Source organism: Cucurbita pepo, chromosome 10 (assembly GCF_057944985.1).
Source record: "Cucurbita pepo subsp. pepo isolate OVF chromosome 10, ASM5794498v1, whole genome shotgun sequence".
Lineage (NCBI taxonomy): Eukaryota > Viridiplantae > Streptophyta > Magnoliopsida > Cucurbitales > Cucurbitaceae > Cucurbita > Cucurbita pepo.
Window position 1 is genome coordinate 8,784,643 of NC_141807.1, and position 72,089 is coordinate 8,856,731.

Genomic DNA, 72,089 nt, shown 5'->3' on the forward strand with positions numbered 1-72,089 from the left:
TGCTTTTTCCATTCGTTTAGCGAGATAGCTTACCAGCTCTTTCGGCTCATAGCAGCAGTATGAAAAGCGAAATCCTAATCCTGAGTCGAGTCCGCATTGCCATACGAATCAACATCGGCCAAACCAAGAGCTACTATTTTTTCTTTAACAAAAGCGGATCTAACAGTTTCGATAAAACCAACCTCTTTTAAAGGAGTCGCTCTGCCTTGATCACCGTGGATATATGCAGCTCCCGCTTTACCTTTGCCTATCGTGAAAAGGAAAGTTCCCTCACGATAGGCCCTCCCAGCTCCCGAACGTCTTTCTATCAATCGAGAGAGGTATAGAATAGTACAACAAACCAACAAGACAAGAATGGACTCATAAGATGGGCGGTCAGGGAAACGATTTCATTTGTGTTATCCGCCAAGGAAATGATCAAGGAATTCTCTATACACGGCTGAGAGATGATCGTATTGTTGCACATCTTGAATAAAGTACCGTAGGCAAGCGAAGCTTTTGAAAATGAAAGCGTGTAGAACTCAGATCCACTTTCTCTTCGATTCGTAAACTTCGGATCTGATCATTCTTTCGTCTCCGGGTGACTGAGAGAGAATTTAGGCCTGGCGTGCATCCGATTCGGTCAACAATAAGGTACAAAGCGGATTGATAAAATGGGCTTGAAGATCCGTTGTCGTTAGGTCGAAGATCTCTACTGGGCTTGAAGATCCATTGTCGTTAGGTCGAAGATCTCTACTAGGTTTAGTGCACTTTGGTAGTTGCGAATGTTGCCGTAATCGAATGTCTTTCTCTACTAGGTTTAGTGCACTTTGGTAGTTGCGAATGTTGCCGTAATCGAATGTCTTTCTCATTCGACATTCTCTCTGAGCTAATTTGGTTTCGAGATTGCGTATACGCGAAAAGAGCGTAATCGAATGTCTTTCTCATTCGACATTCTCTCTGAGCTAATTTGGTTTCGAGATTGCGTATACGCGAAAAGAGCTCGAGCTCGACTTTCTCCTCGGCCCCTGAGAATACCAAATCAAGGTGACAGGATCTCTCTGAAACTTTATCGGTTATTTGGGCTCATCTTCCTTAAAAGGATTGTGACAATAGATGATCTATGTCCTAGAAAGAATACAATAGAACAATTTCTGTAATGCTCTTTTTGAAGTCCGTCCCTTCCGTTTTTTTTTTCTTTCAAAATTGTTCTTTTTTTCTTTTGGAGGGGCATTTTGAGAATTGAACTCGGGACCTCTCGCACCCTAAGCGAGAATCATACCACTAGACCAAATGCCCTTTCTAAAAAAAATGCAACATTTTTAGCTCCTACTCAATATATTTTTTCCCCTCAAGTTTGAAATCTATTTTTTTGAGCGGTTGTTGGACTATAAAACAAAAAGTTGATGGTCTAGTATTTTACTTGTAAGTAAGACCCAAGTTCATCTTTAGAAATTTTCTTTAAAATAATAAATAGACCCAAGTTCATCTTTGTTGTTGTCTAATTGTGATTTTGCAAAAAGCTTAACTAATATGAAATATTGAGGTAAATCAAGAATATATCCTACACGTCATTCAAGATGACAATAAAATTGAGTTAAATTGAACGCAGTTTTAGTTTCATGTTTAGTAGGTTCAAGATAAAGCATAATTGTATTAATGATATTAAAAAGAAATTCGTGTTTTATTAGAAGAGACCAACTTCATTTAAGGTACTAGGAGTTTAAACTACTTCCATTCTAATTTCAATCACTCCACAATGATTACAAATTTAGGGTTGGCTAATCGGATTCCTCTGTTTAATTTAGTTTGTATGGAGAGCTAAACTTAATAGGGGAGGCGAGAGAGTTTTATATAGTTTAAGTATGTTGACGGTATGATTTTAGTTTATTAAAGAGTTGTTGTTAATAGCCCTAAGCAATGCTCCTAACGTTCTATAACCACCTTAGTTTGCTCGTTAATCTGAAGATGACATGTAGTTGAAAACAATAATTTGTTACCCAATTTATTACTTAATATTCTTATAAATAATAGCCCTAAGCAATGCTCCTAATATTTTGTTACCCAATTTATGACTTAATATTCCAAAAGTGACTTAAAAATTTAACATCCCTATCTTTTTTTGTGCAGCAAACATTGGCAACATTGACTACAAAACTTATAAACATCGTGCATGATGGCAAAGGTCATATGGATCGTGATGAGCATTTTCTCCCATATCTTTGTTTCGCTAACTAAAGTTTTCCAATAACTCCCAAACTTCATTACCTTATATAACCTCTTGGGATAAGGATTCATATAACATTTCATAAAATAAGATCTACCGATGAATTTCATAGCATTTGAAGGTCATCTAGGTCATAAACAAGGTAAATTACCTTAGGGGCACTATGGTCATTTTACACCGTTTCTTCGTTTACCTACTTATCCTTATCAAATGACCACCAAATTTCACTTCTGACCTTAACATACTATAATATGCTCTGTATTAAAATTTGATAGGCAGCGGAGCTCATATAGTGGGTTATTTTAACGTTACTTAAATCTCGAGCTATTTGATCGGTTCAGGGTCTTAACTCACGGTTCTTTGGGTTTTTCTTTCATATATCCTTAATTCATACTTGGTTTAGGGTTCATATGAAAATCCAAGCGATTTCTACAAGTATTTCTTAACAAAAAGTCCAAGGTGGCTACTTGCCTCGTCGTCGACGTTTGGGACGTCCATTCTTGAGCTTCCAGTATCTAAATTACTTCAAAATTTCCTTCCACGTACTCCTTATTGTGTCTAGTTTCTGAAACCATAAGATTTTCTATGAGAATCGGTCTGGAATGGGGTTAAAATTGAGAAAACCCGAGAAAAGGTCAAATTTTGAGTTGACTTGGACAGTTCAGTTGAACTGGCCATATCATCGTTTTCTTCCTCTGAACAGGAAGAAGATGCGCATTTTTCGCGTCGCCGCCATCTGAAACTCGGCCTGTACAGCCACATTTACAGCGTTTCTCTCCTTGATTTCTTCGTGAAACTTAAAGATGGGTATTACAAGGAAGGGCTAGTGATTGATTTGATACCTTCTCGTGGATCGTAGCCTAAGATATTCGCTTCCAAAGTTCATCCAAAATCTAATTTATCGCCGGAGATAAAACAAAGGATTTCATATTGGGTAGCCGATTCTAGGGGTTTCAAGGCCCTATTTCTTCATCGAACCTCTTCCATATCCTTTCTTCAAGCTAAAGGAATTGGTTTGGAGGAACGTCTTTAATTTTGAAACCTATTTCCTTCAATTCGACACGCTCTCGAGGTTACTTTTCTTTGTGGTATTCTATGGAAGCATTCCTTGGAGGTGTAGAAACTAATTGGAATCATTCTTGCTCGACGAATCATCATGTATCCTCGGATTGGATTTTCAAGTTTTTCTTGAAGTTCTTCAATGGTTGATTGAATTGGGGGAATGGTTTCTAGGGTCTTTCAGCACTATATTCCTTCATAGAACTTGTGGGTAATCTTGTTGAGAAACGGTAGGAATAAGTTTGAAGAGAAATGGTGGAGGATTGCTCTCAAATTTCGAAGAAATCTGAAAGTAGGAGACCCATAATCTAAACGCTTATTGCCCTCGATTGGGGGATCGTCCTTTCTCGATTCTTATTCCGTATTGTTTCTCCTACTTCAGATTTATAAGAGGAGCTTAAACCGACATTGAGAACTCCAGATTCTTCGTTATTTAGAAGTTTGAAGAGAAATGGTGGAGGATTACTCTCGAATTTGGAAGAAATCTAAGAGTAGGAGACCCACAATCTAAACGCTTATTGCCTTCAATTGGGGGATCGTCCTTTCTCGATTCTTATTCCGTATTGTTGCTCCTACTTCAGACTTTATAGGAGGAGCTTAAACCAACATTGAGAGCTCCAGATTATTCGTTATTTAGATATCGAACTTTCTAAATAATTTTTTGGAGATATCAACTCCGATCATAGCCTTACCCACCTTGGCTTTGCATACTAGTCGTTGGATGTGATGATCCGTGCGTGTTCGTTCTAGATCATATCAAATTTTGGAGGAGATCCGACGGTTGAAATTTGTGTTCGAAGGATTTTGCTCGGATGGTCACGGTAGATGCTCTGATTCTAATTAGAGTGGCATTTCTATAATTATCCATTCTTCTAGGGGTATTTTGGTAATTTGCCACTTTCGGAATATTTTATTATTATTTTTCTCGAAAAATCCATAATTTTTCTACAAATTCCTCATCGCTTCTTTTTTTATCATTTTTGGCTTATTTTGAATCTAGAGAAGAACAAAAAATACTAGATTAAAAATAGAGGTTAGTCCATGGCCCACACTCCAAAGTCCACTCTCATCCACGACCAACTCTTAGTTACTTGATAAAAAATGATAAACATGGAGTGAGTAAAACTTAGTAAGTAGCCTACTCGTAGGTTCTTAATCGCGACCTTAAGCTAGGATATTACTTCTTGTTATGTTTTCAGGATCTTAGAACTTAGAGGTCATCATGTCATGTATCATATACTGATCCTGAAAACCTTCCGCTAAAATAACCTTCAATTTTCTCCCCATGAACACATGAGTGGTGTCGTCATAATCATGTAATCCTACTGGTAAATCGTGGTGCAGGACATCTCGTTTAGCTTATGGGAAAGGTAGGCCTATCATAACATCCAGCTCATGATACATATTGCAGGACATCCTACCTAAAGAGAAATAGGGGCCTTTTAGTACACATCGTAATGCAGATAATGGTTACTTATGGGTATGGATCCTAGCAACTTATTTAGCATGTTATTCACATAGTTCTAGATACTTGGTAAATGGATTATTGATGAACCTAGGTTTATACATAATGTCATGGGTTAGGCTTTAGGAGTTGAGGTTTGAGCTTAGTAAAACATTAGAGGGTAACCTAACGTGGACTAATTCGTGTGAAAACCTACTAGCACTTTGAGGACCTCTTTCCTCCACCAAACTTATGGGTAAACTTATTTAGAAGGTGCAGGAACAAGTTTAGAAATGAATAGTGGACTATAGTTCTCGAATTCTAGGTAAACCCATGAACACGATGCCCCAAAACAAAAAACTTGTATCTCTCGATTGGGTACTCGATTAAGCTTGCTTCTTGCCCCTAATAGTCTACCCTTATTCATAATTTATAGACGGATTTTCCACTACCATTGAAACGTCTAGAATTTCTATAATTTCATTCTTGATTTTTCTGAATCTTCTGCCAGAAAAGTCTTCTCCGATCGGAGCCTTCCTTTTTTAAGCAACTTGTAATTCTTATTCTATAAAAAATTTAATGATTCGGGAAGTTTATACAAATTAGAAAAAGTACCATTTTCTCAATGTTTTTTCAATTTTACTTGTTCTTTACTTCTAGATACAACCTAGTAGGGATTATACACCGTCTCTTATTGGAGACCTTGAGTGTTGCAAATTCTCCTCTCTTTTGAAAACTTTCAGTCATCGAAAGTGTTTATTCTAAAATAGGTCAAGGTATAAGGTTCTTATTTTTCTTCTGTTTCCCAAGTGGCTTCTTTTACTCTATGATTCTTCCATAGGACCTTAACAAGAGAGATTTCCTTGTTTCTCAATCATTTGACTTTCTTGTCTATTATTTGAATCGGGTCTTTTTTATACGTTAGGTCATCTCTCAAGAAGAGAGTTTCATGAGCCAGTACATGCGAAAGATCTAGGGTATACTTCCATAGTATGGATACATGAAAGATATTATGTACTGCAGACAAGTTTGGGCATTGCCCGATTCTATAGGCCACAGATCCAATCCTTTCTAATATCTCAATGGGACGGATAAACCTAGGGCTTAGCTTCCCCTTTTTACCCTACCTGAGCACCCCTCTCATGGGGTGCTACCTTTAGGAATATATGATCCCCTACCTACAATTCCATGTCCTTGCGCCTTAGTTCTGCATAGCTTTTCTCTCGGCTTTGTGCGGTTTGTATCCTAGCTTTAATCTTCTAGACTGCGGCGTTGGTACTTTGCACCAACTCTGGCCCAATAGTTGTCGTTTGCCCCCCTTCTTCCCAAAAGATAAGGGATCGAAATCTTCGTCCATAGAGAACCTCGTATGTGGCAATTTGTATGGTGGCTTGGCAAGTATTATTATAAGTGAATTTCATAAGGGGCAGGTACTTATCCGAGCTTCCTGCAAAATCCATCACATATACCCTCAACATGTCTTCCAATATTTGCTTGAGCATTTCTGTTTGACCAGCTGTTTATGGGTGGAATGTCGTACTATAACTGCGTACCCAATGCCTTAGTTGAATTTTCCAGAAGTGAGATTTAAATCTGGCATCTCGGTCTAATACTATTGCCTTTTGTTGAATTTCCAGAAGCGTACCCAATACCTTTACTGATAAATATTCATTTTTAATGTTAGCAAGAGTAGCTCAGTTGGGAGATTGTTAGACTGAAGATTTGAAGGTCACACGTGTTTTATCCACGTTCAACGCACCTAATACAAGTTTATTACCTGACTATACAATCTAAAAACATAACTTGCTTATTCAATCTAAAATGAGTGATTATTTCTTTTTTAAAAATAATGAATTAGCGGAAATACCTTTACTTATGAATTTTCATTTTTAATATTAGCACGGATAACTCTGTTGGGAGAGCGTCAGACTGAAGATTTGAAGGTCACGTGTTTGATCTCCACGTTCACCGCACCTGATTCTAGTTGTATAACCCGACTATTCAATCTAAAATTAGTCATTATTCCTTTCTGAAATCTCAATGAATTATCGGAAATACCTAACGTGTTCTAGTTCACCGCACCTTAAACAAGTTGGATAACTTGAATATCTTATTAAAAATTAGTGATTATTTCTATTTAAAATTTCAATGAATTAGCGAACCTTTACTGATGAATTTTCATTTTTCATGTTATTGTGGATAGCTCAGTTGAGATAGCGTTAGATTGAAGATTTGAAGGTCTCGTGTTTGATCCATGTTCACCACACATGGTTCACGGTGCATAATTTGACTATTCAATATAAAATTAGTGATTATTTCTTTCTAACATTTCAATTAATCAGTGGAAATACCTTTACTTAAAACTTAAAAACTTTCATTTTCAATGTTAGCGGGAATAGCTCAGTTAGGAGAGCGTCAGATTTAAGATTTGAAGGTCACGTGTTCGATCCCCATGTTCACCACACCTGTTTCTTTTTGCATAACCTGACTATTCAATAAAAAATTAGTCATTGTTTCTTTTTAAAATCTCAATGAATCAGCGAAAATACCTTTACTGATGAATTTTCATTTCCAATGATTGCGGGGATAGCTCAGTTGGGAGAGCCTCAGACTGAAGATTTGAAGGTCACGTGATCGATCCACGTTCACTGCATTAGTGATTATTTCTTTTTGAATTTTTAATTTTAATATTAGCGTGGATAGCTCAAGGAGAGCATCATATTGAAGATTTAAAGATAACGTTTGATCCACGTTCACTACATTAGCGATTATTTCTTTTTAAATTCTCAATGAATTAGCAGAAGATCTGTCACGTTTTGTATCCAACTGGCATAAGTTGACTAAGTTGCATAACTTTACTATTCAATCTAAAACATGTGATTATTTATTTTTTATGTTATATAGGATGGCATAGTTGGGAGAGCATTAGATTGATTATTGGAAGGTCTTGTGTTCAATTTGCATTTATCGCACCTTATAGTTTTATGAATTTTTATTTTTAATGTTAGCGGGGATAGCTCAATTGGGAGAGTGTCAAACTAAAGATTTGAAGGTCGCATGTTTAATCTCCACGTTCACCGCACCTGTTTCCATTTGCATAAGCTGACTATTCAATAAAAAATAAACTAGTTATTATTTATTTTTAAAATTTCAAAAAATAATGAATTAGCAGAAATACCTTTACACATGAATTTTGATTTTTAGTGTTAGCGGGGATAGCTTAGTTCGGACTGAATATCTGAAGGTTACATGTTTAATCCATGTTCGCCGCACTTGGTTTACGTTGCAAAAGTTCTTTAAGTTGCATAACTTTATTCAATCTAAAATTAGTGATTATTTCTTTTAAAAATATAATGAATTAGCGAAAATACCTTTACTTATGATTTTTTTTTTCAAATATTAGCGAAGATAACTTAGTTTTGAGAGCGTCAGACTGAAAATGTGAAGGTCACGTGTTCGATCCACGCTCACCGCACCTGATTCAAGTCACATAACTTCACTCGTGACTATTCAATTTAAAATTACTAATTATTTCCTTTTAAAATATCAATGAATTAGCTAAATACTTTACTAATGAGTTTTCATTTTTAATGTTAGCCCGGATAGCTTCGTTGGGAGAGCATCACTAAAGATCTCAAGGTCACGTGTTAGATCCACGTTCACTGCACCTGATTCAAGTTGACTAAGTTGCATAATCTTCCTATTCAATCTAAAATTAGTGATTATTTCTTTTTAAAATCTCAATGATGTAGTGAAAATATCTTATTAACCGATGAATTTTTATTTTTAATGTTAGCGGGGATAGCTCAGTTTGGAGAGCGTTCAAGTTGACTAAGTTGCATAACCTGGCTATAAAATCTAAAATTAGTGATTATTTCTTTTTAAAATCTCAATCAAGTAGTGAAAATATATTAACCGATGAATTTTTATTTTTAATGTTAGCGGGGATAGCTCAGTTTGGAGAGCGTCATTGAAGATCTGAAAAAGTCACGTGAGAGCATCACTGAAGATCTTAACCGATGAATTTTTATTTTTAATGTTAGCGGGGATAGCTCAGTTTGGAGAGCATCATTGAAGATCTGAAAAAGTCACGTGAGAGCATCACTGAAGATCTGAACGACACGTGTTTGATCCACGTTCACCGCACCTAATTCAAGTTGACTAACTTGCATAACCTAAATATTCAATCAAAAATTAGTGATTAGGTCACGTGTTTGATCCACGTTCACTGCACCTGATTCAAGTTGACTAAGTTGCATAACCTCGCTATTCAATCTAAAATTAGTGATTACTTCTTTTTAAAATCTAAATGAAGTAGTGAAAATATCTTATTAACGGATGAATTTTTATTTTTCATGTTAGCAGGGATAGCTCAGTTTGGAGAGGGTTCAAGTTGACTAAGTTGCATAACCTCGCTATTCAATCTAAAATTAATGATATTTCTTTTTAAAATCTCAATGAAGTAGTGAAAATATCTTAACCGATGAATTTTTATTTTTAATGTTAGTGGGGATAGCTTAGTTTGGAGAGCGTCACTGAAGATCTGAAAGTCACGTGAGAGCATCACTTAAGATCTGAAAGTCACGTGAGAGCATCACTGAAGATCTGAAAGTCACGTATTTGATCACGTTCACCGCACCTAATTCAAGTTGACTAACTTGCATAACCTAAATATTCAATCTAAAATTAGTGATTATTTCTTTTTAAAATTCTTGATTATTTAATCTAAATTTAGTGATTATTTCTTTTTAAGATTTCAGAATTTTCATTTTTCAATGTTATAGGGGATAGCTTAGTTGGGAGAGCTTAATATTGAAGATTTGAAGGTTAGGTGTTGTTCGACCTTCACCACACCTGATTCAAGTAATATAACTTACTATCTTATCTAAATTTAGAGATGATTTCTTTTTAAAATTTCAATGAGTTAGCGTAAATAATTTTACTGATGAATTTTCATTTTAATGTTAGCGTGGATAGCTCAATTGGGAGTGCGTTTGTAGATAGCGTGGATTCCTAATTCTTTATTTTACTATAAATGTTCTATAAGACATTTAGTAAAATGACTTATTTTATTGCATGGAACAATAAAATTGATCTTCCCTTAGAATTGTCAATACATTCTACTTTCAATGTTGCTAAGTTGAGTCCTTCTAATGTAGGTGATGATTTTTCTTATTCGAGGACGAATCTTAAAGAGGGGGATGATGATAAGAATCACAGTGTACATTCTACTTTCAATGTTGCTGAGTTGAGTCCTTTTGATGTAGGTGATGATTTTTCTGATTCGAGGACGAATCCTTTTGAAGATGGGGATGATGATAAGAATCACGGTGTTCCAACTGGACCTATTACACAACCCAAGGCCAAGAAGATTCAACAAGCATTCATACTTCATCTACAAAATTGGATGGGCTAGGTTCAACCATCATTTCATGTGTGACAAGCTGATTCGTTTGAGTCAAGACCATTTGGAGATTCAAAAGTAAATATTTGCATGGTTGAAGTAGCGGATGAAGTTGCAAGCATCATTTCATGAGTGGTTAGAAAACTTTATTTCTTATTTTAATTTCATAAAGTTTGTAATGCTCAAATTGACTTCGTCTTCTGCGGAGATCTAAAGGGATCGAGATTAAATCACGGCCACTAACTTCTTTTGTGGGGAGACTATAAATACCCACACATTATTATGTAAAAGCATATTTGTGATCAATGAAATTGATCTCTCAAGTTGAGATGATCCCTCGTGTAGAAATTCGAGTATATCTTTGTCATTTCTAAGTTTTATGCAATTCTTGTGGTACATTGCATCTGAGTCATTCAATCAAGCCTTGATCAAGTTCGATTGTGGAGTGACTCAATTTAGAAAAAGGTTCCATAATCTAATTCTATTTTATCTCTTGGTTGATCCAAATTTTGTATAAGAAGGAGCGTCGATTGCATCGATTCCATCAAAAGTCTTCCCATGAGTTTATGGTGCATGACCCATTTTTTATACCATTCACCTTCGAGCGCCACCATAGTTTTGCATCGTCCATGAGATGCATTGGGACCAATGTAACTCTTAGGTCCTATGAGCAAGTTCAAGTAACCTTCAAGTATTGTTTTACGTAAAAAATAAAGCTTTTTAATTCCTTAGCATCCCGGTTTTCATTTAAGGGGTTGTGTTCTTGGATTTTAAGTTTGTTAAGCCCACATGAACTTGGCTTGAGGTGTGGTTCTCTACAGCCCAACTTGTCAAACTCACTCGGGTGCTCATCAACCATGATGTCGTTCAACAAGAGAGACCTCGAAAACGACTGGATTATCGCATTAACCATTTGAATCACCTGCTCATCTCAACCATGATGTCGTTCAACAAGAGAGACCTCGAAAATGACTGGATTATCGCATTAACCATTTGAATTACCTGCTCATCTCAACCATGATGTCGTTCAACAAGAGAGACCTCGAAAACAACTGAATTATCGCATTAACCATTTGAAATTGAACAAAATATCTATAACATAACTCTAACAAAGGTACGAAGTTCATAAAAGTCTTTTTAGTCTAAGATAGAAATTGTAAAATAAAATGAAATAAAAAAATAATGGAATCGAACCCGGGTCTCCTGGGTGAAAGCCAGATATCCTTATCGCTTGACGATAATGGATTTTTGGTGTAAATGTCCTGAAGTCTTTTGTCAGATCGCTGAAGAGTTTTAGCATGATCTTTTGCTTAATGTCTAACTCTTCGACACGTCCTTCCCTGTGTGTGTTAGAGTTCTCAGGGCTACCGCGACGTTTCAAGCTGTTCGATTGTGTGGCTCTTTCTTCAAAAGAGTAAATATAAAATGTTAGGTCTTTGATTGGCAACCCATCCAGGGGAGTGTCGATTACATCGATTCCATCAATGATCTTCCCATGAGTTTATAGTTCATGACCCATTTTTTATACCATTCACCTTCGTGAACTACCATAGTTTTGCACCGTCCATGAGATGCATTGTGGCTAACGTAACTCTCAGGTCGTATGAGAAAGTTCCTGTAGCCCTCAACTCTCAAGTCGTATGATAGAGTTCTTAGAGCTACCGCGACATTTCGAGGTGTTTGATCGTGTGGCTTTTTCTTCAAAAGAGTCAACATCAAACGTCAGGTCTTTAATTGGCAACCCATCAAGGGGAGCGTGGATTGCATCGATTCCATCAACGGTCTTCCCATGAGTTTATGGTGCATGACCCATTTTCTATATCATCCACCTTCGAGCTCCACCGTCCATGAGAGGCATTGTGGCCAACGTAACTCTTAGGTTCTATGAGCAAGTTCCTGTAACCTTCAAGTATTGTTCTACGTCAAAAATAAAGCTTTTTAATTCCTTAGCATCCTGGTTCCCATTTAAGGGTTTGTGTTTTTGGATTTTCAGTTTGTTAAGCCCAACATGAGCTTGGCTTGAGGTGTGGTTCTCTACGACCCTCCTTGTCAAACTCACATCTGGTGCTCATCTCAGTCATCTCAGCCATGATGGCGTTCAACAAAAGAGACCTTGAAAATGACCGGATTATCACATTAACCATTTGAATGACCGCAACCTCACTTGTTGAAATTGAACTAAATATCTATGACATAACACTATTAAAGGTTCAAAGTTTATAAAAGTCCTTTTAATCTAAGATACTATTGAACTTGACCATTATAGTGCCTCTCAAACCAAGTTCATAAAAGTCTTTTGAATTTAAGATACTATTGAACTTATCGAATATAGTGCTTCTCAAACCGAGGTAAAGTTTAAATATAATTGGTGACAAAAGATGAAACTATAAAATAAACGAAATAAGAAAATAAAATTTCATTTTCGAGAATCGAACTCGGGTCTCCTCGATGAAAGCTAGATCTTCTGTGTAATGTCTAACTCTTCGACATGTTTTTTTTATGTGTGTGATAGAGTTCTCAAAGATACCGCCGCGTTTTTTTGTTGTTTGATCATGTGGCTCTTTCTTCAAAAGAGTCAACATCAAACATTAGGTCTTTGATTGGAAACCCATACAGGGGAGCGTCGATTGCTTCAATTCCATCAATGGTCTTCCCATGATTTTTTGGTGCATGACCAGTTTTTTATACAATTCACCTTCAAGCGCCACCATAGTTTTGCATCGTCCATGAGATGCATTGTAGGCCAACGTAACTCTCAGGTCCTCTGAGCAAGTTCCTATAGTCTTGAAGTATAATATCAAAACATATTAACGTATTTGATATGTTAAATATTAAAATAATTGATGTGTATCATAAACATTAAATAAAAATATATATATGAAATTTGAATGAGATTCATATTAATTAAACATATATTATGATATTCTACGACATTTTAATATTATTGAAATAAGATATTATATCTTAATGTATTAGGTATTTGACAAAAATTATCACAAGTTCACTTTAAATAGAACCCTAGGGTTAAGTCAAAAAGCATCGGACACTAAATACTGTGACATTTTAGGTGATATTTTGCAGAGGAAGCTGATAAGGTCTTCAAAGAGCATGTGGTCATGTCTGGCATTTTAGGTTAACAACATGGTGAAAAGAAACCAGAAATTCTGATACTGGTAATTAACTACAAACCTTTGAATAAGGTTTTAGAATAAATAAGATATCCAATCCAAAACAAAAATGATTTGATAAAAATAATTTAGAGTCAAATGTTTTTATAAAATTCGACATGAAATTGTGATTTCGGAAAATTCTAGTTTCCTAAAAGGACAAATATAAAATAGCATTTAATGTCCAATTTAGAAAATATGAGAGGAACGTCATGCCATTTAGGCTAAATAACGCTCCATCCGAATTTCAGAAGATTATGAATGATATGTTCAATCCTTTAAACATCTACATACATTCATTAATGTAATCAAAAGAAATCAGCTAGTTGTGTCCATACCCAAAATCAAATAATATCAAACTCAGATACGTTTTCTTGGATTTTAAATTTATTTGAGCCTTATTAAAACCCATCCAATGGTCTTTGTCTCAAACTTTGGTGATGACGTATCCTAGAAAAGTAAACTTCAAAAAAAATTTAGGTTCTCTCAATTAGGTGTCTTATATCCTTCAAGATATCAGGCACATTTACAAATGTCTTGATGAGTGTCTTCAAAATAATACAAAGTCTTGATTTATAAGGGATATCTCTACTACACAAAAAAATAAATTCATTAGTCAAATAAACTCTCTGCTTAAGTCTTATTGACCCAAGGGCAGATCTCATAATGAAACGTGACGCATCAAATATCGGATATGGAGGTATCTAAAATTGTCAAAGAGGACAGAGAATCAATTATCATATTTCATTCAAAAGCCTCCAATAATACCATACAAATTACAAAATAGTAAAATATATATATATATATATATATATATATATATTATATATATATATATAATTTCCATTGTACTCTGTGTACAAAAATTTTAAAGAAAATTTAAATAACAAAACTATTAAAATCTATTCGAGAGTCAAATTTAGTTTTAGAAAAAGAAGGGAATAATCTTGTTTCAAACTGAAAAATAATTTTGCTAGATAGAAGTAAATTTTGTTGTGGTTTAATTTTAAAATTCGACCTATAAAAGAAGTTGAAAACACCTTGGGGGAATACTTGGGAGAATTTCTAACAAAGTCTCTCTTCTCTCCTCTGTCTTCTTAAACTGATACTAATCCAACCAATCATTTACATGGACTCAAAAGTTCAATTACCTATAAAAGAAGTTGAAAACACCTTGTGAAAGTATCTAAGGATACTATGACCTCTAGCTTTGCAAAATCCAGCGTTGTTGGCGCTTATCAAAATCGCTGCCAAAATAAAGTTTAACAAGTGGTTCTATGGTGTAGTGGTTAGCACTTTCGACTTTGAATCTAACGACCTGTGTTTAATTCCAGATAGGTAATCCACCAATTTATACCATCCCCTAGAGCATTGAAAAGTACTTTCTATTCTCGGTAATTCTCTCTTACTATACATACGTGAAGTCATCAATAGAAAAATCCTTTTAGCCAGAGTTCTCCTTGCACTTTTCTCAATCCTGTTCTTTGTGTTCATCTAGATCGAGCGTTTGCGTTGTTGTGCGATCCCAACAACTGGTATCAGAGCTAGGCGAAATTCACCACGATCTGTGAAGATGGAAAGTTCAAAGATTGGAATTGAGAAGTTCGATGGATCCGATTTCGGTTTCTGGATGATGCAGATTGAAGATTATCTGTACCAGAAAGATCTTCACGAACCTCTGTTGGGAGTGAAGCCGGAATCCATGACCATGGAACAGTGGAAGCTCAAGGATCGACAAGCCTTGGGGCTGATTCGGGTGACTCTATCCAGAAACGTGGCGTTCAACATTATCAAGTAGAAGACAACGTTTGATCTATTGAAGACGCTGTCAAATATGTATGAAAAACCATCGGCTATGAACAAGGTGTATTTGATGTGGAGATTGTTCAATCTACAGATGTCTGAAGGTGGACCTGTTGCTGATCATATAAATGAATTCAATATGATCATGAGTCAACTGAGTTCGGTGGAAATTAATTTCGAAGATGAAATTAAAGCGTTGATTTTGATGTCATCCTTACCCGAGTCATGGGATACTGTTGTTGTCGCAATCAGCAGTTCTCGAGGATCTTATAAACTGAAGTTTTGTGAAATTTGAGATGTAGTTCTCAGCGAAAGTATTCGCAAACGGGAAACTGGAGATTCATCAGGCAATGCTCTCAGTGTTGATCGAAGGGGAAGAAGTAAACCGAAGGGCCCAAACAAAGGGCGATCAAAATCAAAGAACCGAGAAAAATCTCCAAATAGACCAAACGTAACGTGTTGGAATTGTGGAGAAAAAGGTCACTTTCAGACAGGTTGTACAAGACCAAAGAGAAAGCAGAATCACAAATCTGGAGATGTGATGATTTATTAATCCTCAGCGTGGACAGTTTGACTGAATCCTGGATTTTGGATTCAGGTGCATCTTTTCATTCGTCTCCAAATAAAGAGTTGTTTTGGAATTTCAAGTCTGGAAATTTCGAGAAGGTGTATCTTGCCGACAACAAAGATTTAGAGATTAAAGAAAAAGGAGATGTGTGCATAAAAACTTCAGCAGGAAATCAGTGGACATTAAAGGATGTCAGATATATTCCTGGTCTCTGAAGGAACCTGATCTCTATAGGTTAGTTGGACAACACAAGTTATGCAACAAGGTTAGGGAAGAGTTCGTGGAAAATTATGAAGGGTGCTACAGTGGTAGCACGTGGCTCAAAATCTAGAACCTTATACACCACTGTAGGGTGTATGAACATAGCTGCTGCTGCTGAGAGTGCTTCAAATTCAAGTCTACAGCACAATAGACTTGAACCTATGAGCGCGAAAGGAATGAAGAGGCTGGTTGCGAAAGGAGTTTTAGAAAGTCTGAAATCTGTTGGTGTGGGTCATTGTGAGAACTACATTATGAGCAAGCAGAAACGAGTTAGCTTCACAAGGACCGCTAGAGAATTGAAGAAAGTGCGATTGGAAATGAAACCAGATGTGGAGAAAGGTTCCAAGACCACGAAGACAGTGGGAGTTGAGCTTGAGTTGCAGGGAAACTCACCTAGTGATGTTGTAGCAGATACTCAAGAAACTCCTGAGACTACTGCTGAGGAACCAGATGTGGAGCAAGGTTCCAAGACAACAAAGCAAGTGGGAGTTGAGGTTGAGTTGCGGAGAAAATCACCAAGTGATCTTGTAGCAGATACTCAACAAACTCCTAAGGTTGTTGCGGAGGAATAAGTAGTGGAGTAACTGACACCTGAACTGGTGTTGAGAAGATCATCATGTACTATCAGAGTACCAGATATGTATGTACCGTCATTACACTATCTGTTGCTGATGAAAGGGAACCACAACCCTTTGATGAGACCCTACAGTTGGAGGATTCAACCAAGTAGGAGCAAGCCATGGATGATGGAACGTCTAGGCTTAAAAAATGTGTTGTACTGAGATGGAGTACGTGGCAATAGTTGAAGCTGGAAAGAAGACGATATGGATGACTGACTATCTGGAAGAATGGGCAAGAAGCAGCACGAAAATTCTTAACAGAAATAGTCAGAGTGTCATACAGTTGGCGAAGGAACCCGGTCTATCATTTAAAGAGAAAACACATAAGACGATACCATTTCACTTGTAGGTTAATGAAAGATGGTGATGTGTTTGGAGAAGATAGAGGGTGCAAAGAATCCAGCAAACATGTTGACAAAATGTGTTGATGTTGGAATATTGAGGTTGTGCAAAGCCTCAATTGATATGGTGCCATGAAGACCATGAAGATGCTCATGTTCGTTTGAGAATGAAATTTTTGGTTGACTAGATCGGTCTCCAAGTGGGAGAATTGTTAGGTTATGGAGCCTGCAGCTTACTTATAGCTGGGTCAACGGTTATATCCGATAAAGCTATATTTGGTAAAGCTATATCTGGTACAGCTATATTTGGTAAAACTATATCCGGTAAACCTATATATGGTAAATAGCTATATATAGTAGATGGTTAAATCGGGTAAAGCTATATATAGTAAATGGCAATATATAGTAGATGGTTAAATCTGGTAAACCTATATATAGTAAACTGAACTATACATATATCCGGTCCGCTAGAGCTTTGAAAAGTACTTTCTATTCTCTGTAATTCTCTCTTACTGTACATACGTGAAGTCATCAATAGAAAAAACTTTTTAGCCAGAGTTCTTCTTACACTTTTCTCTATCCTGTTCTTTGTGTTCATCTAGATCGAGTGTGTGCGTTGTTGTGCGATCCTAACAGGCTCTTCTATCTTGGATAGAAATTTGTTACACTTTTTGGACCGACACTATGTCTAAGGGGTCACTAAGGTTAAAATCCTACAAAATAGATCCATGGCTCAGTGGTAGAGAATTTGACCGGTCACCCGTTTTTGAACTTGGTTGGGCCATTTTATTTTGGAGAGACACTTTTTCCACTTTTAGACTGACACTCTATAGAAGGGGTCACTCAGGTTGAAATCATGCAAAATGGGTCCATAGCTCAGTGGTAAAGCATTTGAATGCAGATCAAGAGGTCACCCGTTCGAATTTTGTTGGGCCCTTTTATCATTTTACTTTGTTTTCAACCTCTTTTAACTTGCAATCCGTGCTTGCAGAACCCACCGAAATGTGAGTTAGTAACCCATCCGGTAGGGTTCTTGGAATGATTCTCTAGATTATCCCTTCCATGTTGGGAGTCGGGCCATAGGTCTTGGGTGAAGGAACCGTTGGTTTTCTCATTGTCTTTGAGATAACAATTCTTTTCTATTTTATATAAATTTTTTAAATATGGGTTCATTTCCAAATGCATGCTAACACCCTTATTGTTGAATAAATGACATGAAACTAGTTTCACATAGTAACGTTGCCTTTTGCTCCTATTGGTGGAAGGATAATAGGTCGATTATACCTCTAGGGTAGTTTTAAGCGTGACAACGAGACTAATTTTTTTTTTTTAGTTAAAAATTAGAATTATAACAATCTGCCTAAAACCCTCGGACTAATTTTGCTTCATTTCTAAATGCAAGCAGACAAAGTAGAAAAATAAAAACATGTAAATTGTAAACTCAAACATTTCAAAGAAATAAATAAGGTTTGATGGTACTAATGCTAACCAGAAAACAATCAACCAAATTTATTTAGAACATAGAAAACTTCATGTCTCCATCTTGTAAAGCTAATAAACCAAAGGGCGTAGAGAAATAAAAAAATGTTACCCTCATCTGTGTTGTGTTGTTTCATAAGTGATTGATGGATGTTGACTTTGACCAATTCCTACTATTTTTTTTTTCTATATTTTGAAACTATTTTAAACACTTTTTTCTTGTACTCCTTATAATTTTACCTTTTAAGGTTGTAAATATTTGTGAACCTGTGACTATTATGATTATTAGTCAACTGAATTAAATGGAAATAAAATTTGAAGATGAAATTAAAGTATTAATTTTGATGTCATCTTTACCTGAGTTTTGGGATATTGTTATTAATGAGATTCAATCTAATGCCATTAGTAATTCACAATGATAATATTCAGAATACTTGACAAAAAATAATGGTCAACGTAAGATATTTGAAACAAATAAATATTTTGTCCTCTGAGATATATCAAATCACTCATTTGAAATTCCATAATAATAAACCTGAAGTCTTACATCTTTTATAGTGAAAAGTTCCTTAAATAGAAGTCTTATTAGATACTTCTAAGCATTTAGAGATCAACTAGACACAAAGCCAAACATTCTAAAAAAGATTAGGGGTTAAACTTTTAAGTTAACTTAATTTAAGAAACTTATGATTTTTATATTATCAAGAGTTTAATTGAGCTACGTCAATTCAATCTAGTGGACCCAAGAATTGAATCAAACCAAACCAACTAGTTAGTAACATGATTTAGTGGAAGCATTTTCACGCAAAGTACAAGCAATAATGGAGGGTTTGAAATAATATAGTTTTCACCCCTTGTTTCTCGAGTGAATATTGAAATAATATAGTTTTCATGTTAAGTTTTGCACGGAAGAAACAAAGACGGGGATGTAATGTATTATTTCAATTTGTTTGTAATATACAACAATATATAAATTAACTATAAGAAATATATAAAATTACATGTTCTCCAAGAGCTTCAATCAACACCGGAGGGTTACTTCTGCAACCACTCTAAAGGTGCTCAAGAACACAACGAATTGGATAAAACAGCTCTAGAACTTTGAATCCAATAACTTGAGTTTGACTCATGATAAGATCTCCCTTCTTGTGGAATCGGCATAAAATAGGAAAACCATTCCAAAATAAATTTTTACAAGGGGTTCTATGGTGTAGTGGTTAGCACTTTGGACTTTGAATCCAACGACCTGGGTTCAACTCCCGATAGGACCTTTATGAAATGACCTTGATGTGAAAACACAGAATAAGGAACGACAACACAAGACATTTTAAAACAAAACGTTGTTACCACTTCCCATGAGTGCATAGGTGGCGTTGTCATAATCGTGGTTCTTAGGAAATAAGCCCAACATGATATTGTGCGAGACCAAGGGGATATTGTGCACGTAGTATTTATTAGACACAGAATAAGGAACGACAACACAAGACATTTTAAAACAAAACGTTGTTACCACTTCCCATGAGTGCATAGGTGGCGTTGTCATAATCGTGGTTCTTAGGAAATAAGCCCAACATGATATTGTGCGAGACCAAGGGGATATTGTGCACGTAGTATTTATTAGTTTAGACGTAGTATTTATTCGGGGATATTGTGCACGTAGTATTTATTAGAGACCAAGGGGTTCTTAGGAAATAAGCCCGAGACCAAGGGGTTCTTAGGAAATAAGCCCGAGACCAAGGGGTTCTTAGGAAATAAGCCCGAGACCAAGGGGTTCTTAGGAAATAAGCCCGAGACCAAGGGGTTCTTAGGAAATAAGCCCGAGACCAAGGGGTTCTTAGGAAATAAGCCCGAGACCAAGGGGTTCTTAGGAAATAAGCCCGAGACCAAGGGGTTCTTAGGAAATAAGCCCGAGACCAAGGGGTTCTTAGGAAATAAGCCCGAGACCAAGGGGTTCTTAGGAAATAAGCCCGAGACCAAGGGGCCCAACATGATATTGTGCACGTAGTATTTATTAGAGACCAAGGGGTTCTTAGGAAATAAGCCCGAGACCAAGGGGTTCTTAGGAAATAAGCCCGAGACCAAGGGGTTCTTAGGAAATAAGCCCGAGACCAAGGGGTTCTTAGGAAATAAGCCCGAGACCAAGGGGTTCTTAGGAAATAAGCCCGAGACCAAGGGGTTCTTAGGAAATAAGCCCGAGACCAAGGGGTTCTTAGGAAATAAGCCCGAGACCAAGGGGCCCAACATGATATTGTGCACGTAGTATTTATTAGAGACCAAGGGGTTCTTAGGAAATAAGCCCGAGACCAAGGGGCCCAACATGATATTGTGCACGTAGTATTTATTAGAGACCAAGGGGTTCTTAGGAAATAAGCCCAACATGATATTGTGCACGTAGTATTTATTAGAGACCAAGGGGTTCTTAGGAAATAAGCCCAACATGATATTGTGCACGTAGTATTTATTAGAGACCAAGGGGTTCTTAGGAAATAAGCCCAACATGATATTGTGCACGTAGTATTTATTAGAGACCAAGGGGTTCTTAGGAAATAAGCCCAACATGATATTGTGCACGTAGTATTTATTAGAGACCAAGGGGTTCTTAGGAAATAAGCCCAACATGATATTGTGCACGTAGTATTTATTAGAGACCAAGGGGTTCTTAGGAAATAAGCCCAACATGATATTGTGCACGTAGTATTTATTAGAGACCAAGGGGTTCTTAGGAAATAAGCCCAAGGGGTTCTTAGGAAATAAGCCCAACATGATATTGTGCACGTAGTATTTATTAGAGACCAAGGGGTTCTTAGGAAATAAGCCCAACATGATATTGTGCACGTAGTATTTATTAGAGACCAAGGGGTTCTTAGGAAATAAGCCCAACATGCCCAACATGATATTGTGCACGTAGTATTTATTAGAGACCAAGGGGTTCTTAGGAAATAAGCCCAACATGCCCAACATGATATTGTGCACGTAGTATTTATTAGAGACCAAGGGGTTCTTAGGAAATAAGCCCAACATGCCCAACATGATATTGTGCACGTAGTATTTATTAGAGACCAAGGGGTTCTTAGGAAATAAGCCCAACATGATATTGTGCGAGACCAAGGGGTTCTTAGGAAATAAGCCCAACATGATATTGTGCGAGACCAAGGGGTTCTTTCTTAGGAAATAAGCCCAACATGATATTGTGCGAGACCAAGGGGTTCTTAGGAAATAAGCCCAACATGATATTGTGCGAGACCAAGGGGTTCTTTCTTAGGAAATAAGCCCAACATGATATTGTGCGAGACCAAGGGGTTCTTAGGAAATAAGCCCAACATGATATTGTGCGAGACCAAGGGGTTCTTTCTTAGGAAATAAGCCCAACATGATATTGTGCGAGACCAAGGGGTTCTTTCTTAGGAAATAAGCCCAACATGATATTGTGCGAGACCAAGGGGTTCTTAGGAAACAAGGGGTTCTTCGTGGTCTTCTATGGAAGCATTCCTTGGAGGTACAGAAACTGATTGGAATCATTCTTGCTCGACGAGTCATCATGTATCCTCGGGTTGGATTTTCAAGTTTTTCTTGAAGTTCTTCAATGGCGGATTGAATTGGGGGAATGGTTTCTAGGCACTTTCAGCACTCTATTCCTTCATAGAACTTGTGGGTAATCTTGTTGAGAAACGGTAGGAATAAGTTTGAAGAGAAATGGTGGAGGATTGCTCTCGAATTTGGAAGAAATCTGAGAGTAGGAGACCCATAATCTAAACGCTTATTGCCTTCGATGGGGGATCGACCTTTCTCGATTCTTATTCCATATTGTTGCTCCTACTTTAGACTTTATAGGAGGAGCTTAAACCGACATTGAGAGCTCCAGATTCTTCGTTATTTAGAAGTTTGAAGAGAAATGGTGGAGGATTGCTCTCGAATTTGGAAGAAATCTGAGAGTAGGAGAAACACAATCTAAACGTTTATTGCCTTCAATTGGGGGATCGACCTTTCTCGATTCTTATTCCATATTGTTGCTCCTACTTTCGACTTTATAGGAGGAGCTTAAACCGACATTGAGAGCTCCAGAATCTTCGTTATTTAGAGATCGATCTTTCTGGATAATTTTTTGGTGATATCAACTTCGATCATGGCCTTATCGACCTTGGCTTTGCATACTAGTCGTTGGATGTGATGATCCGTGCGTGTTCGTTCTAGATCATATCAAATTTTTGAGGACATCCGACGATTGAGATTTGAGTTCGAAAGATTTTGTTCGGATGGTCACGGTAGATGCTCTGATTCTAATTGGAGTGACATTTCTGTAATTATCCATTCTTCTAGGGGTATTTTGGTCATTTACCACTTTCCGAATATTTTATTATTATTTTTCTTGAAAAATCAAAAAAAATTCTACAAATTTCTCATCGCTTTTTTATCATTTTTCCCTTTTTTTTGAATCTTGAGATTCCTTTTAGATAAGGAATTACAAATCGGGAAAGATTTTTGATAATTGATAAAATGACTTTTTTGCCCTTTTGATTTACTTTTTCGTTTTCAATTCTTTTCAAAAGGCCTTTAACTCCTTGAAATCACTTGTTAGGGTACACGAGTGACTTGACTAAGTCCTTTGTTCTTGCTTAATCCTTTAATTTTTTTCCTTTCTATCCATTGGGTCTTTCATGAGTGGCTTATTCTTATGGGAGATAATTTCCTTCATTTTTTGTGTGTTACACATACATACTCCTTACAAACACAAAATAAGAAGCAGACTTAAAAGAAGAACAAAAAAATACTAGATTAAAAACGGGGGTTAGTCCATGGCCCACACTCCAAAGTCCGCTCTCATCCCGACCAACTCTTAGTTACTTCGAAAAAAAAAATGATAAACATGGAGTGAGTAAAACTTAGTAAGTAGCCTACTAGTAGGTTCTTAATGGCTACCTTAAGCTAGGATATTACTTCTGGTTATGTTTTTCAGGATCTTATACTGATCTTGAAAATCTTCTCCTAAAATAACCTTCAATTTTATCCCCCATGAACACAATTTTCTCCCATCTATCTTTTTTTAAACACTTTTGAAAGTTAACATAGTAGTTTTGAAGTTTTTTTTTTTTTTTTTTTTTTTGAAAATTCAACGGTATTTTTGTAAAAAACAAATTAATAGTTTCTATAGATTTTTTTTTAAAGATTAAGTGTATTATTGAAACTTCTAAAAAAATTTTGAGTATTTTTTTAGATAAAGTGCAAAGTTCAATGGTATTTTTATTAATTTAGCTTATAATTTAAAAAAAATACAAATTTTTGTTGATTAAGTTAATATTAATTTTATTAAAATACATAACACCACATCAAAATTAATTTATTAGGAATAAAATTAAAACTAAAAATCAATTTATTTTAAACTAAAAAATTAATTTATTTTAAAACTAAAAGTATACTTAATTTGACTAAAACCTCCCTTATCCCAACTATAAAGAATTTAATTCCAATCTCTCTTCTAATAGACAAACGATTTATTAACATCTTTTGTAAAATTTCACTTCATCAATTTAAGTAGCGTTCAACTATAAATATCGAATTTTAAAGTATTCCTCGACAAAGTAAATCTGTTGAAACTATCTATCAAAGGTGTTCCACAATGAGTTGTGGAGAAGTGTTTCCTTCAATTCTAATTTCAATTAAGGATGTCAATGACAAAAAAGTGCAAGAGTTTAGAAGGTTTGTAGTGGAAGAAAATAACAAGAGTCATGGACATCGTTTTGTTTACAAGCTGTATCATGTGTCTTATTCATGGTTACTTAAATCTCGTTGAATTGGTGCGCCTTTCACATCAGAGACATTTGTGCCTTAAACCGAGCTCTTTGCAATAGCAAACTTATTAAAAACTCTTTGCTTGCTACAACATTTGCTTGACATAATTGGACCAAAGGACGTTATGGACGACCATAGCTCACTGTATTGGTCTCCAATCATGAAGTGTGACATCGGATCTTTGTGCATACCATATTCATTAACTATAACATGGCAAGAAATTTTTTATATTTTGACTGGGCATGCCATATTCTGTTGTTCTTATATATCTTTAGTTACCTGTGATTAAAGCAAAGAAGTATAGACATGGTTTCCAACCAACCCTTCCTTTATAGTTAGTTCGACGAATGGGTTTTTGTTATCATTTTATCGTTAACCTTTCCGCTCGATTTTGTGTTATGATATCATACAGGGAATGAGAAGCGACCTTACTTGGACAAAATTATGTACCGTTTGATAATTATTGTTGATAAAATTATAAGCATTTTAAGTTCAAAAGTAACAAATTACTTGTACATCTTTTACTTATAATCTTCATATTCTTTATAATCTTCATATTCTTTATAATCTTCATATTCTTTATATAGCGATAAGGAAGGGAGGGATAGAAAAGATACTCATAATATCATTATGACTATGCCATATTTCATTAATAAAAGAGAGTAATACATCCACAAACACACACATATATATTTAGAGAGAGAGGGCTTTATTATAAGTAGAGATAGCATTTTAGTAGTTGTATTGCTACTTGGGGACAAGGAACTCGAGAACTTCTTTAAAAGTTATGCACCTTTGTAATAAAAGACCAAGGAATATCATCGTTATTTATAACTTCTATCACAATAATATAAATTATGCGAGGACGACGTTCTCTAGTCATACCAACAGACCGTTCACCACACGCTTGTAGATGAAACGATGTCCACTATTCTCGTTATTCTTTTCAACTACGAACCTTCCTGCATTCTGCACTACTAGGATATTGACATCCTTAATTGGTACTAAAGCATCTAAAGGCAACCCTTCCACACGGCTCATTCTAACACCTTTGGTAAATAGTTCCAAGAGACATTGTTAGGCCGATTTTGTTCATGAATACTTAAGAATTTGATATTTATAGTTGTAGTTGAACGCTACTTAAATTGATGAAGTGAAATCTTACAATAGAGTCTAATAAAGCGTTTGTCCATTAGAATAGGTTAGAATTAAATTCTTTATAGTTCGAGATAATAGTTGTATTCTTTAAGTCATTGAGACTAATGTTACTAGTACTTATTAGTATATTTGAGTATAAATATTAAAATGATTAGTTATTAAAAATTGTATAAATTAAAGCGTTTATAATTCAAATGATCTTCATAACCTAATTCATAAAAAAATAAATAAAATAATTAGGAAGCATTTATGTGCTAGATTAAAATAAGATGCATAAAAAGAACTTGCCGTAATTACTTTATTCATGGACCTTTAATCTTAAAAGTAACTTAAAATATTGCAATATTGTGATTCAATAGCCTATTATGAAATTAGGGGAACTAAAAAAAATAAAATTTTTAAAAGATGGAAAAATTCATGAGCCAACCAAAATATGTATTCAAAGATGAAGAATTCACAACAACAATCACAAACAATATTAATTAGCATCTTGTCTTTTGGTTTGTCACATTTTCAAACATGAACAAACCTCAATTTCGAGTCGGTGAGTATTATTGATCATAATCAACAGTACTTTGCAAGTAGCTTTAAGCATTCACAAAAGGTCGAAAGTTGAATTTCTGTAGAATGGTAACCAAATAACCGATGATTATTGTTGAATTTCTAAAAAATACACCACAAATTTCATTTATAGATATAAATGGAACCATTGATATAAAACCCTGATTATATAATTGCATCATCACTAACAAACCCACCTCGGAGTGATCATCTTCACCAGAAGCGCAAATTAAGAAGCCTTCCTGGATTACTCAAAAGTGAACTTTTAAGACAAATGAAGCTATATTTAAGCAAGAAAAATCATGTTACATGTGTCTGGGATACCACGGAGACACCAATGCAAGCAATCGCTACCACCAGAAGTTTCTTTGATATTGTAGTTGGATCTTTGAGACTCATCCCTCAGATGTGGAAGAGTAGTTATATCCAACATTCTTAATTGTGTGCCTCTTACAGTACTCTCAACAAATGGATCGCTTGATCTATTCTACTCTACTTTACTTCCTCTTGATAACGGTGTGGTATTGACACAACTCATATTGCTGATAATCATCACTTACATCCAAAACAAGAGTATAGCGGTCGACTATCGTCAAGAACCCATTCACCATTTCCATTCCTACCGACGGAAAAGTTTTATTACATTCATTTCTTTCTCTTTTCTAATTTCTTCATTCTCACATTAAACTTTTTTGTATTTAAAAAAATAAATAAATAAACGTGAAAAGGGAGAAAGAAGGAAGAAGAAAAGAGAAAACCCTTCATTTTGATAGCTTATCAAATACTCTTTGACCGATGTAAAGAAAGCTCGAGAATAATTTATTCTCACGTCCCTCTTAGACACTTGTTGGATATATATCCGTCCTTCACATGTCGTATCATAATCATATCATGTCGTAAAAACTTCATGATTATATCCTTCCCTAATTTATCATAGCCTTAACGTCCTTAGACATATCATAGTTGTGTCGTTACCGGAACGTACCTTAGTCTTAACGTTACAGGAACGTATCCTAACGCTATCGTTCTATCAATCTATCATAATCCTATCCCTTTCTACCCATAACCTAATCGTATTGTTTTATGAATCCATCGTGACCATATCGTTGTTATCGATCTGTCATACCCATAACACTTCGATACGTAACCAAACCATAACGTTTCATGAACATGTCTTACTCCTATCGTTACATTACGTTTAGTGCATCCTTCTCGTATCCTATCTCAAATATACCATTGAACACATGGTACCGTAAGTATTATCATACAATTCACATATTATAACATATCATAAGCATATCGATTCACAAACATTTCACATATATCAATATATATGACACTTGCAGAACCACGAGCACAGTCAACATCAAATATAGCCATACGGATGGTAAGGCCATCTACCTGATTAGCTTAGGCTGGTGTCCCCAATTTATCCTTAAGAAAGTTCGATTTGTCTTTTGTATTAAAGTCAACCTATATGAACATGACATCAATTTCAATCCTTTCTCTAAATTTTATGATGCTCTAGTGTTAGATTTCATAGGAAAATTGCACGAGTAAGGTCTTGAAATGTCTATATATCAAAATTGTTTAACACTTTCCAAATCTTGATTTTTTGGCTGTATGAGTTTTTTTTTTTTTTTTTTTTTTTTTTTTACTTGTGTTCCTAATCTTATTTGGGTGTGTTTGTTACATTCTTTTTTAATTATGTTAGCAATTAGCCAATTTAATCAATTCATCCTTTATGTTTTTTTTTTTTTTTTTTTTTTTTAAATTATGTTAGTCATTACTTTTGGCTAATTTAATCTATTCTATTTATTTATTTTATTTTATTTTATTTTATTGCTATTGATGGATCTATTTAGAATTAAATCAAACTAAATAATTGGTTACGAGAGGATATGAGATATAACTTAAGGTTAAATCTCTTTCCATATGAGAATAACTCATTCTCATGTTCATCTTTGCTACCATGTACTAAATTAAGGATTTTATTTCTTTTGGATCAAAACCATCCTTAAAGCACAAAATTGAAGTTGTAGTTAGTCAATTATAATATTTGACGTGCTAGTTTTCAAACTACTTTAAATGTACTGAACACTTGTTGGGCATGTACTGAACACTTGTTAATACAATGGATACATTACAAATTTATAATCCATCGTATCAGACACTTGACTTTGAATATATTTTGAGAGTGAAACATACGTTAAGCTTTTTTTTAAGTATACAAATATATAAACTTATTTATATGAATTTATTTCTAATATAAAATTGATAAATTTTTAGAAATAATTCTTTTTAATTAATGTATCATTGTCACATCGGTATCCTAGTTTTTTAAGAATGACATGTTACTGTTAGTAACAGAAAAAGAAAACGGTAAGATCAGAAGAATTGGGAGAAATCTCTCATCCAATTGAAGAATGACTAAATCAAATCTAATTCAAATAACTAGATCAAATCTAATCCAAATAACTCAATCAAATCTAATCCTAACAATCCCTCCCTTAAACTGAACACGAATAGTAATCAGTTTATATCTACGACCTCATACCAAACTTCCACCAGGTAACTTCATCAATTTCCATGTGCCATTTCTGTTTATTGCTCCAGATCCCTGGCTTGCCTCTATTTCTCACTCTTCAATACTTCTCTAAAGTTTACAAAGTTTGTAGGTTGGGTAAACATGGTAGAGCTTCATCATCTTCTTTACAAAAAAAGAACTTCTCCTATTGCATAGTCTCTCATCCAGACTGGTGGTCTCTTATTCCTTGCCTTATTCGAGCTAGGAGAGCTTGCTTCAGCCAAAGAGCCAGATGAAATATTTTCCTCTGCAATATTTTCATCTGCCGCTTCTATATCCTTATTTTCATCTGCCGTTTCTATATCATAGAGTCTGTAAGCTTTTGACTCTTCACTAACTCCCAGCAAAACTTAACTCAAACTCTTATCATCTAGCTTAGTTCTCTGAGCTGCCTCCTCTTTTTATCTCTGAATCAACTCGAGCTCACAATAATGTTCTTCTTCCTTCCGCTGCAGCTCCAAAACTAATCGTCGCTGTGCTTTTTCTACCCTTCTTCTATTCTCTTCCAGCATTTTATCTAGCTCTTCTCTCTCTTTTCGTGCTTGTTCTTCTTTTTGTCTTGTAGCAGTAAGAGCGGCTTCTTTCTCTTTCTCAAGCTGCACATCAACATCATCAAACAACTTCGTGCGACCTTCCTCTATTCGCCTCTGTATTTCTAATTTAGTCTCTTTAGAGTTTAGCCTTTCTTCAACATTCTTCTGAATTAGTTCTTCCATCCTCCTAGTTGCATCTTCTTCTAACTTCTTCAACTTTGTTTCACGCCTTTTCTTCTCTTCTTCCTCTTTCTTAAGCTTCTCTATGGAATGATTCCGATCAGTGGATGCACGACTAGGACTGGAACTGGACGATTTGGGGAAAGGAGATAACGAGGAAGACCTACTTCTGCGTTGGCGGCTGAGGGAACTTGAACGACTGCTTCTCCTAGAATTGGTAGTGGAATGATAGGGGGAAGAACTTGGGTCCCTTCTGCTTCTCTGACTATGGCGATAGGAATTGGAGCGGTGAGTGTACGACAGAGACCTTGAACCACTTTTCCCCATAAGTTTCAATTGAGTTTGAACGGCTGCTACAGGCTGAGATATAGCATGCAATACGAACATTCAATTCAAAGACATCTTTGTCTCCATGATTAAGCCTCTCTCAGGATGAAACACCTTGCATGTTCCATTTTGAAACAAAAAGGTAACGTCTTTGCTTGCAATTTACCAATACTCAACAAATTGTTCCTCAGGTCTGGCACATAAAACACTCCTGTGATTATCATTATCATTCCATTCACTTCCAGCAGTACATTACCCTTTCCAGTTACAACCATGCTTGAGTTGTTGCCCAGCTTCACTGAATCTCTGAAACTTCCATCAAAATCTGAAAAATATTCCTTCTTCCCACACTTATGATTGCTACATCCCGAGTCAAGGAACCACATATCTTCTCTATTGGCCTTATTCATATTCACGTAAGCCTCAGCGACATCTCTTCTTGACTCTCTGCATAGTTTGTCTTCTTCTCCTTGCTTTGACATTCCCATTGAAAATGTCCTAGCTTGTGACAGTTATAGCACTCCACTGTGGCCTTGTTGAAGGTTTGTCTGCCTCGTGTGGTATTGCTTTGACATTCCCATTGAAAATGTCCTAGCTTGTGACAGTTATAGCACTCCACTATGGCCTTGTTGAAGGTTTGTCTGCCTCGTCCCCTTCCTCTGTCTCTAAAGCTTCCACGACCTTGTCTCCTTCCTCCAGCAGACTGCACAAGTGGACTCTCCATCGACATACTTTTATTATGACACACGTAGAAGACTTCTGCTTTTAGTTTTAACTAGTTTAGGGCATGACTCTGATACCAAAATGTTAGGAACAAAAAAAGAAAACTGGAAAGATCAGAAGAATCGGGAGAAATCTCTCATCCAATTGAAGAATGACTAAATCAAATCTAATTCAAATAACTAGATAAAATCTAATCCAAATAACTGGATCAAATCTAATCCTTACAGTTATCATATCTATTTGGTATAATATTTATGTCTCGTATCTATATCTCATTTTTATTTTTGTGACTCTGAGATATTTTGCTTTTATAAATAGATATCTTCACAAAAATAAGTTTAATTTATGTTAAGAGAAATTCCGGTTTTATTAGAGGATACAACCTTTATTTATGGTACTAGGAGTTCAAGAATCTAGATTTGAATCGGGTTAAGTAAAGTAAGATTTTGAAAGTTTTGAATTCTAGACCAAATTTGTACCTAATTATTTCTTTTATGACTAATTATAAATTAAGAGAAAAATATTTTTGTAAAGATAGATTTATCTCTAAAGCTTTCGTGACCAAACCATGTTCAGACTAGCAGTTTAAAGTCAGGAGATGCGGTCACAGGTGTGATTATTTTGGATGGGTTCGTAATAGAACTTACCGTTGAGATGAGGGAGCATTCAAAGGTTGTGCACTCACAGATGGTATTGTTATGTAGTGTTAGTCTGTCTTTGTGTTTGAGTTTTTTTGTATTTTTTTTTTTTTTTTTTGTAATTGTATCCCAAACACTTTTTTTTTTGTTTGGATAAATTTGATCAACATCGTCTTATAATTTAATTTAATTTTATATTTAATGTTGTGTTGTTTTCTCAATCTCATTTTAATTTTACAACATTTTCTTATTTTATATTAATTTACTTTTATTTTTATTTGTTTTCACTCTCAATTTTAGTTTCTATTTGAGTTTTGAACCCTTAAAAGTTGGGTTGTGACAGATTGGTATTAGAGCCGCCAGATTTTAAATTATACAGATTTTAAATTAATTTGATCAACTCTATTCTCTGTTTTTCCTCTTCTTGCTCTCTGGAACTTCTTTTAAGGCTATTGTTCACCGATTATTTGGGAGCATCTTCCTTCAAAGCATTGTGACCACAGATGACTTATGTAGAAAATTTGTACCCCATTTCCTAAAATATTTAGCGGATAACATACCCAAAACAGATGCGTTGACCAGACTGCGCTACATCTCGTCTCACCCCCCCCCCCTCCCGGAGCAAATGGATCCACCCAATCGATGAACACTCAAATCAAACTCGCCCATCCTTTTTGGCACAGGGACGCGAGAACCAATCCCAGTAATCTACAGTGGGGAGACCCCTTAAAGCAACAAGCGAGAATGGCTAGGTTGATAGCAGGGTTAAAGAAAAGGCGAGTATGAAAAGACGTATCGCATAACCGTCCCTGTAAGCAGCTTCATTCTTTCTTGATCTATGAACCGACTTTATGAAAAAAATCAGTATTTCGGCTGAAAGTGTGACTGTTGGGTATAGATAAGCAGGACATCTTGGTTCGAGGGAAACCGGAGATGTTGGTTAAGAAATCTAAGCAAGCAAGTAAAGGACAGACAAAATGCACATATAAATTGATTGACATGATCCCTCTCCCTCTCTCTTTGGCTAGTCCAGTTGCACGATAAGCGGAAAAGCATACCAGGTAGGGAAAGAAAGGCTGCTCGATCTCCTGTAAGGCACACCCTCAACGGCGAGCAAACCAGGCAATGCTATAAGTCCGATAGAAGTCCAAGATTTTGTCTACTACGGACCTGGAAGCTCTTGGAGGAGCTAACATGAAATGAGAAATACATTCGATTACGGCAACTATTAGATAGCGAACTTTTTGGTAGAAACTGAATGATCCCTTGGCTCGGGCAAGAAAAGGAAAAGGTAGTGGTACTCCTACCTTTTCCGTCGGACGATAGAAATGTTTGAGCGGAAAGATTGAATCACACCTGGTAAGAAAGGCGGGCTTAGCAGGTTTCTCCAAACGTTTAAACAAAAAGAGGAAGCAACCGGTCCTAAAGAGGTCAACGCATACGTGCTTTTTCCTTTCGTTTAGCGAGATAGCTTACCAGCTCTTTCGGCTCATAGCAGCAGTATGAAAAGCGAAATCCTCATCCTGAGTCAAGTCCGCATTGCCATACGAATCAACATCGGTCAAACCAAGAGCTACCATTTTTTCTTTAACGAAAGCGGATCTAACAATTTCGATAAAACCAACCTCTTTTAAAGGAGTCGCTCTGCCTTGATCACCGTGGATATATGCAGCTCCCGCTTTACCTTTGCCTACCGTGAAAAGGAAAGTTCCCTCACGATAGGCCCTCCCAGCTCCTGAACATCTTTCTATCAATCGAGAGAGGTATAGAATAGTACAACAAACCAACAAGACAAGAATGGACTCATAAGATGGGCGGTCAGGGAAACGATTTCATTTGTGTTATCCGCCAAGGAAATGATCAAGGAATTCTCTATACACGGCTGAGAGATGATCGTATTGTTGCACATCTTGAATAAAGTACCGTAGGCAAGCGAAGCTTTTGAAAATGAAAGCGTGTAGAACTCAGATCCACTTTCTCTTCGATTCGTAAACTTCGGATCTGATCATTCTTTCGTCTCCGGGTGACTGAGAGAGAATTTAGGCCTGGCATGCATCCGATTCGGTCAACAATAAGGTACAAAGCGGATTGATAAAATGGGCTTGAAGATCCATTGTCGTTAGGTCGAAGATCTCTACAAGGTTTAGTGCACTTTGGTAGTTGCGAATGTTGCCGTAATCGAATGTCTTTCTCATTCGACATTCTCTCTTACCAAGCACTCATACTCGCCAGGGTTGAGGAGACAGTCCGTGAGCTAATTGGGTTTTGAGATTGCGTATACGCGAAAAGAGCTCGCTTTCGACTTTCTCCTCGGCGTTTTATGCCTGGTTCTGGTTCAGGAAAGGGTCTCATCTCTTTCATTGGAGCACATTGATGCCGAAGGAGTCTTCGGAACCGGTGGAGAGGCTATGATGACTTCAGGCTATTCAAATAGCATGGCTGATACCACAAAGAAAGGGTATCTAAGTCACACTAGTGGAATAGATTTTTCATAATAATTATCTCGATATATGATACCAAAAACCTGCCTGATGACTGATAAGGTAAGGGGTTTCAAAAGACAAAAGAATGACAATTCTACGTGTGATAGAAAAGGAGATCTTTTTTTTTTTCAGTGTGCGTGGTTCGCCTGCCTTCCTGACCACGGATAGGCTTTGGGGATTTGCACTTCGGCCCCTTAGAATACCACATCAAGGTGACAGGATTCGAACATATGGCTCTCTGAAACTTCTTCATCGGTTATTTTGGCTCATCTTTCTTAAATAGATTGTGACGACAGCGGAAAACATGCCTGCCTTCCTGACCACAGATAGACTACGGGGCTTTGCACGTTGGCCCTTGAGAATACCACATCAAGGTGATAGGATTCGAACCTATGACTCTTTGAAACTTCTTCATCGGTTATTTGGGCGCATCTTTCTTAAAAGGATTGTGACGACAGATGACCTATGTGACGACAGCAGACAACATGTCTGCCTTCCTGAACACGGATGGACTACGGGGCTTTACACTTCGGCCCCTGAGAATATACCACATCAAGGTGACAGGATTCGAACCTATGGCTCTCTGAAACTTCTTCATCGGTTATTTGGGCGCATCTTTCTTAAAAGGATTGTGACGACAGATGACCTATGTGACGACAGCGGACAACATGCCTGCCTTCCTGACAACGGATAGACTACGGGGCTTTGCACTTCGGCCCCTGAGAATACCACATCAAGGTGACAGGATTCGAACCTATGGCTCTTTGAAACTTCTTTATCGGTTATTTGAGCGCATCTTCTTTAAAAGGATTGTGACAACAGATGATCTATTTGACGAAGCGGACAACATAATGAAAAGTTCCTAGAAAGAATACAATAGAACAATTTCTGTAATGCTCTTTTTGAAGTCCGTCCCTTCCAAGAATATGTTTCATTCTGCATTCTCATCTTCTTGGTTCAATGTTTAAAAACAACATTTTAAATCATATTATCTTGCATAATTCATTTTGATATAATATTGTTGGGGGCATTTTGAGAATCGAACTTGAGAACTCTCACACCCAAAATGATAATCATACCACTTAGACCAAATGCCAAATGCCTTTGTAGTAGATTTATAATTCTTAGTTGCTAGTCTATATATTTTCCGTGCCTCAATATATGAAAAATTTATAGAAGTTGAAGGTGCATTGCCACACATTCCTTTGGGTTAGGCCCCATTTTTTTGTCCCATTGATAACTATTTTATTTTTTTTGTCTTTCAAAATTGTAGTTTTTTGCCACGCATTCCTTTGGGTTGGGCCCCATTGATAACTATTTTGTTTTTTTTGTTTTTTTTTTCTTTCAAAAATGTGCTTTTTTTCTTTTGGAGGGGCATTTTGAGAATCGAACTCGAGACCTCTTGCACCCAAAGCAAGAATCATACCACTAGACCAAATGCCCTTATTAATGACTATATATTAAGTTGTTTATGGAATGTATCATCATTATTTCATTTATTTTCTTTGTTAATTAAATCCATGAGCAATTATTATTATATCTTTTAGATCTAGACCGCTGTTAAATTATTGACATAGGGTTTGCGATAATTAGTGTTGTAGAGAGAAGAAAAAAGAATAGAAGTTATTTAAAGAATAAAAGTTCATTAAAGAATAGAAGTTAATTAAAGAATAGAAGTTAATTACTGTAGAGAGAAGAAAAAATAATAGAAGTTATTTTTATTTTCTAGAAGTTAATTACGGTAGGGATAGAAGAAAAAAGAATAGAATTACTAGAGAGAAGAAAAAAAGAATAGAAGTTATTTTGGAGTTATTTTTATTTTCTTTTTTATTTTCTCGTGTAAGTTTTAGTTTGATAGTTACATTTGAGACATATATTACACAAGTAAATGATATTAAAAGAGCATTATCATTAAATGATAATACACAGGTTGAGCTATATATCGTGGAGTACACAAGTAAATGATATTAATAAAAATAGGGGCATTTCGAGAATTAAACTTGGGACCTCTTGCACCCTAAGCGAGAATCATACCACTAGACCAAATGACCTTTCAAAAAACAATGCAACATTTTTAACTCCTACTCAATATATTTTTTTCTCTCAAGTTTGAAATCTATTTTCTTGAGCTGTTGTTGGACTATAAAACAAAAAGTTGATGGTCTAGTATTTTACTTGTAAGTAAGGCTTGTAATATTGAATTGTTCTAATATGCAAGTGTTATCAAATAAACTACAACCCACCAAATGAATCAAACTAATCAGTTTGGGTTGGGTTGGATTTATTCGGCTCAGTTCATCAGTTTGTTTGATTTAATTCTTCTATTTTGCTTCGTATGACAAGAAAATAAAGTTGTATTGAATGTACCATAGTTTGATTTATGACAAACTCATATGAAATATAATTGCATTAATAGTACTAATAGTTGGAGTCTATAAACATTTCATGAACATAAGTGCAACTCATGCTTCATTAAAGACAAGATAAACTTTAGTTAAGTAACTGGAACTTTAAATTACTTCATGTGGAGCTTCAATTACTCTATGTTAGCTACTATCTTTAGGATTTACTAATTGGACAGAGTTCTTGAATTTAGGGGATTGTTTTATGTAATTTTCAACTCCAACTTATGTTTTCAAATTTTTAGGTCATAATTTAGGTAGTGGTTGTATATTATGGATGAACACTAGAGTTTCTATCCCGTTCACCACAACTATTCTAGTTTTTGTTTGAAGGCTATAATTGTCATCTATGTTGTATGGCAATAAAATTTGTTTAGATGAAATTTTAGTTAAAGTTGCATATTTTACTTCTTGCAGTAAAAAATTTGTTTCTTGGCATCATATGAATTTAGTTGCAAAGTTTTTAGGAATAAGATGGAGAAAGAAATTTTCTTTAAAATAATAAATTTTCTTTACCCAATTTATGACTTAATATTCCAAAAGTGGCTTAAAAATTTAACATCCCTATCTTTTTTTTGTGTGCAGCAAACATTGGCAACATTGACTACAAAACTTATAAACATCGTGCTTCATGGCAAAGGTCATATGGATCGTGATGAGCATTTTATCCCATATCTTAGTTTCGCTAACTAAAGTTTTCCAATAACTCCCAAACTTCATTACGTTATATAACCTCTTGGGATAAGGATTCATGTAACATTTCATAAAATAAGATCTACTGATGAATTTCATAGCATTTGAAGGTCATCTAGGTCATGAACCGAAGGTAAATTACCTTAGGGGCACTATGGTCATTTTACACCGTTTCTTCGTTTACCTACTTATCCTTATCCAATGACCACCAAATTTCACTTCTGACCTCAACATACTATAATATGCTCTGTATTAAAATTTGATAGGCAGCGGAGCTCATATAGTGGGTTATTTTAACGTTACTTAAATCTAGAGCTATTTGATCAGTTCAGGGTCTTCACTCACGGTTCTTTGGGTTTTTCTTTCATATATCCTTAATTCATACTTGGTTTAGGGTTCATATGAAAATCCAAGCGATTTCTACAAGTGTTTCTTAACAAAAAGTCCAAGGTGGCTACTTGCCTCGTCATCGACGTTTGGGACGTCCATTCTTGAGCTTCCAATATCTAAATTACTTCAAAATTTCCTTCCACGTACTCCTTATTGTGTCTAGTTTCTGAAACCATAAGATTTTCTATGAGAATCGGTCTGGAATGGGGTTAAAATTGAGAAAACCCGAGAAAAGGTCAAATTTTGAGTTGACTTGGACAGTTCAGTTGAACTGGCCATATCATCGTTTTCTTCCTCTGAACAGGAAGAAGATGCGCATTTTTCGCGTCGCCGCCATCTGAAACTCGGCCTGTACAGCCACATTTACAGCGTTTCTCTCCTCGATTTCTTCGTGAAACTTAAAGATGGGTATTACAAGGAAGGGCTAGTGATTGATTTGATACCTTCTCGTGGATCGTAGCCTAAGATATTCGCTTCCAAAGTTCATCCAAAATCTGATTTATCGCTGGAGATAAAACAAAGGATTTCTTATTGGGTAGCCGATTCTAGGGGTTTCAAGGCCCTATTTCTTTATCGAACCTCTTCCATATCCTTTCTTCAGGCTAAAGGAATTGGTTTGGAGGAATGTCTTTGAATGTAAGACGTTAATTTTCAAAAATCGTTCTCAGTATGCAACTCACTCGAAACGCCAGATTTTTCGATCTCTTGGGTAGCTTGTTTTACGATGTTTCCTCTCTCGATTCCTTCATCAAGTTTACTCAACTTCTTCCTCTGAAGCTAGAGGATTCTTAATCTGAAGGAAAAGAGATCGTAGATAGGAATTCGACTCTTATCCCCAATTTAATTTCGAAACCTATTTCCTTCAATTCGACACGCTCTCGAGGTTACTTTTCTTTGTGGTCTTCTATGGAAGCATTCCTTGGAGGTGTAGAAACTGATTGGAATCATTCTTGCTCGACGAATCATCATGTATCCTTAGATTGGATTTTCAAGTTTTTCTTGAAGTTCTTCAATGGTTGATTGAATTGGAGGAATGGTTTCTAGGCTCTTTCAGCACTATATTCCTTCATAGAACTTGTGGGTAATCTTGTTTAGAAACGGTAGGAATAAGTTTGAAGAGAAATGGTGGAGGATTGTTCTCAAATTTGGAAGAAATCTGAGAGTAGGAGACCTATAATCTAAACGCTTATTGCCCTCGATTGGGGGATCAACCTTTCTCGATTCTTATTCCGTATTGTTGCTCCTACTTAAGATTTTATAGGAGGAGCTTAAACCGACATTGAGAGCTCCAGATTCTTCGTTATTTAGAAGTTTGAAGAGAAATGGTGGAGGATTTCTCTCGAATTTGGAAGAAATCTGAGAGTAAGAGACCCACAATCTAAACGCTTATTGCCTTCGATTGGGGGATCGACCTTTCTCGATTCTTATTCCGTATTGTTGCTCCTACTTCAGACTTTATAGGAGGAGCTTAAACAGACATTGAGAGCTCTAGAATCTTCGTTATTTAGAGATCGAACTTTCTGGATAATTTTTTAGAGATATCAACTCCGATCATAGCCTTACCGACCTTGGCTTTGAATACTAGTCATTGGATGTGATGATCCATGTGTGTTCGTTCTAGATCATATCAAATTTTAGAGGAGATCCGACAGTTGAAATTTGTGTTCGAAGGATTTTGCTCGGATGGTCACGGTAGATGCTCTGATTCTAATTAGAGTGGCATTTCTGTAATTATCCATTCTTCTAGGGTATTTGTGTAATTTGCCACTTTCCGAATATTTTATTATTATTTTTCTCGAAAAATCCATAATTTTTCTACAAATTCCTCATCGCTTTTTTATCATTTTCCACTTATTTTGAATCTAGAGAAGAACAAAAAATACTTTAAAAATAGAGGTTAGTCCATGGACCACACTCCAAAGTCCACTCTCATCCACGACCAACTCTTAGTTACTTGAAAAAAAATGATAAACATGGAGTGAGTAAAACTTAGTAAGTAGCCTACTCGTAGGTGCTTAATCGCGACCTTAAGCTAGGATATTACTTCTTGTTATGTTTTCAGGATCTTAGAACTTAGAGGTCATCGTGTCATGTATCATATACTGATCCTGAAAACCTTCCGCTAAAATAACCTTCAATTTTCTCCCCATGAACACATGAGTGGTGTCGTCATAATCATGTAATCCTACTGGTAAATCGTGGTGCAGGGCATCTCGTTTAGCTGATGGGAAAGGTAGGCCTATCATAACATTAAGCTCCTGGTACATATTGTACGACATCCTACCTAAAGAGGAATAGGAGCCTTTTAGTACACATCGTAATGCAGATAATGGTTACTTATGGGTATGGATCCTAGCAACTTATTTAGCATGTTATTCACATAGTTCTAGGTACTTGATACATGGATTATTGATGAACCTAGGTTTATACATAATGTAATGGATTAGGCTTTAGGAGTTGAGGTTTTAGCTTAGGAAAACATTAAAGGGTAACCTAACGTGGACTAATTCGTGTGAAAACCTACTAGCACTTTGAGGACCTCTTTCCTTCACCAAACTTATGGGTAAACTTATTTAGAAGATGCAGGAACAAGTTTGGACATGAATAGTGGACTATAGTTCTCGAATTCTAGGTAAACCCATGAACACGATACCCCAAAACAAAAAACTTGTATCTCTCGATTGGGTACTCGATTAAGCTTGCTTCTTGCCCCTAATAGTCTACCCTTATTCATAATTTATAGACGGATTTTCCACTATCAATGAAACGTCTAGAATTTCTATAATTTCATTCTTGATTTTTTTGAATCTTCTACTAGAAAAGTCTTCTCCGATCGGAGCCTTCCTTTTTTAAGCAACTTGTAATTCTTATTCTATAAAAAATTTAATGATTCGGGAAGTTTATACAAATTAGAAAAAGTACAGTTTTCTCAATATTTTTTCAATTTTACTTGTTCTTTACTTCTAGATACAACCTAGTAGGGATTATACACTGTCTCTTATTGGAGACCTTGTGTGTTGCAAATTCTCCTCTCCTTTGAAAACTTTCAGTCATCGAAAGTGTTTATTCTAAAATAGGTCAAGGTACAAGGTTCTTATTTGCTTTCTGTTTCCCAAGTGGCTTCTTTTACTCTATGATTCTTCCATATGACCTTAACAAGAGAGATTTCCTTGTTTCTCAATCATTTGACTTTCTTGTCTATTATTTGAATCGGGTCTTCTTTATACGTTAGGTCATCTCTCAAGAAGAGAGTTTCATGAGCCAGTACGTGCGAACGATCTAGGGTATACTTCCGTAGTTTGGATACCTGAAAGATATTATGTACTGCAGACAAGTTTGGGCATTGCCCGATTCTATAGGCCACAGATCCAATCCTTTCTAATATCTCAAAGGGACGGATAAACCTAGGGCTTAGCTTCCCCTTTTTACCCTACCTGAGCACCCCTCTCATGGGGTGCTACCTTTAGAAATATATGATCCCCTGCCTACAATTCCATGTTCTTGCGCCTTAGGTCTGCATAGCTTTTCTCTCAGCTTTGTGTGGTTTGTATCCTAGCTTTAATCTTTTGGACTGCGGCGTGGTACTTTGCACCAACTGTGGCCCAATAGTTGTCGTTTGCCCACCTTCTTCACAAAAGATAAGGGATCAAAATCTTCGTCCATAAAGAACCTCGTATGTGGCCATTTGTATGGTGGCTTGGCAAGTATTACTATAAGTGAATTTCATAAGGGGTAGGTAATTATTCATTTTAAAATCTCAATGAATTAGCAGAAGGGTACCCAATACCTTTACTGATAAATATTCATTTTTAATGTTAGCAAGAGTATCTCAGTTAGGAGATTGTTAGACTGAAGATTTAAAGGTCACACGTGTTTTATCCACGTTCAACGCACCTAATACAAGTTTATTACCTGACTATACAATCTAAAAACATAACTTGCTTATTCAATCTAAAATTAGTGATTATTTCTTTTTTAAATATAATGAATTAGCGGAAATACCTTTACTTATGAATTTTCATTTATAATATTAGCAGGGATAACTCTGTTGGGAGAGCTTCAGACTGAAGATTTTAAGGTCACGTGTTTGATCTCCACGTTCACCGCACCTGATTCTAGTTGCATAACCCAACTATTCAATCTAAAATTAGACATTATTCCTTTCTGAAATCTCAATGAATTATCGGAAATTCCTAACGTGTTCTAGTTCACCGCACCTTATACAAGTTGGATAACTTGAATATCTTATTAAAAATTAGTGATTATTTCTATTTAAAATTTCAATGAATTAGCGAAAATACCTTTACTGATGAATTTTCATTTTTAATGTTAGTGTGAATAGCTCAGTTGAGATAACGCTAGATTGAAGATCTGAAGGTCTCATGTTCGATCCATGTTCACCACACATGGTTCACGGTGCATAATTTGACTATTCAATCTAAAATTAGTGATTATTTCTTTCTAACATTTCAATTAATTAGTGGAAATACCTTTACTTAAAACTTAAAAACTTTCATTTTTAATGTTAGCAAAGATAGCTCAGTTTGGAGAACGTTAGATTTAAGATTTGAAGGTCACGTGTTCGATCTCCACGTTCACCGCACCTGTTTCTTTTTGCATAACCTGACTATTCAATAAAAAATTAGTCATTATTTCTTTTTAAAATCTCAATGAATCGGCGAAAATACCTTTACTGATGAATTTTCATTTCCAATGATTGCAGGGATAGCTCAGTTGGGAGAGCGTCAGACTGAAGATCTGTGAAAGTCACGTGTTCAATCCACGTTCACCGCACTTTGTTCATGTTGTATAATTTGACTATTCTTTCAAAAATTAGTGATTATTTATGTTTAAAATATAATGAATTAGTGGAAATACCTTTACTTATGAATTTTCAATTTTAATATTAGCGTGGATAGCTCAGGGAGAGCGTCATATTGAAGATTTAAAGGTAACGCTTGATCCACGTTCATTGCATTAGCAATTATTTCTTTTTGAATTTTTAATTTTAATATTAGCGTGGATAGCTCAGGGAGAGTGTCATATTGAAGATTTAAAGGTAACGTTTGATCCACGTTCACTGCATTAGCGATTATTTCTTTTTGAATTTTTAATTTTAATATTAGCGTGGATAGCTCAGGAAGAGCATCATATTGAAGATTTAAAGGTAACGTTTGATCCACGTTCACTGCATTAGCGATTATTTCTTTTTGAATTTTTAATTTTAATATTAGCGTGGATAGCTCAGGGAGAGCGACATATTAAAGATTTAAAGGTAACGTTTGATCCACTTTCACTGCATTAGCGATTATTTCTTTTTAAAATCTCAATCTCAATGAATTAGTAGAAGGAAGATTTAAAGGTAACGTTTGATCCACGTTCACTACATTAGCGATTATTTCTTTTTAAAATCTCAATCTCAATGAATTAGCAGAAGATCGATTATTTCTTTTTAAAATCTCAATGAATTAGCAGAAGATCTGTCACGTTTTTTATCCAACTGGCATAAGTTGACTAAGTTGCATATCTTTACTATTCAATCTAAAACATGTGATTATTTATTTTTTATGTTATCTAGGATGGCTTAGTTGGGAGAGCATCCGATTGAGTATTGGAAGGTCTTGTGTTCAATTTGCATCCATTGCACCTTATAGTTTTATGAATTTTTATTTTTAATGTTAGCGGGGATAGCTCAGTTGGGAGAGTGTCAAACTTAAGATTTGAAGGTCGCGTTTAATCTCCACGTTCACTGCACCTGTTTCCATTTGCATAAGCTGACTATTCAATAAAAAATAAACTAGTTATTATTTATTTTTAAAATTTCAATGAATAATGAATTAGCGGAAATACCTTTACACATGAATTTTGATTTTTAATATTAGCGGGGATAGCTTAGTTCGGACTGAATATCGGAAGGTTACATGTTTAATCCACGTTCACCGCACTTGGTTTACGTTGCATAAAAAATAAACTAGTTATTATTTATTTTTAAAATTTCAACGAATAATGAATTAGCAGAAATACCTTTACACATGAATTTTGATTTTTAGTGTTAGCGGGGATAGCTTAGTTCGGACTGAATATCTGAAGGTTACATGTTTAATCCACGTTCACCGCACTTGGTTTACGTTGAATAAGTTCATTAAGTTGCATAACTTTATTCAATCTAAAATTAGTGATTATTTCTTTTTAAAATATAATGAATTAGCGGAAATACCTTTACTTATGATTTTTTTTTCAAATATTAGCGAAGATAACTTAGTTTTGAGAGCGTCAGACTGAAAATGTGAAGGTCACGTGTTCGATCCACGTTCACCGCACCTGATTCAAGTCACATAACTTCACTCGTGACTATTCAATTTAAAATTAGTGATTATTTCCTAAAATATCAATGAATTAGCTAAATACTTTACTAATGAGTTTTCATTTTTAATGTTAGCCGGGATAGCTTCGTTGGGAGAGCGTCACTAAAGATCTCAAGGTCACGTGTTTGATCCACGTTCACTGCACCTCATTCAAGTTGACTAAGTTGCATAACCTGGCTATTCAATCTAAAATTAGTGATTATTTCTTTTTAAAATCTCAATGAAGTAGTGAAAATATCTTATTAACCGATGAATTTTTATTTTTAATGTTAGCGGGGATAGCTCAGTTTGGAGAGCGTTCAAGTTGACTATGTTGCATAACGTGGCTATAAAATCTAAAATTAGTGATTATTTCTATTTAAAATCTCAATGAAGTAGTGAAAATATCTTAACCGATGAATTTTTATTTTTAATGTTAGTGGGGATAGCTCAGTTTGGAGAGCGTCACTGAAGATCTGAAAGTCAAGTGAGAGCATTACTAAAGATCTGAAAGTCACGTGGTTGATCCACGTTCACCGCACCTAATTCAAGTTGACTAACTTGCATAACCTAAATATTCAATCTAAAATTAGTGATTAGGTCACGTGTTTGATCCACGTTCACTACACCTGATTCAAGTTGACTAAGTTGTATAACCTCGCTATTCAATCTAAAATTAGTGATTATTTCTTTTTAAAATCTCAATGAAGTAGTGAAAATATCTTGTTACCCGATGAATTTTTATTTTTAATGTTAGCGAGGATAGCTCAGTTTGGAGAGCGTTCAAGTTGACTAAGTTGCATAACCTGGCTATTCAATCTAAAATTAGTGATTATTTCTTTTTAAAATCTCAATGAAGTAGTGAAAACATCTTAACCGATGAATTTTTATTTTTAATGTTAGCGGGGATAGCTCAGTTTGGAGAGCGTCACTGAAGATCTGAAAGTCACGTTAGAGCATCACTAAAGATCTGAAAGTCACGTGTTTGATCCACGTTCACCGCACCTAATTCAAGTTGACTAACTTGCATAACCTAAATATTCAATCTAAAATTAGTGATTATTTCTTTTTAAAATTACTTGACTATTTAATCTACATTTAGTGATTATTTCTTTTTAAAATTTCGGAATTTTCATTTTCAATGTTATAGGGGATAGCTTAGTTGGGAGAGCTTAATATTGAAGATTTGAAGGTCAGGTTGTTGTTGGACCTTCACCACACCTGATTCAAGTAATATAACTTACTATCTTATCTAAATTTAAAGATGATTTCTTTTTAAAATTTCAATGAGTTAGCGTAAATAATTTTACTGATGAATTTTCATTTTAACGTTAGCGTGGATAGCTCAATTAGGAGTGCGTTTGTAGATAGCGTGGATTCCTAATTCTTTATTTGACTATAAATGCTCTATAAGACATTTAGTAAAATGACTCATTTTATTGCATGGAACAATAAAATTGATCTTCCCTTAGAATTGTCAATACATTCTACTTTCAATGTTGCTAAGTTGAGTCCTTCTAATGTAGGTGATGATTTTTCTTATTCGAGGACGAATCCTAAAGAGGGGGATGATGATAAGAATCACAGTGTACATTCTACTTTCAATGTTGCTGAGTTGAGTCCTTTTGATGTAGGTGATGATTTTTCTGATTCGAGGAAAAATCCTTTTGAATAGGGGGATGATGATAAGAATCACGGTGTTCCAACTAGACCTATTACACAACCCAAGGCCAAGAAGATTCAACAAGCATTCATACTTCATCTACAAAATTGGATAGGCTAGGTTCAACCATCATTTCATGTGTGACAAGTTGAGTCGTTTGAGTCAAGACCATTTGGAGATTCAAAAGTAAATATTTGCATGGTTGAAGTAGCGGATGAAGTTGCAAGCATCATTTCATGAGTGGTTAGAAAACTTTATTTCTTATTTTAATTTCATAAAGTTTGTAATGCTCAAATTGACTTCGTCTTCTGTGGAGATCTAAAGGGATCGAGATTAAATCACGGCCACTAACTTCTTTTGTGGGGAGACTATAAATACCCACACATTATTATGTAAAAGCATATTTGTGATCAATGAAATTGATCTCTCAAGTTGAGATGACCCCTCATGTAGAAATTCGAGCATATCTTTGTCATTTCTAAGTTTTATGCAATTCTTGTGGTAGATTGCATCTGAGTCATTCAATCAAGCCTCGATGAAGTTCGATTGTGGAGTTACTCGATTTAGAAAAAGGTTCCATAATCTAATTCTAGCTTTATCTCTTGGTTGATCCAAATTTTGTATAAGAAGAAGCGTCGATTGCATCGATTCTATCAACAGTCTTCCCATGAGTTTATGGTGCATGACCCATTTTTTATACCATTCACCTTCTAGCGCCACCATAGTTTTGCATCGTCCATGAGATGCATTGCGACCAACGTAACTCTTAGGTCCTATGAGTAAGTTCTTGTAACCTTCAAGTATTTTTCTACGTCAAAAATAAAGCTTTTTAATTCCTTAGCATCCCGGTTTCCATTTAAGGGGTTGTGTTCTTGGATTTTAAGTTTCTTAAGCCCACATGAACGTGGCTTGAGGTGTGGTTCTCTACAGCCCAACTTGTCAAACTCACTCGGGTGCTCATCAACCACGATGTCATTCAACAAGAGATACCTCGAAAACGACTGGATTATCGCATTAACCATTTGAATCACCTGCTCATCTCAACCATGACGTCGTTCAACAAGAGAGACCTCGAAAATGACTGGATTATCGCATTAACCATTTGAATTACCTGCTCATCTCAACCATGATGTCGTTCAACAAGAGAGACCTCGAAAACGACTGGATTATCGCATTAACCATTTAAAATTAAACAAAATATCTATAACATAACTTCTAACAAAGGTACGAAGTTCATAAAAGTCTTTTTAGTCTAAGATAGAAACTGTAAAATAAAATGAAATAAGAAAATAATATTTCATTGCCAAGAATCGAACCCGGGTCTCCTGGGTGAAAGCCAGATATCCTTACCGCTGGACAACAATGGATTTTTGGTGTAGATGTCCTGAAGTCTTTTCTCATATCGCTGAAGAGTTTTAGCATGATCTTTTGCTTAATGTCTAACTCTTCAACACACCCTTCCCTGTGTGTGTTAGAGTTCTCAGGGCTACCGCGACGTTTCAAGCTGTTCGATTGTGTGGCTCTTTCTTCAAAAGAGTCAATATAAAATGTTAGGTCTTTGATTGGCAACCCATCCAGGGGAGTGTCGATTGCATCGATTCCATCAACGATCTTCCCATGAGTTTATGGTTCATGACCCATTTTTTATACCATTCACCTTCGAGAACTACCATAGTTTTGCATCGTCCATGAGATGCATTGCAGCTAACGTAACTCTCAGGTCGTATGAGAAAGTTCCGGTAGCCCTCAACTCTCAGGTCGTATGATAGAGTTCTTAGAGCTACCGCGACATTTCGAGGTGTTCGATCGTGTGGCTTTTTCTTCAAAAGAGTCAACATCAAACGTCAGGTCTTTAATTGGCAACCCATGAAGGGGAGCGTCGATTGCATCGATTCCATCAACGGTCTTCCCATGAGTTTATGGTGCATGACCCATTTTTTATATCATCCACCTTCGAGCGCCACCGTCCATGAGATGCATTGTGGCCAACGTAACTCTTAGGTTCTATGAGCAAGTTCCTGTAACCTTCAAGTATTGTTCTACGTCAAAAATAAAGTTTTTTAATTCCTTAGCATCCTGGTTCCATTTAAGGGTTTGTGTTTTTGGATTTTTAGTTTGTTAAGCCCAACATGAGCTTGGCTCGGGGTGTGGTTCTCTACGACCCTCCTTGTCAAACTCACTCTGGTGCTCATCTCAGTCATCTCACCAATGATGGCGTTCAACAAAAGAGACCTTGAAAATGACCGGATTATCACATTAACCATTTGAATGACCTCAACCTCACTTGTTTAAATTGAACCAAATATCTATGACATAACACTATTAAAGGTTCAAAGTTCATAAAAGTCTTTTTAATCTAAGATACTATTGAACTTGACCACTATAGTGCCTCTCAAACCAAGTTCATAAAAGTTTTTTGAATTTAAGATACTATTGAACTCATCCATTATAGTGCTTCTCAAACCTAGGTAAAGTTTAAATATAATTGGTGACAAAAGATGAAACTATAAAATAAACGAAATAAGAACATAAAATTTCATTTTCGAGAATCAAACTCGGGTCTCCTCGATGAAAGCCAGATCTTCTGTGTAATGTCTAACTCTTCGACACGTTTTTTTTTATGTGTGTGATAGAGTTCTCAGAGATACCGCCACGTTTCTTGTTGTTTGATCATGTGGCTCTTTATTCAAAAGAGTCAACATCAAACATTAGGTCTTTGATTGGAAACCCATACAGGGGAGCGTCAATTCCATCAATGGTCTTCCCATGATTTTTTGGTGCATGACAAGTTTTTTATACAATTCACCTTCAAGCGCCACCATAGTTTTGCATCGTCCATGAGATGCATTGTAGGCCAATGTAACTCTCATGTCCTCTGAGCAAGTTCCTATAGTCTTGAAGTATAATATCAAAACATATTAGCGTATTTGATATGTTAAATATTAAAATAATTGATGTGTATCATAAACATTAAATAAAAATATATATTTGAAATTTGAATGAGATTCATATTAATTAAACATATATTATGATATTCTACGACATTTTAATATTATTGAAATAAGATATTATATCTTAATGTATTAGGTATTCAAATATATAATTTGACAAAAATTATCACAAGTTCACTTTAAATAGAACCCTAGGGTTAAGTCAAAAAGCATCGAACACTAAATACTGTGAAGTCATCAATAGAAAAATTCTTTTAGCCAGAGTTCTCCTTGCACTTTTCTCTATTATGTTCTTTGTGTTCATCTAGATCGAGCGTGTGCGTTGTTGTGCGGTCCCAACAACTGGTATTAGAGCTAGGCGAAATTCACCACGATCTGTGAAGATGGAAAGTTCAAAGATTGGAATTGAGAAGTTCGATGGATCCGATTTCGGTTTCTGGATGATGCAGATTGAAGATGATCTGTACCAGAAAGATCTTCACGAACCTCTATTGGGAGTGAAGTCGGAATCCATGACCATGGAACAGTTGAAGCTCAAGGATCGACAAGCCTTGGGGCTGATTCGGTTGATGCTATCTAGAAACGTGGCGTTCAACATTATCAAGTAGAAGACAACGTCAGATCTATTGAAGGCGCTGTCAAATATGTATGAAAAACCATCGGCTATGAACAAGGTGTATTTGATAAGGAGATTGTTCAATCTACAGATGTCTGAAGGTGGACCTGTTGCTGATCATATAAATGAATTCAATATGATCCTAAGTCAACTGAGTTCGGTTGAAATTAATTTCGAAGATGAAATGAAAGCGTTGATTTTGATGTCATCCTTACCCGAGTCATGGGATACTGTTGTTGCCGCAATCAGCAGTTCCCGAAGATCTGATAAACTGAGGTTTTATGAAATTTGAGATGTAGTTCTCAGCGATAGTATTTGCAAACGGGAAACTGGAGATTCACCAGGCAATGCTCTCAGTGTTGATCGAAGGGGAAGAAGTAAACCGAAGGGCCCAAACAAAGGGCGATCAAAATCAAAGAACCGAGAAAAATCTCCAAATTGACCAAACGTAACGTGTTGGAATTGTGGAGAAAAAGGTCACTTTCGGACAGGTTGTACAAGACCAAAGAGAAAGCAGAATCACAAATCTGGAGATGTGATGATTCTATAAATTCAGCAGAAGACATTGGGGATGCTATAATCCTTAGCGTGGACAGTTCGATTGAATCCTGGATTTTGGATTCAGGTGCATCTTTTCTTTCGTCTCCAAATAAAGAGTTGTTCTGAAATTTCAAGTCTGGAAATTTCGAGAAGGTGTATCTTGCCGACAACAAAGATTTGGAGATTAAAGGAAAAGGAGATGTCTGCATAAAAACTCCAGCAGAAAATCAGTGGACATTAAAGGATGTCAGATATATTTCTAGTCTCTGAAGGAACGTGATCTCTATTGGTCAGTTGGACAGCACAGGTTATGCAACAAAGTTAGGGAAGAGTTCGTGGAAAATTATGAAGGGTGCTACGGTGGTAGCACGTGGCTCACAATCTGGAACCTTATACACAACTGCAGGGTGTATGAACATAGCTGCTGTTGCTGAGAGTGCTTCAAATTCAAGTCTACAACTGCAGGGTGTATGAACATAGCTGCTGTTGCTGTGGAGCAAGGTTCCAAGACCACGAAGACAGTGGGAGTTGAGCTTGAGTTGCAGGGAAACTCACCTAGTGATGTTGTAGCAGATACTCAAGAAACTCCTGAGACTACTGCTGAGGAACCAGATGTGAAGCAAGGTTCCAAGACAACAAAACAAGTGGGAGTTGAGGTTGAGTTGCGGAGAAAATCACCAAGTGATCTTGTAGAAGATACTCAACAAACTCCTGAGGTTATTGCGGAGGAATCAGCAGTGGAGCAACTGACACTTGAACTGGTGTTGAGAAGATCATCCTGTACTATCAAAGTACCAGATATGTATGTACCTTCATTACACTATCGGTTGCTGATGAAAGAGAATCACAACCCTTTGATGAGACCCTACAGTTGGAGGATACAACCAAGTAGGAGCAAGCCATGGATGATGGGACGTCTAGACTTCAAAAATGCATTGTACTGACATTGAGTACGTGGCAATAGTTGAAGCTGGAAAGAAGATGATATGGATGACTGACTATCTGGAAGAATGGGCAAGAAGCAGCACGAAGATTCTTAACATAAATAGTCATAGTGTCATACAGTTGGCGAAGGAACCCGGTCTATCATTTAAAGAGAAAACACATAAGACGATACCATTTCACTTGCAGGTTAGTGAAAGATGGTGATGTGTTTGGAGAAGATAGAGGGTGCAAAGAATCCAGCAAACATGTTGACAAAATGTGTTGATGTTGGAATATTGAGGTTGTGCAAAGCCTCAATTGATATGGTGCCATGAAGACCATGAAGATGCTCATGGTCGTTTGAGAATGAAATTCTTGGTTGACTAGATCAGTCTCCAAGTGGGAGAATTGTTAGGTTATGGTGAAGCTATATTTGGTAAAGCTATATTTGGTAAAGCTATATCCGGTACAACTATATTTGGTAAAACTATATCCGGTAAACCTATATATGGTAAATAGATATATATAGTAGATGGTTAAATCGGGTAAAGCTATATATAGTAAATGGCTATATATAGTAGATGATTAAATGTGGTAAACCTATATATAGTAAACTGAACTATATATATATATACCGTCCGCCAGAGCTTTGAAAAGTACTTTCTATTCTCTGTAATTCTCTCTTACTGTACATATGTGAAGTCATCAGTAGAAAAATCCTTTTAGCCAGAGTTCTCCTTGCACTTTTCTCTATCCTGTTCTTTGTGTTCATCTAGATCGAGCGTGTGCGTTGTTGTGCGATCCTAACAGGCCCTTCTATCTTGGATAGAAATTTGTTACACTTTTTGGACCGACACTATGCCTAAGGGGTCACTAAGGTTAAAATCCTACAAAATGGATCTATGGCTCAGTGATAGAGAATTTGACCGGTCACTCGTTTGAACTTGGTTGGGCCCTTTTATTTTGGAGAGACACTTTTTACACTTTTAGACTGACACTCTGTAGAAGGGGTCATTAAGGTTGAAATCATGCAAAATGGGTCCATAGCTCAGTGGTAAAGCATTTGACGGCAGATCAAGAGGTCACCCATTCGAATTTGGTTGGTTTCTTTTATCATTTTACTTTGTTTTCAACCTCTTTTAACTTGCAATCCGTGGTTGGAGAACCCACCGAAATGTGAGTTTGTAACCCATCTGTTAGGGTTCTTGGAATGATTCTCTAGATTATCCCTTCTATGTTTGGAGTCGGGCCATGGGTCTTGGGTGAAGGAACCGTTGGTTTACCGCCCTTAAGAGTTAAGGAAGCATCTTGAGGCTAGTTTCACATAGTATCATTGTCTTTGAGATACCAATTCTTTTCTATTTTATATAAATTTTTTAAAGATGGGTTCATTTCCAAATGCATGCTAACACCCTTATTGTTGAATAAATGACATGAAACTAGTTTCACATAGTAACGTTGCCTTTTTCTCCTATTGGTGGAAGGATAATAGGTCGATTATACCTATAGGGTAGTTTTAAGCGTGACAACGAGACTAATTTTTTTTTTAGTTAAAAATTAGAATTATAACAATCTGCCTAAAACCCTCAGACTAATTTTGCTTCATTTCTAAATGCAAGCAAACAAAGTAGAAAAATGAAAACATGTAAATTGTAAACTCAAACATTTCAAAGAAATAAACAAGTTTTGATGGTACCAATGCTAACCAGAAAACAATCATGTCTCCATCTTGTAAAGCCAATAAACCAAAGGGCCTAATATAGTAGAGAAATGAAAAAATGTTACCCTCATATGTGTTAGTGTTGTGCCATAAGTGATCAATGGATGTTGACTTTGACCAATTCCTACTATTTTTTTTTTCTATATTTTGAAACTATTTTAAACACTTTTTTCTTGTACTCCTTATAATTTTACCTTTTAAGGTTGTAAATATTTGTGCACGGGTGACTATTATGATTATTAGTCAACTGAGTTAAGTGGAAATAAATTTTGAAGATGAAATTAAAGTATTAATTTTGATGTAATCTTTACCTGAGTTTTGGGATATTGTTATTAATGAGATTCAATCTAATGCCATTAGTAATTCACAATGATAATATTCAAAATACTTGGCAAAAAAGAATGGTCAACTTAAGATATTTGAAACAAATAAATATTTTGTCCTCTATGATATATCAAATAACTCATTTGAAATTCCTTAATAATAAACCTCAAGTCTTACATCTTTTATAGTGAAAAGTTCCTTAAATAGAAGTCTTATTAGATACTTCTAAGCATTTAGAGATCAACTAGACACAAAGCTAAACATTCTAAACAAAATTAGGGGTTAAACTTTTAAGTTAACTTAATTTAAGAAACTTATGATTTTTATATTATCAAGAGTTTAATTGAGCTAAGTCAATTCAATCTAGTGGACCCAAGAATTGAACCGAACCAAACCAAACCAAACCAACTAGTTAGTAACATGATTTAGTGGAAGCATTTTCACGCAAAGTAGAAGCAATAATGGAGGGTTTGAAATAATATAGTTTTCACCCCTTGTTTCTAGAGTGAATATTGAAATAATATAGTTTTCATGTTAAGTTTTGCACGGAAGAAAGAAAGACGGGGATGTAAAGTATTATTTCAATTTGTTTGTAATATACAACATTATATAAATTAACTATAAGAAATATATAAAATTACATGCTCTCCAAGAGCTTCAATCAACACCGGAGGGTTACTTCTACAACCACTCTAAAGATGCTCAAGATCACAACGACTTAGATAAAACAGCTCTAGAACTTTGAATCCAATAACTTGAGTTTGACTCATGATAGGATCTCCCTTCTTGTGGAATCTGCATAAAATAGGAAACCCACTCCAAAATAAATTTTTACAAGGGGTTCTTTGGTGTAGTGGTTAGCACTTTGGACTTTGAATCCAACGACTTGGGTTCTACTCCCAAACTTCATTATGAAATGTTGTATGAATCCTAACATTTTCTCGAAAAGGTCAAATTTTGAGTTGACTTGGACAGTTCAATTGAACTGGCCGTATCATCGTTTTCTTCCTCTGAAAAGAAATAAGATGCACATTTTTTGCATCGTCGCCATCTGAAACTCGGCCTGTACAGCCACATTGACAGTGTTTCTCTCCTCGATTTCTTCGTGAAACTTAAAGATGGATGTTACAAGAAAGGGCTTGGGATTTATTTGATAACTTCTCGTGGATCGTAGCCTAAGATATTCGCTACCAAAGTTCATCCAAAATCTGATTTATCGCTAGAGATAAAACAAAGGATTTCTTATTGGGTAGCCGATTCTAGGGGTTTCAAGGCTCTATTTCTTCATTAAACCTCTTCCATATCCTATCTTCAGGCTAAAGGAATTGGTTTGGAGGAACGTCTTTGAGTGTAGGACCTTAATTTTCAGAAATCGTTCTCGGTATGCAACTCACCCGAAACGCCAGATTTTCAATCTCGTGGGTAGCTTATTCTACGACGTTTTAGCTCTGGATTCCTTCATCAAGTTTACTCAACTTCTTTCTCTGAAGCTAGAGGAATCCTTAATCTGAAGGAAAAGAGATCGTATATAGGAATTTTGACTCTTATCCCCAATTTAATTTTGAAACCTATTTCCTTCAATTTGGCACGCTCTCGAGGTTATTTTTCTTCGTGGTCTTTTATGGAAGCATTCCTTGGAGGTACAGAAACTAATTGAATCATTCTTTCTCGACGAGTCATCATGTATCCTCGGGTTGGATTTTCAAGTTTTTCTTGAAGTTCTTCAATGACGGATTGAATTGGGGGAATGGTTTCTAGGCACTTTCAGCACTCTATTTCTTCATAGAACTTGTGGGTAATCTTGTTGAGAAACGGTAGGAATAAGTTTGAAGAGAAATGGTGGATGATTGCTCTCGAATTTGGAAGAAATCTGAGAGTAGGAGACCCATAATCTAAATGCCTATTGCCTTCAATTGGGGGATCGACCTTTCTCGATTCTTATTCCATATTGTTGCTCCTACTTTAGACTTTATAGGAGGAGCTTAAACCGACATTGAGAGATCCAGATTATTCATTATTTAGAAGTTTGAAGAGAAATGGTGGAGGATTGCTCTCGAATTTGGAAGAAATCTGAAAGTAGGAGAAACACAATCTAAACGTTTATTGCCTTCAATTGGGGGATCGACCTTTCTCGATTTTTATTTCGTATTGTTGCTCCTACTTCCGACTTTATAGGAGGAGCTTAAACCGACATTGAGAGCTCCAGAATCTTCGTTATTTAGAGATCGATCTTTCTGGATAATTTTTTGGTGATATCAACTCCGATCATGGCCTTTCGACCTTGGCTTTGCATACTAGTCGTTGGATGTGATGATCCGTGCGTGTTCGTTCTAGATCATATCAAATTTTGGAGGACATCCGACGGTTGAGATTTGAGTTCGAAAGATTTTGCTCGGATGGTCACGGTAGATGCTCTGCTTCTAATTAGAGTGGCATTTCTGTAATTATCCATTCTTCTAGGGGTTTTTTTGGTAATTTACCACTTTCCGAATATTTTTTTTTTTTCTTGAAAAATCCAAAAGTTTTCTACAAATTTCTCATTGCTTTTTTATCATTTTTCCCTTTTTTTTAATCTTGAGATTCCTTCTAGATAAGGAATTACAAATCCAGAAAGATTTTTTATAATTGATAAAATGACTTTTTTGCCCTTTTGATTTACTTTTTCGTTTCCAATTCTTTTCAAAAGGCCTTTAATTCCGTGAAATCACTTGTTAGGGTACACGAGTGACTTGACTAAGTCCTTTGTTCTTGCTTAATCTTTTAATTTTTTTCCTTTCTATCCATTGGGTCTTTCATGAGTGGCTTATTCTTATGGGAGATAATTTCCTTCATTTTTTGGGTGTTACATATACATACTCGTTACAAACACAAAATAAGAAGCAGACTTAAAAGAAGAACAAAAAATACTAGATTAAAAACAGAGGTTAGTCCATGGCCCACACTCCAAAGTCCACTCTCATCCACCACCAACTCTTAGTTACTTGAAAAAAAAATGATAAACATGGAGTGAGTAAAACTTAGTAAGTAGTCTACTAGTAGGTTCTTAATGGCGACCTTAAGCTAGGATATTACTTCTTGTTATGTTTTCAGGATCTTATACTGATTTTGAAAACCTTCTCCTAAAATAACCTTCAATTTTCTCTCCATGAACACAATTTTCTCCCCATCTATCTTTTTTTAAACACTTTTGAAAGTTAACGAGTAGTTTTGAAGCTTTTTTTTTTTTTTTTTTTTTTGAAAATTCAACTGTATTTTTTAAAAAAACAAATTAATAGTTTCTATAGATTTTTTTTTTTTTTTTTAAAGATTAAGTGTATTATTGAAACTTCTAAAAAAATTATGAGTATTTTTTTTAGATAAAGTGCAAAGTTGAATGGTATTTTTATTAATTTAGCTTATAATTAAAAAAAAATACAAATTTTTGTTGATTAAGTTAATATTAATTTTATTAAAATACATAACACCACATCAAAATTAATTTATTAGGAATAAAATTAAAACTAAAAAATCAATTTATTTTAAACTAAAAAATTAATTTATTTTAAAACTAAAAAGTATACTTAATTTGACTAAAACATCCCTTATCCCAACTATAAAGAATTTAATTCCAAGCTCTCTTCTAATAGACAAACGATTTATTAACATCTGTTGTAAAATTTCACTTCATCAATTTAAGTAGCGTTCAACTATAAATATCGAATTTTAAAGTATTCCTCGGCAAAGTAAATCTGTTGAAACTATCTATCAAAAGTGTTCCAGAATGAGTTGTGGAGAAGCGTTTCCTTCAATTATAATTTCAATTAAGGATGTCAATGACAAAAAAGTGCAAGAGGCTAGAAGGTTTGTAGTGGAAGAAAATAACAAGAGTCATGGACATCGTTTTGTTTACAAGCTGTATCATGTGTCTTATTCATGGTTACTTAAATCTCGTTGAATTGGTGCGCCTTTCACATCAGAGACATTTGTGCCTTAAACCGAGCACTTTGCAATAGCAAACTTATTAAAAACTCTTTGCTTGCTACAACATTTGCTTGACATAATTGGACCAAAGGACGTTATGGACGACCATAGCTCACTGTATTGGTCTCCAATCATGAAGTGTGACATCGGATCTTTGTGCATACCATATTCATTAACTATAACATGGCAAGAAATTTTTTATGTTTTGACTGGGCATGCCATATTGTGTTGTTCTTATATATATTTAGTTACGTGTGATTAAAGCAAAGAAGTATAGACATGGTTTCCAACCAACCCTTCCTTTATAGTTAGTTCGACGAATGGGTTTTTGTTATCATTTTATCGTTAACCCTTCCGCTCGATTTTGTGTTATGATATCATACAGGGAATGAGAAGCGACCTTACTTGGACAAAATTATATACCGTTTGATAATTATTGTTGATAACAAAGATATATTGAATTATAAGCATTTTAAGTTCAAAAGTAACAAATTACTTGTACATCTTTTACTTATAATCTTCATATTCTTTATATAGCGATAAGGAAGGGAGGGATAGAAAAGATACTCATAATATCATGACTGCCATATTTCATTAATAAAAGAGAGTAATACATCCACAAACACACACATATATATTTCGAGAGAGAGAGGGCTTTATTATAAGCAGAGATAGCATTCTAGTAGTTGTATGCTACTTGGGGACAAGGAACTCGAGAACTTCTTTAAAAGTTCCGCACCTTTGTAATAAAAGACCAAGGAATATCATCGTTATTTATAACTTCTATCACAATAATATAAATTCTGCGAGGACGACATTCTCTAGTCATACCAACCAGACCGTTCACCACACGCTTGTAAATGAAACGATGTCCACTATTCTCGTTATTCTTTTCAACTACGAAACTTCCTGCATTCTGCACTACTAGGATATTGACATCCTTAATTGGTACTAAAGCATCTAAAGGCAACCCTTCCACACGGCTCATTCTAACACCTTTGGTAAATAGTTCTAAGAGACATTGTTAGGCCGATTTTGTTCATGAATACTTAAGAATTTGATATTTATAGTTGTAGTTGAACGCTACTTAAATTGATGAAGTGAAATCTTACAATAGAGTCTAATAAAGCGTTTGTCCATTAGAATAGGTTGGAATTAAATTCTTTATAGTTCGAGATAATAGTTGTATTCTTTAAGTCATTGAGACTAGTGTTACTAGTACTTGTTAGTATATTTGAGTATAAATATTAAAATGATTAGTTATTAAATATTGTATAAATTAAAGCGTTTATAATTCAAATGATCTTCATAACCTAATTCATAAAAAAAATAAATAAAATAATTAGAAAGCATTTATGTGCTAGATCAAAATAAGATGCATAAAAAGAACTTGTCGTAATTACTTTATTCATGGACCTTTAATCTTAAAAGTAACTTAAAATATTGCAATATTGTAATTCAATAGGGAAATTAGGCACGAACTAAAAAAATAATATTTTTAAAAGATGGAAAAATTCATGAGCCAACCAAAATATGTATTTAAAGATGAAGAATTCACAACAACAATCACAAACAATATTAATTAGCATCTTGTCTTTTGGTTTGTCACATTTTCAAACATGAACAAACCTCAATTTCGAGTTGGTGAGTATTATGGATCATAATCAATAGTACTTTGCAAGTAGCTTTGAGCATTCACAAAAGGTCGAAAGTTGAATTTCTTTAGAATGGTAACCAAATAACCGATGATTATTGTTGAATTTCCAAAAAATACACCACAAATTTCATTTATAGATATAAATGGAATCATTGATATAAAACCCTGATTATATAATTGCATCATCACTAACAAACCCACCTCGGATGATCATCTTCACCAGAGGCTACAAATTAAGAAGCCTTCCAGGATTACTCAAAAGTGAACTTTTAAGACAAATGAAGCTATATTTGAGCAAGAAAAATCATGTTACATGTGTCTTGGATACCACGGAGACACCAATGCAAGCAATCGCTACCACCCGAAGTTTCTTTGATATTGTAGTTGGATCTTTGAGACTCATCCCTTCGATGTGAAAGAGTAGTTATATCCAACATTCTTAATTGTGTGCCTCTTACAGTACTCTCAACAAATGGATCGCTTGATCTATTCTACTCTACTTTACTTCCTCTTGATAACGGTGTGGTATTGACACAACTCATATTGCTGATAATCATCACTTACATCCAAAACAAGAGTATAGCGGTCGACTATCGTCAAAGACCCATTCACCATTTCCATTCCTACCGACGGAAAAGTTTTATTACATTCATTTCTTTCTCCTTTCTAACTTCTTCATTCTCACATTGAACTTTTTTTTATTTAAAAAAAAATAAAAATAAACGTAAAAAGGGAGAAACAACGAAGAAGAAAAGAGAAAAGCCTTCATTTTGAAAGCTTATCAAATACTCTTTGACCGATGTAAAGAAAGCTCGAGAATAATTTATTCTCACGTCCCTCTTAGACACGTGTTGGATATATATCCGTCCTTCACATGTCGTATCATAATCATATCATGTCGTAAAAACTTTGTGATTATATCCTTCCCTAATTTATCATAGCCTTAACGTCCTTAGACATATCATAGTTGTGTCGTTACCTGAACGTACCTTAGTCTTAACGTTACAGGAACGTATCCTAACGCTATCATTCTATCAATCTATCATAATCCTATCCCTTTCTACCCATAACCTAATCGTATTGTTTTATGAATCCATCGTGACCATATCGTTGTTATCAATCTGTCATACACATAACACTTCGATACGTAACCAAACCATAACGTTTCATGAACATGTCTTACTCCTATCGTTACATTACGTTTAGTGCATCCTTCTCGTATCCTATCTCAAATATACCATTGAACACATGGTACCGTAAGTATTATCATACAATTCACATATTATAACATATCATAAAGCATATCGATTCACAAACATTTCACACATATCAATATATATGACACTTGCAGAACCACGAGCACAGTCAACATCAAATATAACCATATGGATGGTAAGGTCACCTACCTGATTAGCTTAGGCTGGTGTCCCCAATTTATCCTTAACAAAGTTCGATTTGTCTTTTGTATTAAAGTCAACCTATATGAACATGACATAAATTTCAATCATTTCTCTAAATTTTGTGATGCTCTAGTGTTAGATTTTATGGGAAAATTGCAGGAGTAAGGTCTTGAAATGTCTATATATCAAAACTGTTTAACACTTTCCAAATCTTCATTTTTTGGCTGTATGAGTTTTTTTTTTTTTTTTTTTTTTTTACTTGTGTTCCTAATCTTATTTCGGTGTGTTTGTTACATTTTTTTTTTAATTATGTTAGCAATTAGTCAATTTAATCAATTCATCCTTTATGTTTTTTTTTTTTTTTTTTTAATTATGTTAGTGGCTAATTTAATCTATTCTATTTATTTTATTTTTTTTGCTATGGATGGACCTATCTTTCTAAAACATACTAAATAAAACTAAATAATTGGTTAAGAGAGGATATGAGATATAACTTAAGGTTAAATCTGTTTCCAGATGAGAATAACTCATTCTCATGTCCATCTTTGCTACCATATACTAAATTAAGAATTTTTTTTTCTCTTGGGTCAAAACCATTCTTAAAGCACAAAATTGAAGTTGTAGTTAGTCAATTATAATATTTGACGTGCTAGTTTTCAAACTACTTTAAATGGGTGTAAAGAGAGCATGAGAATAACTTAGTTTCACTAATCTGACACGTGTTGGGCATGTACTGAACACTTGTTAATACAATGGATACATTACAAATTTATAATCCATCGTATCAGACACTTGACTTTGAATATATTTTGAGAGTGAAACATACATTAAGCTTTTTTTTAAGTATACAAATATATAAACTTATTTATATGAATTTATTTCTAATATAAAATTGATAAATTTTTTGAAATAATTCTTTTTAATTAATGTATCATTGTCACATCGGTATCCTAGTTTTTTAAGAATGACATGTTACTGTTAGTAACAGAAAAAGAAAACGGTAAGATCAGAAGAATTGGGAGAAATCTCTCATCCAATTGAAGAATGACTAAATCAAATCTAATTCAAATAACTAGATCAAATCTAATCCAAATAACTCAATCAAATCTAATCCTAACAATCCCTCCCTTAAACTGAACACGAATAGTAATCAGTTTATATCTACGACCTCATACCAAACTTCCACGAGGTAACTTCATCAATTTCCATGTGCCATTTCTGTTTATTGCTCCAGATCCCTGGCTTGCCTCTATTTCTCACTTTTCAATACTTCTCTAAAGTTTACAAAGTTTGCAGGTTCAGTAGGGGTAAACATGGTAGAGCTTCATCATCTTCTTTACAAAAAAAGAACTTCTCCTATTGCATAGTCTCTCATCCAGACTGGTGGTCTCTTATTCCTTGCCTTATTCGAGCTAGGAGAGCTTGATTCAGCCAAAGAGCCAGATGAAATATTTTCCTCTGCAATATTTTCATCTGCCGCTTCTATATCATTATTTTCATCTGCCGCTTCTATATCCTTATTTTCATCTGCCGTTTCTATATCATAGAGTCTGTAAGCTTTTGACTCTTCACTAACTCCCAGCAAAACTTAACTCAAACTCTTATCATCTAGCTTAGTTCTCTGAGCTGCCTCTTCTTTTTATCTCTGAATCAACTCGAGCTCACAATAATGTTCTTCTTCCTTCCGCTGCAGCTCCAAAACTAATCGTCGCTGTGCTTTTTCTACCCTTCTTCTATTCTCTTCCAGCATTTTATCTAGCTCTTCTCTCTCTTTTCGTGCTTGTTCTTCTTTTTGTCTTGTAGCAGTAAGAGCGGCTTCTTTCTCTTTCTCAAGCTGCACATCAACATCATCAAACAACTTCGTGCGACCTTCCTCTATTCGCCTCTGTATTTCTAATTTAGTCTCTTTAGAGTTTAGCCTTTCTTCAACATTCTTCTGAATTAGTTCTTCCATTCTCCTAGTTGCATCTTCTTCTAACTTCTTCAACTTTGTTTCACGCCTTTTCTTCTCTTCTTCCTCTTTCTTAAGCTTCTCTATGGAATGATTCCGATCAGTGGATGCACGACTAGGACTGGAACTGGACGATTTGGGGAAAGGAGATAACGAGGAAGACCTACTTCTTCGTTGGCGACTGAGGGAACTTGAACGGCTGCTTCTCCTGGAATTGGTAGTGGAATGATAGGGGGAAGAACTTGGGTCCCTTCTGCTTCTCTAACTATGGCGATAGGAATTGGAGCGGTGAGTGTACGACAGAGACCTTGAACCACTTTTCCCCATAAGTTTCAATTGAGTTTGAACAGCTACTACAGGCTGAGATATAGCATGGAATACGAACATTCGATTCAAAGACATCTTTGTCTCCATGATTAAGCCTCTCTCAGGATGAAACACCTTGCATGTTCCATTTTGAAACAAAAAGATAACCCCTTTGCTTGCAATTTACCAATACTCAACAAATTGTTCCTCAGGTCTGGCACATAGAACACTCCTGTGATTATCATTATGATTCCATTCACTTCCAGCAGTACATTACCCTTTCCAGTTACAACCATGCTTGAGTTGTTGCCCAGCTTCACTGAATCTCTGAAACTTCCATCAAAATCTGAAAAATATTCCTCTTCCCACACTTATGATTGCTACATCCCGAGTCAAGGAACCACATATCTTCTCTATTGGCCTTATTCATATTCACGTAAGCCTCAGCGACATCTCTTCTTGACTCTCTGCATAGTTTGTCTCCTTCTCCCTCCTTTGACATTCCCATTGAAAATGTCCTAGCTTGTGACAGTTATAGCACTCCACTGTGGCCTTGTTGAAGGTTTTTCTGCCTCGTCTGGTATTGCTTTGACATTCCCATTGAAAATGTCCTAGCTTGTGACAGTTATAGCACTCCACTATGGCCTTGTTGAAGGTTTGTCTGCCTCGTCCCCTTCCTATGCCTCTAAAGCTTCCACGACCTTGACTCCTTCCTCCAGCAGACTGCACAAGTGGACTCTCCATCGACATACTTTTATTATGACACACGTAGAAGACTGCTGCTTCTAGTTTTAACTAGTTTAGGGCATGACTCTGATACCAAAATGTTAGGAACAAAAAAAGAAAACTGTAAAGATCAGAAGAATCGGGAGAAATCTCTCATCCAATTGAAGAATGACTAAATCAAATCTAATTCAAATAACTAGATAAAATCTAATCCAAATAACTCTATTAAATCTAATCCTTACAGTTATCATATCTATTTGGTATAATATTTATGTCTCGTATCTATATCTCATTTTTATTTTTGTGACTCTGAGATATTTTGCTTTTATAAATAGATATCTTCACGAAAATAAGTTTAATTTATGTTGAGATGGAGAATAAAAATTGACACTTAAGGACGTTGATACTTGGGACTTTGATTTCTCTTGGTGTGAAGCTTGCATCTTGCAATTACTTGTGTAGAGAATGTATTTCACTTAAAATTCACTCAAGAGAAAATAATCAAATAACGAATCATATTTGAGAGAGGATAACTTTTTTTTTTTTTTTTATCTTCGAGAAATAAGAAAGAATAAAAATTAAAACATGGCAGGAATGACCTCTTCTTGAATCTTTGTTTTGTTCTCCTAAATGTATATAAAAAAAATAAAAAATAAAAATCTTATATATTTTATATATAATTTAAGTACCTATTTAATAAAACTCCATCCAAACTTCTACTCATAAATTTAATTATTATTTGTATACAATTGTTAATATGTAAGAAAATACACGTACAAAATGTCTATACTATTGGTAATACAATAGTCTCGGTTGTTTGACTAAAACAATGCAACCATTGCCCAAACTAAAGAATTTGATTCGAGGCTATCTCCTAATAGAGTGAGGCTCAATTAGACTTTGTTGTAAGATTCGACCATATCAATTTGAATAGCGTTCTCCAACTATAAATATTGAACTCCAAAGTATTCACGAGCAAAGTAAGTTTGTTGAAACTATCTATAAAAGTGTTCAAAAGTGAGTCGTGGAGAAGATTTGCCTTAAAATCTAGTTCTAATTAAGGATTTCAATGATGAAGAAGTGCAAGCTATTGGAAGGTTTGCCGTGTAAAATTTCAGAGGTGATAGATATAATTTAATTTTCAAGCGTGTGGTGAATGGTCTTTTCAGTCCCATATAGGCCTTGACCCCAAATTTTATAGTATTGTGATAGAAGCTATAAATGACAATAATATTCATTGGTCAGATATTGCAATTGTGAAGAAGTTCCGTCATATGCATCTACCGCCATCCTATAAGCTCTTATCTTTTGAGGAATTCATCAAATTCCGTCTTCACAAGTAGCAGTATAACTACTAGATTGCTTTCTTTACTTACAATAAGTCCTCTCTCTATATGTCCTTGTGGGACATTACTCTCTTTTATCTATAAAAATGGCATAGCCATAATGATATAATAATCCTTATATAAGTATCTTTCCTTTTATACAAGTATCTTTCCTTTCTCGCTTGTGGGACATTACTCTCTTTTATCTATAAAAATGGCATAGCCATAATGATATAATAATCCTTATATAAGTATCTTTTCTTTTTCTCTCGTACCCATGGATACATAACATGTTAAATTAACTCATACTTAAAAAAATAATTTCTCTCTTTTGGAGATGCAGGGTATCAATCCCCGTACCTCTCGCATGCTAAGCGAGCGCTCTACCATCTGAGCTACATCCCCACAATTTTTGCATCACAAAACCCTGAATTTCCCGTCATCAATAATAGTGAAAATGAAGAAATATTGCTACCCAACATGTCATGAATAAGGAAAAATTGAAAAGAAATAATATATTTAATAAAATATAGTCCTATTTTTGGAGGTGCAGGGTATCATCGATCCCCGTACCTCTCGCATGCAAATCGAGCGCTCTACCATCTAAGCTACATCCCCATGATTTTTACATCATAAACCCTAAATGTCCCATCATCAATAATAGTGAAAATAAAAAAAAATAACAAAATATTAATAACAAATAGTTTGGATTGGTGATGCGGGGGATCGATAATTGTGAAAATGAAAAAATATAATAACAAATTAAATACTTTCTTTTGGAGATGCGGGTTATCAATCCCCGTACAACTCGCATGCAAAGCGAGCACTCTACCATCTAAGCTACAGCTCCACAATTTTTACGTCACAAAACCCTAAACGTCTCGTCATGAATAATAGTGAAAATGAAAAATATCGCTACTCATTATGTCATAAATAAGGAAATATTGAATAGAAATAAAATAGTAATAACGAATAGTTTCTTTTGGAGATGCGAGGTATCGATCCCCGTATCTCTCGCATGCTACAATCCCACGATTTTACATTTTACATAAAAAAACTCTAAACTTCCCGTCATCAATGATATTGAAAATGAAAAACTATCCCCGCTCATTATGTCATTAATATAGAAAAATTTAATTGAACTAATATATTTAGTAATCGTTTCCTTTGTTGATGCATGGTATCGATCCCAGTAATTCTCACATGGGATGCAAACGCTCTACCATCAAAGCTATATCCTCAAGATTCTTACGTCACAAAATCAATAATAGTGAAAGTAAAAAAATAACGCTATTCATTATGTCATAAATAAGGAAAAATTGAATAGAAATAAAATAGTACTAACGAATAGTTTCTTTTGGAGATATGGGGTATCGATCCGATCCCCGTACCTCTTGCATGCTAAGCAAGCAATCTACCATCTAAGCTACATTCCCACAATACTTATATCAAAAAACCCTAAATGTCCCGTCATCAATTCAAGTGAAAATGAAAAAATATCTCCGTTAATTATGTCATAAATAAGGAAAGGTTGAATAGAAGTAAAATATTAATAACGTATTTCCCATCATAAGTTACATCCCCACAATTGTTGCATCATAAAACCCTCAAATTCCCATCATTAATAATAGTGAAAATGAAGAAAATCTAGAGATGCAGGGTATCAATCCCCATACCTCTCGCATGCAAAGCGAGTGCTCTACCATCTAAGCTATATCCCCACAATTCTTATGTCACAAAGTCCTAAACATCTCGTCATCAGTAATAGTGAAAATGAAAAATTATCCGAGCTCATTATGTTCTAAATAAGAAAAAATTGAAAAGAAATAATATATTTAGTAATCGATTCAACTGGAGATGCAAGGTATTGATCCCCGTACTTTCCACATGGGAAATGAACGCTCTACCCTTTGAACTACATCCCTATGATTCTTACATCAGAAAACCCAAAACGTCCCTTCATCAATAATTGTGAAAATGAAAAAGTATCTCTGCATATTATGTCATAAATAAGGAAATATTGAATAGAAATAAAATATTAATAATAAATAGTTTCTTTTGGAGATGCGATGTATCGATCCTCGTACCTCTCGTATGCTAAGTCGTACCTCTCTTATGCTAAGCGCAGCTACATCCCCACAATTCTTGCATCACAAAACCCTAAATTTTTCATCATCAATAATAGTGAAAATGAAGAAATATCGCTACTCAACCTGTCATGAATAAGGAAAATTTGAAAAGAAATAATTTTCAATAATATATTTAATAATAGATAGTTTTATTTTGGAGATGCGTGGTATCTATCCCCGTACCTCTCGCATGCAAAGCAAGCGGTCTACCATTTGAGCTACATCCCCACGATTCTCACGTCACAAAATCCTAAACGTCTCGTCATCAATAATAGTGACATGAAAAACTATCCCTGCTCATTATGTCGTAAATAAGAAAAAATTGTAAAGAAATAATATATTAGTGATCGATTCATTTGGAGATGCAAGGTATCGATCTCCGTACTTTCCACATCGGAAGCGAGCGCTCTACCATCTGAGCTACATCCCCACGATTCTTACATTAAAAAATCCTAAACCTCCCGTCATCAGTAATTGGGAAAATGAAAAATATCTCCGATCATTATTTCATAAATAAGGAAAGATGTAATAGAAATAAAATATTAATAACATAGTTTACATATGTGTCACTTGTGTTATTTTAATGTATTTATTTACTTGGTAAATGTCTTTCATATACAATCTCTTGAAGGGGCATTTTGAGAATCGAACTTTCATAGCACTAGACCAAATGCCCTTGTTATACCACTTGAAACGTATGTATGAAGCCATGAAGCCTAATGCCCTTGTTATACCACTTGAAACGTATGTATGAAGCCTAATGCCCTTGTTATACCACTTGAAACGTATGTATGAAGCCTAATGCCCTTGTTATACCACTTGAAACGTATGTATGAAGCCTAATGCCCTTGTTATACCACTTGAAACGTATGTATGAAGCCTAATGCCCTTGTTATACCACTTGAAACGTATGTATGAAGCCATGAAGCCTAATGCCCTTGTTATACCACTTGAAACGTATGTATGAAGCCATGAAGCCTAATGCCCTTGTTATACCACTTGAAACGTATGTATGAAGCCATGAAGCCTAATGCCCTTGTTATACCACTTGAAACGTATGTATGAAGCCTTAGACCTAGGTATTATGGATGTAGAATTTGTCTTGGAGAATACCTTGGATGTAGAATTTGTCTTGGAGAATAAAGCCTTGGGATGAGATGTTAAGAAAGACTATGAGTATTAAGAGCATGATGGTAAGTGTAAAATGTCGAATATAAAGTTAGGTTGATTTCGAATATGATGTCCTTAGATAAGAAAAGATTTAGACATAGGGGCATTTCAAGAATTGAACTCAAAACCTCTTGCACCCAAAGTGAGAATCATACCACTAAACCAAATGTCTTTTCTTGAACACCAAATATTTTTAGCTTCTACTTAAATATATTTTTCTCTTAGTAGTTGGAGGGCTATAAAACAAAAAAGTTGAATCGTTATAATATACAACGGTTATCAAATAAACCAACAACCCAACAAAAGAAACAAACTAATCAATTTTGGTTGGATTGATTCGGTTCAGTTCATTAGTTTGTTTGATTTAGTTTTTCTATTTTGCCTCGTATGACAAGAAAATAAAGTTGTATTGAATGCACCTTAGTTTCATTTAATGTTGTGTTGTTTTCTCAATCTCATTTTAATTTTACAACATTTTCTTATTTTATATTAATTTACTTTTATTTTTATTTGTTTTCACTCTCAATTTTAGTTTCTATTTGAGTTTTGAATCCTTAAAAGTTGGGTTGTGGCAGATTGGTATCAGCCAGATTTTAAATTATATCGATTTTTTCGTAGGATAAAGAGTCGTATATCTCTATGACTCAGCTCGATGACACGTCTCTCCGCGACCAAGTAAGCAGTATATGATATGTTGTAAAACTTGTATGAATTTATTGTATGTTTTGATTTTCGTGGTAGTTATAAAATGTCCTCGGACGTTAAAGAGTGAACGTTAACTATATAAGACAATACTGGATCAACGTTATATTGTCTAGATATGGTGAGGAGGAAAAGAGTGGTCATGAGATATCTGACTAGCCTTATGAAAACAAAGAGTTGTCGTTGCAAGGGCGAGACCTCTAATCCATGAAATTTTGGTACTAGAAATGAAGAAACTGGAGATGGTCCCCAAACGTCTGTATGGACCATTTCCAATCGCACTTTCTTTGGTTCCCTGATAGCGTCAACCAGATTAACCCTACGACGTGACAATCCTTGAGCTTCCACTCCTCCGTGGACATGGTATCCAGCTTCACCCCCAAAATGGGTTCCTGAATATCTTTCTCGTACAGATAATCTTCAATCTGCATCTTCTAGAAACTGATATCGAATCCATCAAACTTTTCAATTCCAGTCTTTGAACTTTCCATCTTCATAGATCGTGGTGAATCTCTCCTCGCTCTGATACAAGTTATTAGAATCACACAACAATGCACACACTTGATCTAATTGAACACAAAGAATGTGATAGAGAAAATATAAGAAGAAATATTGACTAATGGTTTTGTATTAATGACTTCTGGTATGCAAAGAGAGGATATGGAGAATGAGAAATGTACATTTAGGAAGCACTGACTAATGGGTATACATATGATTTCAGTTTATTATATATAGCTTCACTACATGTAACCGCCTCCTATATATAATTATTTAGTATATATATCTCTATCAGATTTTTACTATAAATAGTCAGCCTTCATATCAACCTTCTAGAGCCCAAATAGTCACGGATTGACATCCTGCTAGAACACAAAGTCATGTACATGCCCCTAGAAAAATGCCTAGTAGTAACGGAGTCTAACCCAACGATCATTCAGACAAACATCCATCAACCAAGAGGGGTGAAAATGATGACGATAGTACAGTTGAGAAAGAATCTTAGCCATGATGAATCTACACTTGCTGCCATTGTTGTATTTGAAAAGGGGAGCTCAAGTGTGCCAACCTCAACAAAAACTTTATTGCCACTACATGAACACCACGACCCAAAACAAGAAGGTTAGATATTGGGTTTTAACCTCACCAAGAGAGATAAATCACAAGATTAGTTTTATGTCGTCTACCACAAATAGATGTCATGTGGCTCAGCTTGAGCTAGTTGAATTCTACAAATAGCAAAATGTCATGTTCACAGTCGAGTTTATTTGACCTGCAAAGGCTCTTGTCAGTGATCACTCAAATGCTTGGCAAAGCCACCAAGCCAACACCTCTACTAAAGAAGGGAGACAAAAACAAACCACTAAAGCAACACATGTTCACGCAAAAACTACCATCCAGACGGATGTAGAGAAGGGTCGACCACGATAATTTCAAAGCAAATAGAGAGTTATGATAAGTTAAGGTCAGATCAACTTTGAGTTCAAAGCAACAAGAACCAAATACTGGTGCGAAAATTCTATGGACTAGTCGAAGTTATCCACAAGATTAGGAAGACATCATATAGGATTCAATTGCTTCTATCGATACAGACTAACCCTGTTGTCCACGTCAGTAACTTGAAACGTTATTATTCCGACCAAGAAAACATCAAGTAAAAGCAGGTGGTATGACATCATGCAAAGAAGAAATTGTTTCAAGCGAAGAAAGTAGGATAAACACCAACAGAGAAGACTTGATGAGTTAACAAACCGAGAAGTGATTTTCAATAGCTCCTAGTAGGTTGGAAAAGACTTCTCAATACTGAGATCAGCTAGAAGTGCGTCGGGAGACCCAAAGTCAGCCTCATTCTACAACGTTGAGTTTATGAAGAGCCGGTTGATAGAGATATTGACAAATTGTGTAAGGACAGATGTCGCGGTCATGATTGGCCGAGGCATGTTGCCTGTGGCTGCAGTTAAATGTCTCAGCTATTCTTGTAAACGATTTGTGATTCATGGTGGCATGCTCATTCCAAACACCTTTTACTTGCTTTCATCTTAGATAGGCTTTTACTATTATTGTTGTGCCAATACAGGGTGTATGATTAGCCCTCAAAATCATATCTACACCCATCAGGACTAAAATGTCCCAAAATGTACTATAGGAGAACGTGACCAGTTGTTGTTTCTTCACTTTTAGCTTATAACATTGCTTTATTTGAAATTGTTTTTAACGTATTTCTTCGCTCACGTTTTCTAAAATATTTCTTCTAAATGTGATTCGAGCATACACTGCTATTGTTCGTTTAGTCTAAATTTTGCATGGTTGACTTGTTCATTGGATTAGAACAAATGTCACATAATCATTGTCTCACTACTGCAAGAGTGCGATTGTGACACTTGTCTTCCGTTTAGTTGTGGGCCACATCTTCTGACTAGTTACGTGAGTTTGGCCTGGAGCATACGTGTAGGTTGAAAAAGAAATGGTTGGATGCTGATTGCAAATAAGGGTTGGGCCACGGAAGGTTTTTTTTTTTTACCACATATGGACTATGGGCTAGTGAGTCTTGAATTTGGGTTCGTTTGAAAAAATTTGGTTCGTTTTTTAGTTCAAATGAACCCAAATTAAACCTACTAGTTCCTTCTTCCTTGCACGACTCACTCCTATTCTCTGTTCTATCTCTTCTTGCTCTCTGAAACTTCTTTAAAGTCTATTGTTCACCGATTATTTGGGAGCATCTTCCTTAAAAGGATTGTGACCACAGATGACCTATGTAGAAAATTTGTACCCCCTGTCCTAAAACATTTAGCGGATAACATACCCAAAACAGATGCGCTGACCAGACTGCGCTACACCTCGTCTCACCACCCCCCCCCGGAGCAAATGGATCCATCCAATCGATGAACACTCAAACTCGCCCATCCTTTTTGGCACAGGGACGCGAGAACCAATCTGAGTAATCTACAGTGGGGAGACCCCTTAAAGCAACAAGCGAGAATGGCTAGGTTGATAGCAGGGTTAAAGAAAAGGCGAGTATGAAAAGACGTATCGCATAACCGTCCCTGTAAGCAGCTTCATTCTTTCTTGATCTATGAACCGACTTTATGAAAAAAATCAGTCTTTCGGCTGAAAGTGTGACTGTTGGGTATAGATAAGCAGGACCTCTTGGTTCGAGGGAAACCGGAGATGTTGGTTAAGAAAGCTAAGCAAGCAAGTACAGGACGGACAAAATGCACATACAAATTGATTGACATGATCCCTCTCCCTCTCTCTTTGGCTAGTTGGCTAGTTGCACGATAAGCGGAAAAGCATACCAGGTAGGGAAAGAAAGGCTGCTCGATCTCTTGTAAGGCACACCCTCAACGACGAGCTCACCAGGAAATGCTATAAGTCCGATAGAAGTCCTAGATTTCATCTACTATGGACAAGGAAGCTCTTGGGGGAGCTAACATGAAATGAGAAATACATTCGATTACGACAACTAATAGATAGCGAACTTTTTGGTAGAAACTGAATGATCCCTTGGCTCGGGCAAGAAAAGGAAAAGGTAGTCGTACTCCTACCTTTTCCGTCGGATGATAGGAAAGTTTGAGCTGAAAGATTGAATCACACCTGGTAAGAAAGGCGCGCTTAGCAGGTTTCTCCAAACGTATAAACAAAAAGAGGAAGCAACCGGTCCTAAAGAGGTCAACGCATATGTGCTTTTTCCTTTCATTTAGCGAGATAGCTTACCAGCTCTTTCGGCTCATAGCAGCAGTATGAAAAGCGAAATCCTCATCCTGAGTCGAGTCCGCATTGCCATACGAATCAACATCGGCCAAACCAAGAGCTACTATTTTTTCTTTAACGAAAGCGGATCTAACAGTTTCGATAAAACCAACCTCTTTTAAAGAAGGAGTCGCTCTGCCTTGATCACCGTGGATATATGCAGCTCCCACTTTACCTTTGCCTATCGTGAAAAGGAAAGTTCCCTCACGATTGGCCCTCCCAGCTCCCGAACGTCTTTCTATCAATCGAGAGAGGTATAGAATAATACAACAAACCAACAAGACAAGAATGGACTCATAAGATGGGCGGTCAGGGAAACGATTTCATTTGTGTTATCCGCCAAGGAAATGATCAAGGAATTCTCTATACACGGCTGAGAGATGACCGTATTGTTGCACATCCTGAATAAAGTACCGTAGGCAAGCGAAGCTTTTGAAAATGAAAGCGTGTAGAATTCAGATCCACTTTCTCTTCGATTCGTAAACTTCGGATCTGATCATCATTTTGTCTCCGAGTGACTAAGAGAGAATTTAGGCCTGGCGTGCATCCGATTCGGTCAACAATAAGGTACAAAGTGGATTGATAAAATGAGCTTGAAGTTCCATTGTCGTTAGGTCGAAGATCTCTACTTGGTTTAGTGCACTTTGGTAGTTGCGAATGTTGCCGTAATCGAATGTCTTTCTCATTCGACATTCTCTGTTACCAAGCACTCATACTCGCCAGGGTTGAAGAGACAGTCCGTGAGCTAATTGGGTTTCGAGATTGCGTATACGCGAAAAGAGCTCGCTTTCGACTTTCTCCTCGGTGTTTTATGCTCGGTTCTGGTTCAGGAAAGGGTCTCATCTCTTTCATTGGAGCACATTGATGCCAAAGGAGTCTTCGGAACCGGTGGAGAGGCTATGATGACTTTAGGCTATTCAAATAGCATGGCTGATACCACAAAGAAAGGGTATCTAAGTCATACTAGTGGAATAGATTTTTCATAATAATTATCTCGATATATGATACCAAAAACCTGCCTAATGACTGATAAGGTAAGGGGTTTCAAAAGACAAAAGAATGACAATTCTACGTGTGATAGAAAAGGAGATCTTTTTTTTTTAGTGTGCGTGGTTCGCCT

At 35.6% G+C, this 72,089-nt stretch overlaps 2 non-coding genes and 2 pseudogenes across 2 annotated transcripts; 1 reads left to right on the forward strand and 3 right to left on the reverse strand.

The window, feature by feature from the left end:
• Positions 1-19,551: 19,551 nt before the first annotated feature.
• Positions 19,552-19,623, forward strand: TRNAQ-UUG (transfer RNA glutamine (anticodon UUG)). Its single transcript has one exon. It is a non-coding gene; the product is annotated as a tRNA-Gln (tRNA).
• Positions 19,624-28,795: 9,172 nt separating this feature from the next.
• LOC147790596 (uncharacterized) lies at positions 28,796-29,973 on the reverse strand (annotated as a pseudogene).
• A 4,727-nt stretch (positions 29,974-34,700) lies between these two features.
• Positions 34,701-34,772, reverse strand: TRNAP-UGG (transfer RNA proline (anticodon UGG)). The gene has a single exon. It is a non-coding gene; the product is annotated as a tRNA-Pro (tRNA).
• A 25,729-nt stretch (positions 34,773-60,501) lies between these two features.
• Positions 60,502-61,278, reverse strand: LOC147790598 (uncharacterized; annotated as a pseudogene).
• Between the last annotated feature and the right edge of the window lie 10,811 nt (positions 61,279-72,089).